Source organism: Solea senegalensis, linkage group LG12, assembly GCF_019176455.1.
Source record: "Solea senegalensis isolate Sse05_10M linkage group LG12, IFAPA_SoseM_1, whole genome shotgun sequence".
Taxonomy (NCBI): domain Eukaryota; kingdom Metazoa; phylum Chordata; class Actinopteri; order Pleuronectiformes; family Soleidae; genus Solea; species Solea senegalensis.
In genome coordinates this window covers 18,935,129-19,002,195 of record NC_058032.1, presented here as the reverse complement: position 1 = coordinate 19,002,195, position 67,067 = coordinate 18,935,129, and the positions used below count along the sequence as shown (strand labels likewise).

The following is a 67,067-nucleotide window of genomic DNA, read 5'->3' as shown; positions in this document are numbered from 1 at the left end:
TCCGGTTTTAATCGAGAAAACGCTGAAGCAGCAGCACGCTGTGATTGTCCGTCCGCCACATCCGCCACATCCGCCATTGTGAAGGTAAGTGAGGCTCTTGTCCAAACATAAGAAAATGTGGGGACTCACCCGTTGACTGATGTGGGGTGGTGTTATAATTAAACACCAACTGGGGAAGGTGTTTGGGCCAATGGCGTTTCTGGTCAGATGGAAGGGTGCGCAGCAGGTTATGCAGCGTTCGATTAAATCTTTCACATTGCCCGTTGCCTTGTGGACGGTAAGGCGTGGTCCGGGTCTTCTGCACCCCATACAGCGCACACAGTTGCTGAACCAAGGCCCCTTCAAAGCTTCTTCCCTGGTCAGAGTGGAGGCGCGCCGGGACACCATAGCGATAAAACCACTCTCTCACCAATACCTCAGCCACAGTAGAAGCCTTCTGGTCTCGGGTTGGCACCGCCTGGGTGAACTTTGAAAACACATCTGTCATCACCATGACGAATTCCTTCCCATCCTGGGCTGGTTCCAGCAGAGTGAAGTCAATGGCGAGGACCTGGTTAGGCTCTGCGGCTAGTAAATGACCCATGGGAGCCCGGGCCTGGGGCTGTGTGCACTTTGCCAGGTTACAGCGCTCACACAGTTTACACCAGTCCCTGATGTCTCGATCCATCTGTGGCCAGTAACACCGCTGCCTCACCAGTTCTGAAGTCCGCTCGATGCCCTGGTGCCCATGGTTCTGATGAAGCTGTTGAAGAACCTCCTCTTTCAGACACTCAGGCAGGAGGAGTTGGACGACTTCTTCCCCACCATCAGAGCGGAGGAGTCGACGATACAGCAAGCCATCCCTCTGCAGAATACGGTCCCACTGCCGTATCAGACCACGCACCTGAAGGCTCAGATGCTCCTTTTCTGCAAGGCCAGGCATCCGTCCGTCAAGCCAGAAGTGGCGGAAGGCTCCAATAGCTGCGTCGCCTTCTTGGAGTGCCTGGAGATCAGCTGGAGACCGTGATGGAAGGGCAAGGACAGCTGCCTGAACAGCCATGTGCTGATGCTCTCCAGCAGCCCCCTGAACACCCAGTGGTACAGCGGTGCCCGGCAGGCTCTGCTCCAGAATCTGGGCCCCAGTAGCTGTCTGTCTGGAGAGGGCGTCCGCATTCTTATTGATGCGGCCGGGCCGATACCGGACACTGTATTCAAATGCTGATAGCTCAGCCACCCAACCCTGCTCCGTGGCGCCCAGCTTGGCTGTCTCCAGGTGACTCAGGGGGTTATTATCAGTCCACACAACACACGGGTGACCCCACAAATACTCCTTGAACTTCTCAACCATCGCCCATTTCATGGCGAGGAACTCCAGTTTCATGGAACTATAGTTCTTCTCCGCTGGGTGCAGGCTACAGCTGGCGTAGGCAACTGGCCTCACTTTCCCTTCCTGCTCCTGGGACAGAACAGCTCCCAACCCACTGTGGCTGGCGTCAACTTCTAAAATGAAAGGCAGGGAGAAGTTAGCAAAAGCGAAGGTTGGTGCACTTACTAGGCGAGCCTTTAATGCCGTGAAGCTCCTCTCGCAGTCTGCCGGCCATGCATTCACAACCAGCGTGCTCCGTCCTCTCTGTGTCCTACTCCCAGCCCACTCAGCGACCTGCCTGTACAGTGGAGCAGCCAGCTTGGCGAAGCCTTCAACGAACCGTCGATAGTAGCTTGCAAACCCAAGGAACGACCTCAGCTCTGTGACAGTGGTGGGGCGTGGCCAATCAGCCACCGCAGAGACCTTACTGGGATCTGTAGACACACCCTCTTGAGAGATGACGTGGCCCAGGTACTGCACCTCCTTCTGGAAGAACATGCACTTCTCCAGTTTCACTTTGAGTCCTTCCTGCTCGAGGCGGCTCAACACCACGTCTATTCGGCTCAGATGCTCCTCTACAGAGGAAGAAAAGACAATTATATCATCCAGATACAACAGAAGAGTCTGGCAGTGCTGCGCACCAAACATTCGCTCCATGAGGCGTTGGAATGTCCCAGGGGCATTACACAATCCAAATGGCATCCGATTAAATTCAAATAAACCAAATGGTGTGCAAAATGCAGTCTTTAACTTGTCTTTTTCTGTCACAGGTACCTGATTGTACCCACTTGCGAGATCCATTGTAGAAAACCACCGAGCTCCAGACAGCGCATCAAGGGACTCCTCGATGCGGGGAAGGGGAAAGGCATCTTTTCTTGTCTTCTTATTAAGCTGGCGATAATCAACACAGAGCCGCAGGCTGCCATCTTTCTTCTTCACCAAGACGATGGGTGAGGCATAGGGACTACTACTCTCTCTAATTACCTGGGTATCTAGCAGCTGGTGTATGTGTGACTTTACTGCCTCATACTCAGAAGGAGGGATACTTCTGTACCACTGCCACATAGGTGTATCGTCTAAAAGGGGGATGTCATGTGATATCAGTGTGGTACAACCAAGGTCACCCTCAAACGCAGAAAACACTGACTCATGTTTCAATAACAATGCTCTAACCTTGCACTGCTCTGCTTCACGGAGTACGGATAGATCAAGGTCCCTAATCACCTTCTGCACTGAGATGACCCCTGCAGTCTGAGACATTATGGTTGCAGTAACATGCTCTTCCTTTCCTGGTACCTCACAGAGCCCTGGAGGAAGACTCACCACCTCTGCTGAAGACAACAGGCCTATGGGACAGCGGGGCCTAAGATTAACTGCAGATACTCCTACATTAACTACTGGTATGTAGGCGGTGCCTCGGACAACCTGTACCAAGGCAGAAGACACCAACAAGCCAGCTGGCAGATCATACCCCGAGCTCAAAGGTTCTACCAAAATGGAACTAGAGGTATCAAACGCTGAACAAGTGGCAGCTACAATCTTAGTGGAGCCTCCAGGTATACGAACACGCCTTCTACTCCTCAACGTAGCTAAACAGGGGCCCGAAGGAGAAGGCTGGACCTCTGCCTGCTGACAAAACTGAAAGGCGGGCAGCCAGGGCCCGGATGGCTCCACCACGGTAGAGAGGTCAAACGACTGAGGGCCACACTGGCGGATGAGCCCCTGGTAGCATGCTTTTATAATATTCATGCCTAGGATGCCTGGAACTTCAGGGGGGGGTTACTCGCTCAGGTGGGTCTTTAACGACCAACACACCACGTCTGGGGATTATGCAGCCAAGCACCTCAACATCTGGCTCCAAATAACCCAGATAGGGGATTTCCAACCCATTGGCAGCTCTGAGCTCTAACCAGTGACAGGACTTTAACTTACCCTGAAAGTTCTGTTTGAAGAAGCTCTCTGAGATGGTGGAAACCATGGACCCTGTATCGAGAATACATTTAACATTCTCACCGGCCAACTTAATGACTACCTGAGGAGAGGGGGCAATCAGGCGTTCCTTTAGCGCTGCATCAACTACACCACTGTCTGAGCCTTGCGTGTCCCCACCTAATGTCTGGCTCTGCACATTAGGGGGAGCTAGTTTTCCATCTGTGGGGGGCTGGAGAATGCTACCTGGGGGGCGCTGACAGTGGAGGAGGGGCGAGGGCGGGAGCGTTCGTTCTCACAGTCGCTAGCATAATGGCCCGGACGCTGACATCGTCGGCAGATAATGTTTGGCCGGCTATGCTGGGAAGCTGGGGGTTTCTGCATAGCTGCTAACGTCTGGGTAATCTGGTTTAGCTGTTCCTGCTGCTTGTGTACAAAGGCTGTTAAAGCTGCCAGTTGTGAAGAAGTGGAGCTATCTGGCGAACCGTCAAGTCGAGGCTGCAGGCTGGTGGTCTGTGTAGTACAAAAAGCAGACATAGTATTACCCCTACCAGCTGGTCCTCCCTCCCGTTCCCACCTAATAGCTTCTGCCCGAACATCAAGCAAGTTCAGGTCAGTATTACGACGAACCAGTCTCTTTAACTCCCTACGAAGGTCAGAGTTATTTACATGTTCTACAAAATGATCACGTAACAACAGGTCTGAATTTGAAACTCTAACTGGAGAGCTTGCAACCACTTTTTCCATTAAACAGTACAATACATGAGAAAATTCTTGGAGTGATTCGCCTTCCAACTGTTTCCTAGAGAAATAGTCTTGCTGTAATGTAATATATGACTTAGGGCACCCATACATTTCTTTCAGAATCTCAAACACACGGTCAGGATCTTCTCGCTCAGCACGGGGCCTGTATTTTATTTCATCTCGAGCTTCACCCTCTAAATGATCATATATGAAACATGCTTGGTCATTGTGTTTCAAATGTCTAGCCCTCATGCTGACTTTAACTTCTTCGATCCAGAATCAGAATCAGAATCAGAATCAGAAGAGCTTTATTGCCAAGTACGATTTGCACATACAAGGAATTTGTTCTGGTGTCATTGGCGCATAACAAGCATACAAGCATCCACTCATCGATACCAATACCGTGGCTGCCTCTGAAGACAGGACATCGTCTCTCGCGTGGGAGATACACCACACGCTCAGGTGCGGCAGAGTCCACCAACAGTCCACTTGAACTGGAGCCCGCCTGGGCCGCATCCCGATCCCGTCGTAGGCGGTCATTTTCGGCCTGGAGCTGCTCCATCCGACCCTGGAGGGCCTGGAGGTCCAGCGGTTCCTGCGACATCCTGGAGAACCTCGGCTGTCGGCCTGGAGGGCGGTCCGCAGCCCGAGCCACTGCCTTGCCTCCAAACAAAAGAAAAAAAACAAACTTTGCCTGCTAAACCACTAAAGCTTGCTCTGCTTCGCTTAAAATAAAGTTACGACAATAAAACTACACCGTGCCTGATTGTGATCATCCTGCCGACAACGCCAAAATGTGGTGGGGGCGATAGATAAAAGGATGATCTAGGGAGTTACACCAACAACGCCACCTTAGGACTTGCACCTAAAGAATTTACTCTTTTTCAAACTTTACTTTCTCAGAGCACAGGTCGGTACACAAATGAATACAGGCACGGTTTATAGAAAGTTTAACAAGTTTTATTTTAGTCACAAATGGAAACATTAATTTATTTAAGTTACTTATCTACTGTAAAAAACAATTATAGTTATTTTTATTTCCAAAGAGCACAATATTAATCTGTACCACAGACTCAGCTTAAGTTGAGACTGAGGAAATAACTAAGCTGAGGTCCTGCACAGCAAACAAAGAGAAAAGAAACCAAAATATCAAACAAACTCAAATCAACACAAAAGAAAACAAAACCATAATGCTACATGCATAACTTTTGCAGGTCCTCAAAGCTGTGCTACTTCCCACCCCCCCCACTAAGGAGTCGCGGTCAGTCAGTCTTGAACTACAGTACACTACTTTAAAACGAGCGTCTAACTGACAAGGGCAGAGCAACTATGAGCAAGGCAACAAAAAGAAACAAAACGTGGAGATAAAGGCAAGAGGCAAGGCAGGGCAACAACAGCAACCTAACGCCAGGCAGGCTTGAAACAAAGAGACACAGCCAGATGTAAATAAATACATATAAGCTACATTAGCAGACACAATAATGTAAGGCTTGTGGCACTGTTTACCTGCATGGCGGGCTGTAGCCTGCACCAATAAATAATGAAGCCGTCAGAAGCTAGCGGCGGCAGCGGTGGCTAACCGGAAGGGGACACACACACACCATCACGGCATACACGCCAACCTACGGCAGAACATTGTCAGCACTACACCTTATCACATTTTCAGCAATTCTGAGGCTGCACTACATACCTGGAGAGCGAACACATGGCACATACTTGGCAGAGGAGAGAGAGAGACTGAACAACCACGGGACTATATGAACAGGTCTGCATTAGCAGCCCATGACGCGGCTGCACTACAGGTGCCGGTAAGGGGCGTGACACACACCTGCTGCAATCGCCAGACCTGCTGCAACATAACTAAAAGACACAGAAGGGAAATACAATATATACATTTATACAGCCAATAACCACCCGGTTACATATACATTTATAAAAACCAGTTTCATCCTCTCAAACTGAGCAGTCACTTTTAAAAGTTGGCCTGGAATGACCTCGTCTACAGTGAAGTTAAAAGGTGTGAATTCTCTGGAGAAGAGAATCCCGACCCCCCCCCACTGTTACTGTCCCTGTGACTTAAAACCATCTCCCCATTCCACTCTCTTCTCCAGTCACACTCAATGTCAGAGGTGCTGTGTGTCTCCTGAATAAAAGTGACATTCAGTTGTTAAGTTTGGATCAAATTAAAAAGTGCAGCTCTCTTTGTGTCCTGACGAGCACCGTTAATGTTTAAAGAGCCCAGTTTGATGTCACACATGATTAAAAAAGAGCTGCAAACAAAGAAAAACACACACACACCAAACTAACGAAAGAAAAAATAAACACACTCATCCATCGTTTTCCTTCTCTAGCTGAAATCGATTTTTGTTAAAATTTTCTTTCAATAAAAGCAGGATGACCGAGGTCTCCTTTGTTCTTCATCAGAGACCTCACCGACAGACCGAAGAGATGCAGGTTAGGGAAGAACTCCTCAATGTTCACTCCCTTCTCTCCTTTTGTGTCAGCTAAAAACTTTCTTACACGAGAGAAGGAGTAATCACTGTCTCCCCGGCCTCCTCATCACCCTGTGTGCTCTGTGTGTCTCCCAGTGTGTCCTCCAGAGTGTCTTCCTGTGTGTCACCCAATGTGTCTTCCTGTGTGTCCTCCAATGTGTCACCCAGTGTGTCTTCGTGGTGAACAGTGCGCAGCCAGCAGCGACACCCAGGTGGACCTTTATAAAACAATAACATTAGTACTGGATGGGCGACATACGTGAGAAGTGCAGCCGGCAGCCCACCTGTAACCACCCGAACACGGAAATGGAGGAAGCACAGGAGTGACAAGACCCAGCCTCCAGCAAGCAAAGGGCTGACAGGTGCTTTACGCCCGCCTTTATGTGGCAGTCTCCCACGGTGATTGGGTGGAACTGCAGCACACCTGACAGTTACCAGGACAATGAACTACGTATTGCCACATCAACAAAAAACCACCAAGCAGCAATAAAGAAGAGGATAGAATAAGTCGGAAAAGTTAGAAAACCACTCACCCTGACCACGCTCACTCCCACCATTCACTCAGAGAGAGAGAGCGAGAGAGAGCTAGTCCCTGAGAGTGCACTATGTAGCCGAATCGTGATTGAGCCGGCAGTGATTGACAGGCCGAGGGGCGTACAAATACACCTAGGATGAGATCGTGCGCCCTTTATGCTTCCGGCGAGTGACTTCCGGTTGGCGTTGGTGCGGTGAATTGTTTGGCGTGGCGTGTACGGCGCGCCTCTGTGTCCTGTCTCCGCTACTATCAGGTAGGTGCCTGTGCACTTCCCTTGCCTGTAGATGCCCGCACAGCCCGGCACACTTAGCGAGTATTGTTTCGCCCTCTTGTAGCGCAACTGGTGCGGCTGCGGGCTGGGAGAGCGGAGCGCTCCGCGTCGGGGGTTGCCTGGGTGACAGTCGGTACTCTCTGTGAGGTAAGCCGCTCGTTATCAAATCAGCTGTTGGTTTGTTTACACCATAACGTTACCTGAGACTTTTTCTGCTGTACAGAAAAGCGGTGGGCTTGGCGATCGTGTCTCCCGCTGCCTTAGAGGCTGCACCTCTGTTCACCACCTCTGTGTCCAGGGTTTTGCCGGTCATCGGCCGCCACGTCCGGAACAGAACTGCTGTTTTTTGTTTGGCCGTTTTAATTAGGACTGTGTCCGTAGGAGCAATTATTCGGCCGTCCTTGACTCCGTCCACTGTCGTCGGCCGGGCCTACTGTTTTTAATATAGCTCCAGCAGGCACCGCCATTTAATAGAGTATTGTTTTTTTGTATTTATTTTTCTTGATTATAGTATGTGTTTTGTTTCTTTCTTTTTGTGGATTTCTTTGTCGAGTTGAGTTGATCTTTTGTTTATGTATGTTTAGTAGTTATGATTTTCCGTTATTAGATTAATTTGGATGTAATTTAAGATGTGTTATATTGGTCGTGTTGTGATTTAAGTGTTTATATATTTTGGGTTTGTTTGTTTGTTTGTTGTTGGTGTGTATTTTCTTAGTATTATGTTCGAGTAATTAAGTCCCTTTTTCTTCTTTTTGTTTAACAGGTGCTGTGGGTTGACACGTGCGGCAGCCCAACTCCCTGGTGGTGGTATCTTTTCACGAGTCCGTGTTTGGTGTGTTGTGTCACGGGTGGTGTTGTGTTGGATTTGCCCCTTTTGATTTTCTGCCGCCGTGGTAAGCCCCAGTCCTGTTCTTATATTATTATTAGTGGTTTTGCCTTTGGAAGCATTGTTTTTATTGTTAGGAAACATTATATGTTAAATAAAATAAAATATATTTTGTAACATAGAACCGCTCTCTGTCCTGTGTGTCGACGAACCTGTGTTGTCCTTTTAGAGGTCTTATTCTATATTTCCTGGGGGCGAAATTCCCCCAGGTGGCATTGTCGCTGGTCTTCTCCCCTTGGTCCTGCCACACTTACTACCAGGTTTGGTGGGTTCCCAGTCACAGAGGAGGACTTGGGCCAGTTCATGGCTTCACCATCACAGCCCCAGTCCAACCCTTATAATGACACAGCTTTAATGTTTTAATTTTAATTTAGCATATTATTGCTGTATTGAGAAATGGTTGTGGTAAATAATTTACTACTGCATGAAATCCTTTATGATCTTCTTTTTATCATCCACACTGTTAGGATATCAAAAGCAACCAGCAGTTGCAAGCTGGAATGCCTGTCAACTGCTGCATACAGTTCATCAAATGATGCTGCACTTCTTCCACTCTTTCACAATTTGAGCCTGATGAATCCTGGCATTGTCATCTTGGATTATGCCCAAGTCTTCAGGGAAGAAAAAAATGCATTGATGGAATAATCTGGTCATTCATTATATTCAGGTAGTCAGCTGACCTCATTCTTTGGGCACATAATGTTGCTGACCCTAGACCTGACCAACTGCAGCAACCCATTACTTATTTGCTTAGTTAAATCCAGGTGGAGACTTCTTTTTTGGCCTGGCAGTGTAGTTCCCATGATAAAAACTAACCAAAGCATGAACACGAACCACACTCTCATGTAATTGTAAAATCTTCCAACGTTATCAAAAGAAAATGTTGAAATTAAAACTCACAATGTAGATTTGGTTAATTTGTACAATAATGTGGTAAATTGAAAATAAAATGTTGACAGTTTCTTCCCCTATGAATGCTGAAGTTTGCAATGTGGCAGAATAGACCAACATACAGTAATGGTTAGAAAGTTGTATTGGAACCACAGACCTAAAGAGGCATTTCCTCTTAAGTTTGAAATGAAGTGACTTACTGGTATTGAAAGTGATAATAGTTTCAATGAGTATAATTTAATTAGATGATATTTAGCATTAATATATTTGGTGATATAATTCCCACCAAAATACTATGGTGGTCTGTTATTCACTAATGTAAAAATGGACAATGTACATATACCTGTAATATGATGGAAGAAGAATCACTGAAGAAGAGAATCTGTTTACTGATCACAGGAATGATTAATTGTTATCAATAAAATGTACTGAACCTTTATAGTAAGTTTACGGTATAGATGAGTTAAACATAAGGTAGAAGCTATGCACTCTTACAATTATTTTGAAAATCTTCCTATGAGCAATAAGGTGAAATCCTGATGTATCTAAGCTCAGTTTACAATGTAGAACAGTACAGAACAGTATAAAAACGGTTACTTTGCTCAAATAAGCTCTGTAAATATTTATATTTGGCTACTTATACAATCAGTAGGTCCGCAGTTTAGCCAGACTTTATGACTTTACTGACTTCATATTTTATTAATACAGTATCGTATTTTTTATGTATCAAATATTTAATCTCTACAAAGTTCCCATTGTAAGCTGTTTTTCGCTTGGTGACACGCGTCTTCTCCCTCTGCATCAGTAAATCTGTGATCGACCTCATGGTCTAATTCAAAGAGACATGACGTGCACTTACCAGCCTTGTCATCCTGGTTTGACACTCGTGCAACGGACTAAGCCAGGATGAACATAGTAGCATCCCAGCAGACTTGCCCGTGCTGGCCCCAAGTGGGAAATTGTGGGTTAACTGTGGGACAGTGTGGGCAGGGCACACCCACACACTTGTAGTCTGCCATAAGTTGTTGTCAGTCCGCAAAATGTTGTTCATGTGTGCATGAATAATAGGGGTGTAATGATTCATCTACTACAGCAATGTATCGGTTTATATTCATAAACAAAAACAACAACACAGTAGGTGGATTCTGATTAGGTGCATAGCAGTTTGGTGCTGCTTTATCATCATCATCATCCTCCGCTTATCCGGGGCCGGGTCGCTGGGGCAGGAGTTTCAGCAAGGGACCCCAAACTTCCCTTTCCTGAGCCGCATTGACCAGCTCCAACTGAGTGGAGATGTAATCTCTCCACCTTGTCCTAGGTCTACCCCGAGGCCTCCTCCCAGCTGGACGTGCCTGATACACCTCCCTTGGGATGCACCCAGGAGGCATCCTCACCAGATGCCTGAACCACCTCAACTGGCTCCTTTCAACGTGAAGGAGCAGCGGTTCTACTCCGAGCTCCCCCTGGATGACCGAGCTTCTCACCCTATCTCTAAGGGAAAAGCCAGCCACTCTCCTGAGGAATCCCTTTTCGGCCACTTGTACCCGCGATCTCGTTCTTTCGGTCATGACTCAACCTTCATGACCAAAGGTGAGGATAGGAACGAAAATTGACCGGTAGATCAAGAGCTTTGCCTTCCGGCTCAGCTTCCTTTTCATCACAACCGTGCGGTAAAGCGAATGCAGTACCGCAGCAGCCGCTCCGATTCTCCGGCCCATCTCCCGCTCCCTTTTCCCCTCACTCGTGAACAAGACATAGTTCAAGAGATACTTGAACTCTAGGGATTGGATGGCCCTAAGTAGTGCCCCCCTCACCCTATACTCCCGCAGCACCTCCCACAGTATTTCCCTTGGAACCCGGTCATACGCCTTCTCCAGGTCCACAAAACACATGTAGACTGGATAGGCGTACTCCCAGGCCCCCTCCAGGATCCCTGCAAGAGTAAAAAGCTGGTCCGTTCTTCCACGACCAGGACGGAATCCGCATTGTTCCTCTTGAATCCGAGGTTCGACTACCAGTCGAACCCTCCTTTCCAGTACCTTGGAGTAAACCTTACCAGGGAGGCTGAGAAGTGTGATGCCCCGGTAATTGGCACACACTCTCAGGTTACCCTTTTTGAAAAGGTGGGCCACCACCCCAGTTTGCCACTCCTTCGGTACTGACCCCAACCTCCATGCAATGTTGAAGAGACGTGTCCAAGACAGCCCCTCCACACCCAGAGCATTCAGCATTTCTGGGCGGATCTCATCAACCCCTGGGGCCTGTTATATTTTGTCTTGACTTATTTATAATGTATTTTAAAATGTTGATTCACCTGAACTCTTTATTTCTCCGATATATATACTGTATACTGTAAATATTGTGATGTCACGAGAGGCTGTGTCCTGGAGGGACGCTACATTCCCTTGAGATGGCTCCAACCATGAACAGCTTTGGCTCTGTCTGTTGGTGGAGTTGGGAACTCCACCCCTCAACACATGACATCTCATCACATGACAATCGGAACCTATGTTAAGTTGTGACTGTCAAAGATCCACCTTATCCTTAGTTATACTTTTGAACCTGAAATACCTTTTGTGTTAATACCCTATTAAAAACCATGACTATATTTGAACCTTGTGTCCTTGCACTGCTTGAGAGCCGTGTAGCCTCTCGTGATATCACAATATATATATACTGTATACCTACAAAGATACACTGTGGGTACTTTTAAGAACAGTTTTATGATTATTGGATGTTTATTTGACATCATCAAACTTAGAGGTAATAATAGGATATAATAATATAATATAAAATAATATAATTATTATTATTATTGTCACAAAACTCAGGGATTTTATACATTACTCTCCATGAAAATAATGACGGAAGTACTTTTGATATAATTTAAACAAAAAACAATTCCATTGCATATCAATCAGAAAGATTTTTTTTGTTGTCTCATTGCTGTACTTTTTCATCTGATTCATATTTTGGTTAATACTATTCTTATTATTGAACAATAATTTGTAACCGTTTTTGAAAGGTGTTTTACAAATAAAACTCACTAATAATAATAACAATAATACAGTATATATCTTCATATAATGATCATAAAATATTAAATGTTTTGTTAAATATTACAACAACAAAAGTAGTTGTACAACATGTTTATCTTGAACTGTAATGTGTTTATCTTATTTATCAGTAACTTCATTAACTGATAGTGATGACGAGACAAGCAGCCTCCTTGTGAATCACTTGTGAAGAGTGTAAAACAAAACTCCTCACTTTTCCCATAAAGTTTTCATATTGTTCAGTGTTTAGGCATTTCCTTGTGTTGGGATTAGGGGCGTGATTGGTTATGAATTTAGAATATTAATAATTGATTAATTATGGAATAATTAATTTCTTATAAAAAGTTGAGTCAAACTCGAATCGGGGCACCACTCCTCTCAAACAGAGGAGAACAATCGGTTCTGAATGAACCATTAATTCATAACCTCCAAAAACAGTCTCATAAATTAAGCCGACTACCAATTTGGATTATGATTAATAATTAACTTAATAATTGATAAATCACAATACTACATCAATAGTTAGGTGAATTGAAGGATTGGAGTTCTACAGGGAAGAGGTTGGCAATATACACACTTGTGCAATATTAATCAGACCAGACTGTATATAGTATAACATTTATTAAAAAGACATCAAAGATTTAAACAAGAATATCTACAAAATGTAACTATATACAGTGTGTGTGTGAAAGAGAGAGAAAGAGGGAGTCTGTGTGTGTGCAGGTCAAATGGTCAAGTCAGATGGAGGTAGACTACAACTCAAGATGGCGGTTGACAAAGAAACTACAAGATGGCGAAATCAAAGATGGCTTCTTGACCGCATGGCTGCTGTGTTTCTTGGTTAACTACTTTTGTAAAGTGAGATGTCAGGTTAGATGAGAGGTTAGAAGCATGCACATCTAGAGCTGAAAGCTAAGGAGCATGGACATCACTAACATCATATTAACCTAAATCTAGACATTACAACAACACTTTGTGTGAGCAAGTAAGCTCGGTACAACATTTCATCTATGCTTAGCCAAGTAGTGTAATGCTATGCTAGGCCCAGTTACGTTACCAAGTCCTTAAAAGATGCAAAAGTGTCCTTTTGAGCTGCTGTCTGTTGGTCCAGGAACAGTAGATGGTTGACTGTGTTTCTGGTGTCTGTGGCTCAGGTTCCTCCTCACAAGTTAGTTAGTTGGAGCTAACTCGGCTCTGGATCCTTAGGCAGGTTCTGGTGTCGCTGCCTCTGATGGGAGGATAGCAGGCTGCTGTGAGCGGGCCTGCTCGAAGATCAGCAGAGAGGGTCTCTTGCTGCTGGAAGCTTGTTAAGCTCTGTGCTGAAGGGTCTTCAGTCGAAGAGCTGACGTCTGTGTCCTTCCTGCACCCCAAAAGGGCAGGGGAGAGCTGAGGAGCCTGTGTCCTCCGGTGAGGTGGAGAAGAGAAGAGCGAAGAGAAGAGAAAGAAGGCGGGAAAACCCGGCTTTTGTATTGCCTGTTACATGGGGTCACATGTCACAAAGTGACCACTGAGGTGGGTTTCCCACTGATGTGTGGAAGATAAGGGATCTTTATTGACTGAGTTTTATGACACTCTTTGTCTTTGAGCAAGGGGCCATGTGTTCTCCACCCAAGATGCATGTGACTCCATCTTGAATGAGCTGATCCCCAACACTTGCAAGCGCTGCTCCAGAAAAATCACATGGCCGTGCTTCGGTGTGCTCGTACACAGCTGTGACGTCATCCGTCAAAATAGCTACAAGCCACAGACTGTATTAACTCGTAGCCTAGCAACAGCACATGGCTGTAAACCATAGCCCATAATAGTGCTGTACACTTTCGGCGGGAATTTTCACGCCGAAAGTGTACAGGAGAAAGAAAGCGGAAGAAAATAGAGCTGTCAAACATTACTGAACGAAAGGTTTTCTACCAATAACGTGGGGGAAACAACGTTTAACTATTAAATTATTATATGATCAGCTACCAAAACATTTGTGTTTTGGTAGTCAATTAGTCAATTTGACTGTCAATTAGACATTTCTTAACATTTTTTGGCATACAGCTACTTTTAGCTAGGAATAGCTATATTTATCTCATGCCCTGAAGTAATAAGTGTATGCATAATTACTATTTTAAACTTGAGTAAGACAATAATTAAAACCAGTTTCAATTTGTCGATCCCACACTGGTTCACTTATGATACCGTATAAGCACTCTCGCATAGTACCTTAATGTTTACTCTAGTTAATAACTAATCGGATATGTTATAAAATAAAAGTAGACAATCAATGTTAGCATAACTGCTGTGCTAGCTGGTTCTGTTAACCTCGGTAGTACGTAACTGATGCATAGTTTGTGTTACCATAAGTAACTGTCTCAGACAGCGTTTAAGACGATGATGACACATTTGAAGACAAACGATGATAAAGTCGGTTTGTAATAAAAGTGATTCAGGTGTTGGCGCCGTTTTACGTTCTCGATAAAGCTACTTTCACTGAAGTGGAAAAAAACACAACCACGCGTACAGGATAACGGTTGTTTTACAGAGGGTACATTTAGTTTAGGTATATACAAAAACTGACCTTGTTTTACACGTCGAGTATCACGATGCAACCCGTGGTTCCCGGTAAGCCTTGTGGCACATGAGGAATATTAATCTATATGTTGCACTGCTGGTTTGACATCGTTCACCCAAACGGTTGAAGCGCATACTAGATTTGTATTTTGAATGTCAAACTAATGTTGAATATTAAACTAACTTAATGACGGTCAGTTCATCTTGTCGAGATGTTCTCTCATCCGGTTCCAGGCCAAACAGGTTTACCGGTAAAGTAGTGTTTCCCATTGTCTGGTAATCCGCGAGTCAGAATTCAACAAAACCAAGCCCAGACCACAGCTGTAGTTCGGCCAGTCAAAAACATTTAGTTGTTTCCCCTATCTGTGCACCAGCTGGAGTCATACTGCCATGGATGTATTATAAGAACTGGATAGAGCATACCCACCCGTCTGCATTGAAGACAATTTTATCATGGTGGCCACCTGTGGTACTACAACAACAAATACTCATTCGGCCCAAAAAACAATTTTCCCATTGACCACAACACTTTTACAGGCGTCTCTATTACAATAGTGGTCAATTGTAAAAGTGTCCACAGGACACCTCGAAACATGGATACAGGCTTTTATAGATCTTTATATTATTTTTATCTGGGAGTAACACTACTGCGCATGCTCTATGTACGCATAGACCATTCATATACTATTCTCATATGTACGTTTCTTTTTTTTTAAAAACCTGATCGGTTCTGCGCATGCGTGTGACTTGTGCGTGACCTTACAGAACACGTTTACATCTGCTCGGCACCCTGTCGACGTTGTTTTATTTTACAACTTTCTTTAAATCATATTTATCAATTCACAATACTGCCTATGATCATTTCTAGTTTATGTGTTAGCCTGCAGATATGGATTTAAGTGCCTCGTTTGAAAACTGAACGTTTAATTGAGATGATGATGATGGAGATGTAGAGGATGAATGATTTAAAGAAACAGTAGTCTGGGTGTTTTTTCTGTATTCTGAATCATGAAACCCACATAAATTGGAAAAAATAAAAACAGTAGCACATTTTACACTTATTTGCACATCTTACTTATGAGTAGCACTTCATAGTTTGGTGTATTTGAAGCACCTACTTATTTCCAGCTCCTATTTGTACCAAAATGTGGAAATGCATTTATTGTAAGTCGCTTTGATAAAAGCATCTGCTAAATGACATGTAATGTAATTCAATGTGTGAATAGTGCTCCCTGCCTCCCTGCAATATAGGATGATTTTATTTACTCAGAGAAGCAGTTGAGTCTTAATGTGATCATAATGATGCTAACGCTTTCTTGATGTACAGACATCACAGTGAAGAAGAATGCATTTCTAATTGGTCTAACTGAGTGTGTGTATATATATATATCAATTTGTGAGGACAAATCCATCTTTCCACTCGTCCTACGTTTGTTTACATTCAAGGAATGTCACGGTGCAGAAGTTCTTTCCTAAAATGTGCGAGTGACGTTGGCCTTGAGCATGCGCAGAACCGATTGGGTTTCCGGTACAGATCGAGTAGTGACACTGGATGAACAACTCCATTGGAATGCTCTATCCAGTTCTTATAATACATATTGGTTAAGAGATGTAGAAAGGACATATTTTATGATCATGTGTTTCAGGTGATCTTGCAAGTAAGTTACAAAATGTGAGTGACAAATAACCATGTTATAATATCCTTACTATATACTACTACTATATACTGTCTTTGTGTTAGATAATTGTTGTGGCCTGTTCCCCTCCATTGGTTGAAGAGTAAGTATTAACAACAATGACCACAACAAGTAAGTGAGTAAACTACTAATTTCCCAGTCTAATATTTGGAAACACAGAAAGTCAGACCCCTTAATTGTTTCACATTTTGTTATGTTGCAGTTTTATGCTGAAAGCATAAACAGAATACATGTCTATTTTGTATTTAATACAAAGGACATTTTGCTTTTTTGAATGCATTGAGATAGCACACTCTATATAGTCAGAATGTAACATGCATGTTTACAGTAGGATTTTTAAAACCATTTATTATTATAATTCACCCTTGTTTTTTTTGTTGTTAGTTTTTTTACATTTCCATTTCATTTTCTTTGTCACTCAGATGTTGTGATAAAAAGCATCAGGGGCACAGCATTGGAGGTGGAAGCTGAAATTAAAATGTGGCTCCGTAACTCAAGAGATCGGGACGGGGGAAGGAGCAGGAGAAGGACAAAATGTCTCCACTGGTTTACAGTTTTGCTGGTTTTGTAATTTAATTTATGTTCTTGATGGTTTCACGTTTCTTTTGCTGTAGTTGATTTGGTTTTTTCATGTTTTCATGTTCAATAATGTTCAATAATGTTTAATAATGTTCAATAATGTTCATTAATGTTCAATTAATAAACTAAATCCCACCAGTAAAAGAATAACTTCAATAACCACGTGCCCCACACTATGCCCACATCCATTGGGAGATCAAGATCGACATGGCTGGCAACTACAGCTCCATTGTTTCACTGAGGGAATTACCGTTCAGTCGTCAAAGCAATATTGATAAATTGGCTATTGAAGAATTGGGACCACCCAGACCAAATTTAAATATTAACCAGGTGTCAACAAAAGCAGGGAAAACATACAATCACAGATTTTCCCAGAGCTGGTACAGCAACCCTGGGATTTTTCGTGGACTGGTCAACTTAGTGGCGTCGCTGGACGAGGTGTTTGAGGAGCACCTAAGAACGGCCACAGTCTTTAAGGGCATGTCAAAGATGGTGCAGAATAAGCTGCTGAATTGCATCACATCTGTCATCAATTTTTTTTGGAGGAGGTTAAATCGGCTAGATTTGTGGCAATCAAAGCAGATAAAACCACAGATGTCTCTACACAGACCCAGTTGATGCTTGTGCTGAGATACATAGGCGGAAAACATGCTGTGCAAGAGCGGTTCTATGAATTTGTTCCCATCCTATCAGCAATGGCCAGCTCTGTTGCCGATGCAATTTTGGAGAGACAACAGTGTTTTCACTGATGATGACAAGTGTAAGCTCATTGTGCAAGCTTCGACGGTGCCAGTGTGATGAGAGGAGAGAGGGCTGGTGTGCAGCAAAAGTTACGCACACCAGTACAAAAATCCATTATTCGCATTGTTATGCACACCAGCTGAATTTAATCATGCTTCAGGCCACTTCGCACATCCCAGCAGCACAGCCCTTCTCGATTAGATTGTTGCACGAAGGCCGACTAGAGCATTCAAGATTCAAGATTCAAGATTTCTTTATTGTCATACCAACACACATTAAGACATGAGGTCAGAACGAAATTCCCGTCTCTCCAGAACCCGGTCAGCCCAGCAATAAAGAAAGAAGAAGAAAAGAAGAACCAACAGTTTAACTTAACAAAATATAAATTAAAAAAGATTAAAACTTTAAAACCTCTGGCGGTAAGGTGCTGTGCAAAAAAAATTGGTGCAAAGGTGGCGTACGGTACTGGGGGCATGTGCAAGTACAGTCCGTGGGGGTGGGGGCAGCAAGGCTATGGGGGCTACAGAGAGTTCAGGAGTCTGACAGCTCCAGGGTAGAAGCTGTTCCTCAGTCTCATTGTCCTGCTCTTGATGCTCCGTAGCCTCCTGCCTGAGGGGAGGGGGGTGAACAGTGTGTGCTGGGTGGGTGGCATCTCTCATGATGCAGGTGGCCCTTTTCCTGCATCTGGAGGTGAAGATGTCTGTGATGGTGGGGAGGCTGCTGCCCACAGTTCTCTGTGCAGCTTTCACCACTCTCTGCAGAACCTTCTTCTCTGCTGCAGAGCAGCTGCCGTGCCACACAGTGATGCAGGAGCACAGGACACTCTCCACTACACATCTGTAGAAGGTTATAAGGGCTGACCTTCCTAGTCCAGCGCGTCTCAGACTCCTGAGGAAGTACAGGCGCTGGTGTGGTGGAAGTGTTGCTGCTCCAGGTGAGGTCAACCTTGAGATGCACGCCCAGATATCTGAAGCTGGAGACCACTTCCACCGCTGTTCCTCCGATGTGCAGGGGAGAATGGGGGGGATGTCTGCTCCTCCTGAAGTCCATCCTCCACAAGATGAAACTTCAACAGCAGGATCATAAGTACTGTCTATGTAGTCTGTGGAGTAGGAGTCTGTGCTCCAGAGACGACTGACACACAAATCAAGCCAAACAGTGCAAAACTGTAGATCAGTTAAAACTAGTGCCAAACTAGTGTGAAACGATTAAAATATTTAATTGCTATTAAAACGATGTCATTAATGGTCAGGGTACCAAAGTATAATCCGTATTTCTGACAAAACCAAAAGACGAAATACGGAAACAGCGCCCCCTTTTCCTTTTTATGTATTGAACCAAATACGGAAAAACAGATTTTGCTCTAAGCATCAAAAAATAACAGCCCAAATTTGTTTTTTTTGTTCCATAACCCTTAGGATCTTTTAAGAAGTTTAAAATGACCGTCTTACTGTGTCCAACCTCAGCAGCAATGGCACACTGCGAGAGGCCTTGCTGATGCAGCTCAACAATCCGACCACGTTCAAAGAGAGAAAGCTTTTTTGCCTTTGCCATCAGGTCATGACAGTGTGGATACCTGACAGAAAATGGCACTTATAGCACAGTTTTGCAAAGATTTGGGCTTTTAAAGGCTGTGTTCTTAAACATTTGATCAGCTAGTGAACAGCTATTTCAGTTTAATGGTTGTTAAAATAAAATAAATAAATTGCTTACTCAAATTTTTTTTTGTCTCACTCCCATTTCTTGTTTTTGCATTTTGAAGCACCACTTAGAACCTTCTTAAGATCCAACAGTGCAAAATGTAAATTTTTGCAATTTTTAACTGGTCTTAAAATTTTTATCAGGAGTGTATGCTGACAATTCACATTTGTAAGGCGAAGTGCTGTTTATGTCAAAGAAAAGAAAGCAGTGTTTTGATATACATGTGTTTTAAAAGTCTTTATTGTCGAATGACAATGTGAGGGGGAGTACACAGGCATCACAACACTGTTCTATTCAGTCCAGCCAACTGTAGATTACGACTCCTCAAAAAAGAATAATTATGAAAATGTGTTTGCCTGCAAATGAAATAACCAGTGAAGTCAACAGGCTGTTCAGGTAACACTGTGAAGCATTTCCCCCTCACAATCGTGCAGAGTCCACTTCTGGACTAACTGAAGAAAAGAAGACAGGATGGTTCTGGGATCAATTAGCCCATGTTCTTGCGATTTCCATAACCTCTGCGATGATCGTCTTTCCAGTCATCCCAGTTTCTGGCTTTCATCAAAGACTCCTCATCATCCTGCTCAGCATTTTTCTCTTTTTCCTCTTCTTCCATCTCCTCTGCATCCGTGTCTTTGTCCACAGTGACCTTCCTGGGGATCCCCTGGTCAGGCAGGGCTCCGTGTTTCCTGTGCTGGTCATACCATTCATCTACGGTCATGGTTGGAAGGCTGGGGTAACCAGTGCCAAAAACACTGGCCTGTGAAAAAAACAATCACACTTTATGAAAATTACAGCTTATAACAATGATCTGGTACCTGCCAAATGTTAAGCTTTATGAAAAGACATGGCAGCTTCATCACCTGCTCTAACCTTTTTCCAGTATAATCTGTCTAATCTCTGGATGCTGCAGCTTTAATTTCTGTCGGCAGACAAACAACCAGTCAATTACACACTCACAGCTACGGGCAATTTAGAGTGTCCAATTAGCCTCTGCATGTTTTTTGACATGTGCAGGGAACACTCAGAAACTATATGTCATGTTTACCTATTCGTAGTAAACAATGGGTTTCACACCATTTAAAGCCTGCATAGACCGGAAGCTCCAATTAACGCTGCGTTTGTGTGTGTATCTGCGTCATTACCTCGTTTATGAAACCCTAAAGTTTCAGAACAACAGTTCAGCCACTGCTGAGAAAATAGTGTTGTATTGTTTTCCTGGGCTCTGCGAAGCGGATCGGCACTTCCTTAATTTGATGTCGTCATCAGAAATCCTCACCACTTCTCTCACCACCGTAGAGAAACCTCCTGGTGCGGGCACTAGTCCGGGCACATCCGGTTGCGTACATTCAACCTCAGAAGAAGAAGAACTACTCTCGTCTATCTATTACGTCACTTCCAGGTACCTGGCCAATCACAGGACAGTGGGAAAGCTCTCTTTGGCTGGCCAATCACAACACAGTCCAGTTCTGGGGGTGTGGTTTTGGTCTGAAACAGCGCGGCTGACGAGAGCGTCAGTGAGGAGATATTTTGATCGGCTCGTTTGCAGCGACTAGGAGGTTTTTAATCATGGAAACAAGTTCATATATGTAAGTAGACCTCCATAACAAACATATATGTGTGATTCAAGCATTCGATGTCGCCTTTAAGTGTAATCCTATTTTTTCTCTTTAGTTTTGGACTTCACTGATCAAAGCATTCATCATATGTGAATGGCAAATTCTAAAGACGTCCCAAGCAAATTCTCCAGACATTATCCATAGTTTCTCGACACTCTAATCAGGAGCCAAAACTCTCCCACCAATGTACCTCGTTTAAAATGACAATGTGGTATTTGGTGCCAAGTAAGGGTCAACACCTAAATTGTAACTTCTATCTAAAAGTGTTTTCTAACTTTGCTCCGGTCATGCACTTCCTGATTCCTTAATGACGAGTCTCACCTGTACAGCGTCCTTGGTAAGGATGAATGGTTTCATAGGAGGCCTGGCTGGATGAGCTGGCTGCTTGGGTGCACTATCCTTCAGAAAAACCATCTTCTTCAGAATCTCCATCTCCTGGTCAATACTCTCTACTTCCTCCAAACACACTGCGATCCATCTTCGGACATTGAGAAGATAAAAATCTCTGCTGACTTCATCATCAGCCTGTCCACTATCTATGGCTCTCCGTACATCTGACAGTCTGGTTTCCAGCTCCTTCTTCTGACGGTACCGCTCAATCTTGGCTTGTCTCTGTGCTGCCATGGCAACCAGGTCTGAAGACTGGGGTACAGACTAGAAGCAAAAATCACAGACAGCATGGGCTATAACATATGACAAGCTGTTTTAACATTTAATAGCAAGACCGGATATGTATTACAGATATCTGTAATTGAATTCTTCCTAGTCATAAAGAACAATTACATTCTTCCTTTCCACAATTGTCATTTCAGATATCCACAATTGAATTATTCCTAGGACAAACTCCCATTTCATATATCTTCAATCCAATTGTTACTAGTCATAATTTTCATTTCAGATATCCAGAATGTAATTTTGACTATCCAAAAATACATGATGACTAGCAAAAATGTAATTATGGATATCCACATTCTAAAGTATGACTAGTAAAAATTACATTCTGGATATCTGCAAGTTTTTAATTTTGGATATCTGAAATGAAAATTATGACTGCTAACACTTGGATTGAAGATATGTGATAGATACAGAAAATATAACCCTGACTGCTTATGAAACTGTCATCAGAATATGTGACCTCCTTGTTTCTATCTCTACAATGATCCCAGTAAAGTGTCCACATTAATTGGAGAGGAAGCTATAAGTAGGGAAAACAGTTACATTGAGATTTTATGTCATTATTATACAGACACAGTGAGGCCACATATTCTGACGGCGGTGTTTCTATGCCTGTGATGATCACAATGTCCAGATTGATGTGATTGGGTGTTATTGAAAGCGTAAAGCACTTATTTTCCGGTTTGAAGTCATTTTTATGCAGGTACAGTGATGGAAGTGCCGCTATCTTAATCTGTGGTTCTGTTGCTCAACACGCACATGCAGACAATGAGCAACATCATCACCCGCGGTCTCAGATTTCGGGGCAACACCGGAATAGTAGCAGACAAGGGCCTCTCTTCTCTCTGTTCTCCTGCACATGTAACAATAAAATGGCTCACCTTAACTTTGACAGACGTTCCACTTTCTGAAGAGTCGTCTGAATGATTTGTGTCTTCCTCCCTGGATGTTGGCAGCTCGAAGTGTGATGCATTATACTCTTTACATCGCCTCAGGAAGTCAATGAAATAAGCCCGTGCTGTCTGGACGATTTCCAGTCGCTTTTCTCTGCTCGTCTGCTTCATGGTCAGAGCTCCTAAGAGAGCAGGCAGCATCAGGTACTTGAGGTCCGCCGTGGCTACCTCCTCCAGCTCCTCATTAGGGCTGAACAGGCTGAGCTGCGCCACCATCCTGGACGCTTCTTCTAACATCGCGATGCCGCGTTTCACCTTTACCTGGATGCTGTTCGAGCCGAGTGCTTCGTTAGTGCTGTCCACCTCTTCTAATATCTTCCAGCCACGATCCAGCAGCTCGGATATTTTGGGATTTTCTACGTCAGAATTTGACGGCTGTTTGTTGTCACTGCCATTTTTGCATTCCGCCATCTTGTATTATTTTCCGGGTTCTGTCTTCTTCGTTTAATATCTTTACTGCAGAGGGTTTTGAATGTGAGCTGCCGCCCTCTGCAGGCCGGACATTATCGTTGCATTCAAGTACAACATTCAAACATAATTAAGTATGTTTTAATAAATTAAAATCATAATTCCTTTTATCTTGTTCCTAAAATCATATCATAATCATAAATCGTGTACCTGTGTTTCTTATCCAAACAATTTTAAAGTCTGCATTTCACACAATGGTGCCCTTAGTAAGTCACCTGCTTAGTTCTAAGCCTGTTGACCGTGCTTGTGTGTTGTAAAGAGTATAATTTACTACCATGGTTGCCAAGGTAACTCACACAGATCAAAGGAAGGACTGGTGGAAAGACAGACGATACTACAACTATTATTAATAATAATTTAATAAAATACCTATATAAATATGTTATAGCACATAGTGCTAAAACAATATCTAAAAGCTATAAAGCTGGAGACTATATTAACATTAAGCTGTGTATGTGCCAAACATTGGACAAACATACTATAACACTGAAACATTATCTAAAAAGCTAGTTTATAATGTGAAATTTAAGCAGAGCTCCTGCACCTGGGACAAAGGAGTTTTAACTCCTACTGCACCACAATGATTGAATCTGAAGGGAAAAATGTGAAGGGGGTGGTTTGTGTAGTCAAATGTAGACATAGCCTGAAGGACCTGTTGTTTATAGGTCCTGGACAGATTATGTGTGGGACTTTAATCTCAATTCTATGCATCATTATCAAATGTGCTACTAAATTGATCACATAATTGATCCCCTGACATGTACCTAATCTACATCTACTGGTGGTTGTGAACATTCAGTGTTGATCCTCGTCATCCACCAATGATTGGCATCTTACCTTTGCTTTGTTAGGATACAGTGGCTGACAGGGGAAATCGCATTACAACGACCCAAAACACATGCAGTAGGAGAAATAAGCTGCAAATTCACAAAGGCTGGGGATTACCAAAACACCGGCAAGTCCCAAAATGCCAGCAGGTCTCAAAACGTTTGCATTTGCTCCTCTCCGCCGACAGAAACGACAACGGAAGCGTACTCAAAAAAGGAAGTGCTTGGGCTATACGACCAGCCGTTGAGATGCTACTACTACTACTAAAGTAACCACTGGACTACTTAATTGTTACTTTATTAAAAGGCCTTTATTAAGAGGTTATCCTCCTATAACCCTGCAGTTTTTATGATCAGTGCTGCAATTTGGCGGTAGTTCGGTCTGGGCGTAGAAAAGTATGCTTTTATTACATCTCAATGTTTGATAATAATTTCGTATTAAGAGAGCAAATCTGACTTTTCATATGACATTTTGCAACTGGCCATGGATCAAAGCACAGCTAAAAATCTGGAATATGATAAAAGACGAGTATAAATTAAGTAATAAATTACAGATAATCCAATGGTGTGTCTATGATCCGGAATTTAGGCCTAACACGATAGATAAGGGATTTAAATCATGGATTTTAAAAGGAATAACGACATACTACTCTCTCACAGAAAAGGGACAATTTAAAAACTTTGAAAAGTTGAAAGAAGACTGTAATCTTGAAAGAACAGATTTTTTTAGATTCCTTCAGGTACGTAACCGCTTTGAACATATCAGAAAGGACACCGATCTTAATGACCCGATATCGATCATTTTTATTGATGCATACCAAAATAAATCGAATAAGGGTGTCATCTCTAGAATTTATAAGGGTCTACTGTCTAAAAAAACACACATTACAGGATATGTTAAGGAAAAATGGGAGAGAGAGGGTAATCTAAAAATATCTGAGGAGGACTGGCTCGGCGTTTGCCAATCCCAGTGGAAATGTACCAGCTCTCATGTATGGTGGGAGTTTGGCTGGAAGTGTTTGGTCCACTTTTTCATTACACCAAAACAAAAGGCACATTTTGCTGGAGACTATACGGACACCGGGAAGCCAATCATTGGCATATCTTTTGGGAATGCCATGGTTAAATCCTTCTGGACAGAGCTTCACAAAGTATTAGGCAGCATGTTTAATACAAATCTACCTATGCAGTTTTCTACATTATTTTTAGGAAATTCGGATTCACAGTTCAGGCAATGAATATTTATTTCATATTTTGATAACCGCTGGTAAAAAAGCACTGACAAGGCGTTGGATTCTCCCTGATCCGCCCACAATATAGGAGTGGATAAGTATAGTAAGCGACATTTACCTCATGGAACAGATTACCTTCGTCATTCACCTACAGAAAAACATAGTTATCGAATTGTGGGCCAAATGACAGAAGTATTGAATGGATGATCCTGTAATGCTATTTTTATGCTTTATTTTTGAATGTTTTATTTGGCCTAACGACTAGTATGTATTGTTTTATTTTATTTATTAAAAAAAAAACCAAAAAACTACTCCCTGGTTCTTTATTTGCTCTATGATATACGTCTAGCTTTCCCAATTTCTTTCGAGTTCTCAAGTATACTTTCATTTGACTTTCTGTATTTTGTTTCTTGTTTTGTATACAAAGATTTCAATTGTGAGTGGTGGAAATACCATTGTATGTTATTTGAAATGAAAGTAATTATTATTGTATTGTAATGCTCTCACAAAACAAAAAAAAAAAGATACGTTGTGCAGATTTATAGGTCTCTGACACATAGCTGCGAGGAGGTGTGCTTTCAAAAGTGTAGACACAGTGATCTGAGTGTTTTATTTAGAAAACCGAACGTCAATGTCCTTAAAAATCAGCTTGACTGCAGGCTTTTTACCATAAATCCCTCAGTAATTCAGGCGTTAAAATTCAGCGTCAGGTAGTTTGACTACAGAGAAACGAGAAACAAACTTCTTAATAAAGGTCTTTTAATAAAGTAACAACAAAGTAGTCCCTGAGCATCATAACAGCTGATCGTATAGCTGCACGAAAACAAGCACTCCCACAGACCTGAGCACTTCCGTTGTCGTTTCTGTTGGCCGAGAGGGGCATTTTTAATCCTGTCCTGTGCAGTATTTGGAAAAGGTGAGGACAGATTCACATGGTGGCCATTTCCCCTTCTGAAGTTGGCTAATATTATGGCAACATTTCCACAGAAGGGCTATGGCTGTAAAGGTGCTTAGTCAAACAGCCATTATGAATGTCCTCTCCCTCTCTCTGATCTGCCCAGTGATTGATCCAAATCTCCAAATGTGCCAGATTCTCCCATGTTGAAAACAGAGTCTAGAGGAACTGTGTATAACTGTAATTCTCTCACAAATCACTTGATTTCAATATGCTGAAAGGTTAATATGGAATTAGTGATCAATAATGGCAAACATATACTGCCTACCTTCCTATTTAATTCACCAACAGATCTCAAAAAGTTGTGCATTTTTCCAGCCAGATTATTTATTTCAATTGCGCTTACAGCATTAATTATAATATAAATCAAATGATAAAATAATTACTTATCTTAAACAAAAATATAAAAATATGTTTGCTATATATTTATATACTGTATACACACACACACACACACACACATAAATATACAGTATACACACATATACTAAAGCCCAGTGAAAGTGACCAGATATCAGGGTTCAGACTTGGAGAGACACTGCAGCCCCGGAAGCCTCCAACGACGGACATTGCTGTGGATCCTCAGGTCCAACCACTCCTGCTGAGCAGCACCGAGAGCAAGGCTACAAGCACAACGTACACACAGCACCATTTTAAAAATATTCAGTCACTGCTTTTGTCCCCCAAACACATTAAAACAGAAACATATGAGGTGTTATAGCTGCTGATTAAGTAACAATGTGTTAAAAAGCTATATTCTGACAGCCATCACTGATCCACAATGTTTGGACTGATGCATTCACGCTGAATGTGAGGCACATTTTTTGTGCAATGACATACAAAGTCAGTGCAAATAAAATTGCCTGAATCCTCAACACAAATCCTGCCAAAGACCTGACAACAAATACAGATGAAACCTATTCAGTATTCGACAACAGGAGGAAGGGGAATGGCAACAACAGACAGGAAGTTAGCTAAAGATGACATCCCTGACATCAACCTTGTAGGAATCATGTAGGAAGCTGTGGAAATGTACCTTGGTGCAAGGTAGGGCTCCCCCGGGGCTGATGTGTTCACTGGATTGAGCTCAGTGGTCCCAACAGAGGGATCAGACTGAGTGAGCTCTTCACCCTCCATAGATCTCAAGTTGGTGATACTGCTTCCCACTGCTGCATCAATGCTGTCACTGCTGCTGCGAGCTGGACCTGAGGAGTTACACACCGAAGTCACTGCCACATATTTTTACTTTTCACAAACTCATCAATTACAGCTTCCACCATAAAATCTTGATGATTTAATTATTTGTTAGATCCTTCTAATGGTGGGCAACATACCACACACAGGCTCTTCCTTGCTATTTATTTGTGAATGTTCATGATTTTGAAAGTGCAATTCAGATTTTAAAACAGTAGATTCATTTCCTGAGCTTCTGGGTCAGAACCTGATATGATACTCACAGCAGCGTGTGAAAGGCTCCCAGGTTCTGGACTGCAGGTAAGGTTTAGCCTGTGGCTGCTGGAGCAGACACATCATTGCAGAGTCCACCTGCTGAAAAACACTGCAGACAAAAGAGAGGGATTAGCCGAATACTGAATACAGGTTTTAACAGGTTTAAAGATATTTCTCTATTTGATCAGGTCAGCAACAATGTATTCTTCAATATGCAAAACAGCCCAACTCGCATAACTCAGTTTAAGGTGCTTCACTGTACTCACTGCTCCAGGGACAAGCTGACTAATATCTTTTTCATCACTGAATCTGGCTGTCAGAGATGTAGCCATAGTCCAGCCTCGGTAAGATATATGTTTTCTTATTTCAGAACCAGAATCAGCTTTATTGGCCAAGCATGTGAACACATACAAGGAATTTGACTCCAGTTTTATCCTCAGCACACGCTGTACATTAAACGTAAAACATCAACAACATTATTACATTACATTATTTCATTAAAGATAATGGTCTTCTCTGAGTCTGCCTCTGCTCAGCCGAGCTGTTTCTGTCTTGTGATTGGTCAGCTACTGAGAGCATTCACACTCCCTTGTGATTGGCCAAACCAGAGGCACGTCAGAAATGGCCCGCCCCCTCCCAGAGTGAGGCTCTGATACAAAAAAAACAAAACAGCACTCACAGTCAAGTAGATCTAGCGTTTAGCAGTTTTACAGCGTTTTAGAACCTGAAACGGTATTTTTTAAAAACACTTCCTAGAGCAGGAAAGTCTCAAAATGCCTGCCTCCCATTTCTGTGTGCATACGACAATTTAGGAAAACTATGACGTTATATTCCCAGTTCTCTCTTGCACGGCCATTCATTGTCTTGTGTTTGGAGATTGTTTGACAGTGTTACCAACTACTGTCAATGAACAGTAACTAAAGTCAGTCTGAAAAGACTGACTTTAAAGTGATAGATAGATATAGCTCCAAAACTGAATCAGCCCCAAAGAAGCTGCGTCACCAAGAACAAAGTGAAAAGGTTGATGAGGATTGGAGAGTTGTCACAAAGACTTGGACAATTTTGATTTCACAAAAGCAGCCGAACACTTCACTTCAAAGAAACACCAACGCAAACGGACGTAAACGGAGAATTGTGACATTTGGACCGAGCCGTGTGTTTACATACGTCGTGTGTGTGTATTTGCATGTTTCTTGACTTAGACAGACTTTATTTGTCATTTGGATTCACATCAAAATGAAATGATGTTGCAATGGCACACAGGAATAGTCAGTATGCAGTCAAAAAATAAAATATCCAAATATAAATACTATTTATATATAAAAAACCATAGATAATATATATTTCACAGAAAGGTTTGTATTTACAGTAATACAAATAAGAAAAATACAATAAATATATGTTTTGTATAAAAGACAGAAAAAAAAAAAAACGCCAATAAAAGATAGCTAGGACAGAGTCCTGTGCAGATGTGTGGGTGAGGAGGGGGAGAGAAGGGGGAATGGTTGAACTTATAGCATGTGGAAAGAAGCTGTTGTTGAGTCTGGCAGTTCTGCTCCGGAATCTCCTTCCAGAGGTCAGCAGTGAGAACAGTCCAGGGTGGGAGGAGTCACTGATGATGTTTTGAGCCCTGGTCCCAGAATGAGATGCAGTTGGTCAGGATGCTCTTTATAGTTCCTCTGTAGAAGGTGGTGTGAATGGGGGCAGGTAGATGTACTCTCCTCATCCGGCGCAGAAAGTGCATACGCTGCTGGGCCCTGACTTCCACTGCTGAGTTGTTGATGAGGAGTGTGGGTGTGCTGGTTCTTCCTGAAGTCCACAATGATCTCTTCAGTTTTTGAAACATTCAGGATCAGGTTGTTGGTATCTGTTTATTGTTGTTCTTGTTGAGGCCCACTACTGTCATGTCGTCTGCAAACTTCACAATGTGGTTAGTAGTGGACTTGGCGCAGCATATGTGGGTCATCATCGTGAATAGCTGAGGACTCAGGACGCTGCCCTGGGGGGAACCGGTGCTCAAGGACATGACACTGGAGACATTTGTTCCCACCCGCACGCACTGTGGTCTGTTGGTGAGGAAGTCAAGCAGCCAGTTTCACAGGTGGGTGCTGAATCCAATCCAGTTTACTTATCAGACGTTGTGGTATGATGGTATTGAATACGGAGCTCAAGTCCAGGAACAGCATCTGCACATGTGTGTTTTTCCTTTCCAGATGCTCTAGGCTGCGATGGAGTGTAGAGGAAATGGCGTCCTTTGTGGAGTAGTGATGTGTCGTTCGTGAACGTTTCGTTCAAAATGAACTAATCTTTTATATGACTCGGGAGTAATGAGTAATCTCAGTGAGTGATTCGTTCATTTTCATGCTTTCATTCTTTGTCAGCTGAAGCAAACCATGTTAAGTGTTTGAGAACCGCGGTCTTTTTTTTTACAACACCCACAAGAGGGATACAGCGCCAACCGCTGTAAAAATGAACGAAATGACTCAAAAAGATTAGTTCAATTTACTGTCCGAGAGTAAAAGATCCGAGTCAGTAAGAAGAGTCGAACTTCCCATCACTAGTGGAGCGGTCCTTCCTCAGGGTTCTCCGGACATCAGCTGGGTCCAGGCAGACTGCGCTCACTCAGCTCCCGTTCCCTCCGCTCCATTCCTCTCCCCCTCCCTCCACTAGTTCTCTGACAATATCAACACGGCAGCGTGCACAGAAAACAGTGAGAGTGCCATCACAGGAAGAGACGTCCTACATAAGGATCGAGCCGAACAGTGCCGAACTGTAAATCAGTTAAAAACACTTAGGAACAGCACCACTGATTGCCACCGGCAAGCGGCGAGCTGCATAAACAGCTGCTGTATGTGACTGTATCAGACTGAGTCTGTGCTACAGTCATGGAGGACGTACTGAACAAATATTTTTAATTAGGACGTGTCAGAATGGTCAGTTATGAGCTCTATGTGACCTTTTCTTAACAATGTGTGTGTTTGTACGTCAGTGAAATACGTTCACTGACTAAATACGGCGACCGCTGGCCACAGTCTGATGTGAAGTGGTGCGAACACACGAACACACGTTTGCTGACTTTATCCGGCACATTAGCTTCATATATAAAATCCTCTGTAAAACACTGTGCTCCGCTGTGCAGCCACCAACAGCACACTTGTCCCTCCGCGTTGACATAATACCGCTCTTCCTCCCTCGCCTGCACTCTCGCAGGGACAAGGTGGAGCTAAGGTGGAGCTCTCCAAGTAAACTTACTGGTGGGGCGGTAACATTCGTGGTGAAATGCGCATGCTGCCGTCATAATGCGCATGGAATTCAACATCGCGTGTTTTATCGCCTATACTTACACTAAGGGGGACCACGAAAACATGACTGAGTATTCTTTTTCCACACTTTGGTGACTGGTAGGGCCTCCAGAGTCCCAAATATAAGTATTGAAATGGTTAAAAAGTTGATTTTGCATAATATGTCCCCTTTAAGAAGATGTTTAGCAGCTTATGAAGTATTTAGTGTTTTTACAGCAGCAACAGAACGAGCAGCTCTGGAGCTGGAGGACCTGCTGTTCAGAGGAGTGGTCAGACCTGCTAGTTACGTCACTAGCAGGTGATTTTTGAGGACTTTTGAGATCCTTGGGAGAGCTCAGGAAAACAATAAAACCCTGTGTTCTCAGCAGTGGCTGAAGTGTTTGTTGTGAAAGTTAAGCGATTCATAGACGAGGAAATTACACAGATAGACACCCAAAAGCAAAAATTCAAGTTTCTGTTCTAGCCCCCGTTTAAATAAAATCAGTTTTTTCTTCTGTTCTTGATGACCCAAGTGCAAATCCAGGTCTGAGTGCTTGTGGATGTGATGTGACAGTCCTTAAAGAAACATTGGTTAGTTAATAGGCAGGGTGGAAGACAGGCTTTGATACCGTAGGCTGAGCAGTTGCTGGTGGAGTTCAGCTGACAGACCATATTCCTCCGACTGGAGTAGCTCTCTGATAGAGTCAAAGTCCTGTTTCAGCTGGAGGGCACCCTGCACACTGAGGATGAAAAAGAGAATAACATAGTGTCTCAGCTGCTCAAGCTTCCCAGTGAGACATACTGTACACGGCAAAAGTTCGATGCTATGAAAACATACTTGAATCTGATCCTCTGTTTCAGGATGTGTTCCATCCACGCTTCCAGGAAAGCCGTCGTTGTTATACTCAGAGCTTGGACACGGGCATCATTGGGCAATGGTGCCACGCCCTCTAAAACCTGACCAATCACAGTCTGTGCTGCCAGAGATGCATACTCACTGGGACTGCTGGGGAAACCTGTCCACCATCAGAGATAAACAGTTATCAGTACAGCGAAACAGACTATATGTAATAATCTATCACACATACAGTAATATCACATACATAATCAAAACACAACTATGCACTCTTATGTCTTTATAATACAAGACATGCAACATTGCTACACCTCCCAATGTTCTGTACAGAGCTGTCTTTTCTCCATTAGGTATAAATATTCAAATTGTACTGAAATCTACATAATTTAAGAATTTAAAAGAAAGACTGGTCTGCTTAGTTAGAGGAACGGAGCGGAGGGAACAGGAGCTGAGTGAGCGCAGTAAAAAGGACAAATCAGAAAAATCGATTTTCATTTTTTTAACATCATCCAAAAAAATAAATCTGATTTCGATTTAAAATCGATTAATCGCCCAGCCCTACTTTGAACCCTGCATTGGTTTCACTAGCTCTCCTGTGCTTGGGTTTATTTGTTTTCTTGGGATAGAGAATTTACCTGTGAGAAATATGTCTGATGTAGAAACCTAATTTAAAATGTGTCTTGTAGATTTGGCTGGAGCAATAATGCTTTATTTCACCCTTAGATCTGCACTGGGTTCTCTAACTCTAGCCACTGTATGTGATTTACTGTATGATTTGGGGGGTGGAGTGGCTCAGTGGTTAAGACCAGTACTGTATGCGAAAGACATCATGGTCGCAATGGTCGCAAGTTCGACTCCACCCCTGGCTGATTGTAATCAATTGCATTGTAAGTCGCTTTGGATAAAAGCGTCTGCTAAATGACATGTAATGTAATGTAATGTAATGATTTCAGTACCTGTTCTGTGGCTGGGTCTCCAGTGAGCAGAGGATGGCATGGTCTGTTCAAAGATTTCCCCTGACTTTCTCTTGCAGTCACTAGAAAATGTGTTGAGCACCAGAGAAGAGAAAGTCTGACAGAGACAGACAGACAGAGAAACAGAGAGACAACTTCAAAAGACAATTACATTCTTTGGTTCAAATGACGGAAGAATGGAACACATAGATACTGTAGCTAAAATAGTCTTCTTTGTATACAGTGAAAGAAGCTGTCAGCTCTATGTTCAACCTGTCAAATGTGACATGAATTCTAACTGAGGGTTTGAGTTCATTTAGCAGGTCAGGATTTGACATGTTGCTTCTCTTGTTGTATTAACTGCATTACCCTTACAACAAACAAACACAAGCAGCTTTCTTCTACAAATACTGAGGAGTTTGTTTTCTGAGATTTGCAGAATAAACAGCCCCCTTTACACCTGGCATTAAAATGTGTTTTCTGTGATCAGATTGCAATTGAATAGCACTTGATCTGAAGTACAGATGTAAATAAAACCAAGGCAGATTGTTATCAGATCTGTAAAACCACTTCCGGAGCTGCATAGTGACCAGGGGCCTGTTTCAGAAAGCAGGTTCAACAAACTCTGAGTTAAAACCTTAACTCAAGGTTGACCAACTCTAAACTGTCAAACTCTGAGTTTTGGGTTCCAGAACAGCTGATCAGCATTAGTTCAAACAGCTCTGAGTATATTTCACTCTGAGTTAAGTGTGTGTGTTGGGAATGAAAAAAGCCATCATCAATGATACTGATACTACGATTCACCATGGCAACGGGTAAACAAAGAGCACAGCCTCCACTTTAATCCAGTTGAGCAGAAATATTAACACATGCCAATGACCATGACATTTATGTGAAGAGGAGTCAATAAATGAACACTATTGCATTTTATACAGTGTAATCCACTCATTCATCATTTAACAGACTTTAACTTCATTAATGGATGTTGAAATGCTGCAGTCCTACCATATGTTATATTTGATTTGATATTTATTCAGCTGTAACACAAACTGAAGATGAGAATATGGATCAAACTGAGAAAACATAGTTTACTTACGGACCTATAATTATAAAGTCCAACTGAAGAGTCAATGTTGAAACTGACTAATTTTTTTGACTCTATTTTACATTAAAACATTTTGCTCAATGCTATTTCATGACTATATTTCCACGTGTAAATATAAACAGTCACTGAAATGCTGTCAAAGCACATTAAGATTTCACGCTTTATAAATCCAAGTCATTGCTATTATTATTATTTATTAATGTGCACAGTGTTGGTGTGAACTATGGGCGAGCCAGGGGGGCGAGCCCCCCTTAATGAGACATGAGCTCCCCTGGAAACATGATTTGTGAGGTTTTGGGGGCGTCTCTAAAATATTGGCAAAATATTGTTTTTTGATTGATTTGTTTAAGATGTGATGCGTGTGTGGAGGTTGGATTCGATATGTGGTGATATGAGCTGACTTAAGGTAAGTAGACGTACAGGCTTGTAATAATGGATGTGTGGAGTTGAGTATGTACCTAAACTGTGTCGTGTTGTGTCATGCCGTCCCGAGGCGAGTAGAGCCGGTGGAAATACACCTCAAGTCCTCGCTCTGAGGCACGAGAGTGTGCCGACTGAACTGGCTTTGTGAAACCGAAAAACCAGAGTTTCCCCTCATCTCAGGGTTAACTAACTCAGAGTTTTCACTAAACCTGCTTTCTGAAACGGGCCCCAGATTGAACAGAACTGCCTATGTGATGCGTCTCCACCCCACCCACAACATCGTAAGCGGAGGTACTTGGTGGCTCCAAGCACAGCATACGTGACAGCAGTGACAACACTGCAGTCTCCTCTGCTTTTCAAAGACGACTGCTTCAAAAAAGCAAAAGGAGTCTATACAATGGCTCGAGTTCACATGCGGCTAACGTTGTTGTTGTTGTTGATGTTGTTGTTGCGCACAGAGAGGAGTTGACATAAGGGGGTGGGGGTGACTGTGATCAGATAGCAATCAGATCTTGCCGTTGACACCTGAGATGCATGTTAATACCAGGTGTAAATGCATGTGGTGAAGCGCTATCCAATGCCAGGTGTAAAGGGGGCCAATAAGACCACTCACTTGCAGCTCAGAGACAGCCCTGTCAAGTGCTTTGAGTTGCTGCTTCAGCAGGAGATGGTTGTGGTTGTGAAAAGCTGATTGATGGTCACTGTCTGAATTCGTCATAACAGACTTAATCTGATGCAGTAGCATCTCTGATGACTTGATCAGGACCTGAGGGACAGAGACAGAAGACACACAAAATCATTTTAAGAAGCAGTGACGTGTGCTCAGGGGAGGCAGGGGAGGCAGAGCCTCACATGTCAATCTTGAAAAGAAAAAGAGAAGTTGAAATATAATACATTTTAATAATTGTCACCTAGTATGTATTTCAAATCCCTTTTCCATACAAATTCAGTAATAAAAAAATATTAAGAATGTCAAAATCTCTGTATGTCCCCTTCAAATACAGGGAGGAGACACGTCGTGAGGCAGCACCTTGCTGGGCCGCTCGGTGAATAGTGTTATTCTATGGTAATACCTCACAAACAGTGCCTGTATGCGATGCAAATAATGTGTCGCTGTCCCTGTGTATATCCAAAATAAAACACTCTGACAATGTGCTCTGACTTTCCAAAATCTTGATTATGTATGAGATATATTTCTCTAACGTGTTTAGGCTCGCAGATTAGTTATAAAACAGCAGTAAAAAGTCACTCGGTGAGACATGGACTGGCCATCAGGTTGAATTTCTTGAAGGACATTGAGCTAGTCCAAAGAAAGCTCTCAGCCCTCCCCTCCCTTGTCCCCCCTCCTTCCTTCCTGGCGTAATGGCGGAGTTGGTAATGATTGTGGTTCAGAAAGACACGTTTGGAGAGCCTCCCGAAGGCTACGTGTGCGGCACAAAGCCTGTCTATGTCTTTCTCCACAGTCTCAAGGACTTCACCACGTTGCTGGTGATAAGGGGGGGCATGGGCTCCCTGTGCCAGGAGCTTAGTCTTTCCAGTGTTGGAGGTAAGACAGAAACGGGAATAGGCATCATCAAAGAGATCGATAGTAGGAGGCTGTGTCAGGAAGCTCATTGATCATGGCCCCAAGGTATAGGGAAAAAAGGGTGGGGGCCAGAACGCAGCCCTGCTTCAGACCAGTGGTGATGGGGAAGGAGTCAGAGATGGTGATCTTGGCCACTACACGGCCAGTTATCCCGTCTTGAAGGGCCTGTACAAGGTCCGTGAAGTGGTCAGAACAGCCAACCCGTCTCAAGGTTGCTCACATCGCTGGTCTTGGGATGCTATCAAACGCCTTCTCCAGGTCCCACAAGATGAAAGAGCGGTCGTCGTTGCTCAAGGGACTTCTCCTGAAGCAACCGGGTGTAGAATATCATGTTGGTGGTGCCGTGAGGACTTCCTCAGCAACGGCCAAGAGCCTATCTAGCAGAAACCGTGCAAAGATCTTTTCAGCAATGCTGAGAAGGGAGATGCCACGGTAGTTTACGCAGAGTGAGTGATCCTTTTTGAAGATGGTGATGATGTTAGCATCCTTCAGGTCTGCAGGTACAGCTTTCGTCTCCCACATGTGCAGATTCATCATGAGTAGCCTTGTGTTCACGACTATGCCCCCATGGGATATAAGTTCTAAGGGTGTGTTGTCTGTTCCTGGGGTCTTCCATGCCTTCATGCGCTTCAGCACCTTTAGAAACTCGGTGTAGGAGGGGGGAAGTGACATCCAATGCCTGACAGGATGTTGGGGAACCTTACGGAGTCATCAGCCACGGCAGATGGACGATTCAGAAGCATCTGAAAATGCTCTTTTCATCCTTTAAGGATGTCTTGATCTTCTGTGAGGGTGGTTGCCCTGTTGGCAGTCTGAAGGGGGCTGGTGCCTCCACGTCGGGGACCAAAGATTTCCTTTGTTGCGGCGTCGAAACGCCGGAGGTCTCTGCTGTCAGAGTAGGACTGGATCTCTTTTGCTTTGTCTTACACCAGAGGTTCTGCATCTCTCAAACTCTTCGCTGGCACTCCTGCTTTGCCTTTTGTTATAGCGATTCTCGATCGATGTCTGGATCGCAAAGCCAACGCCGTGCAGCTATCACTGGGTGGAAATGGACGAAGGTGCCACTAGATCTGGACCGAATGTCCGTTGAATATCCAACCTGAAACTAATTTCACCAGGCACTAGCTTGACGCTAGCTGAGACCGAATGCACAGTGTGTGAAATGGATGAATCTTCTGCTCAATACACAGTGCCTGGGGCCCATGTGACGTAGTTTTAACAGTTATGTGACAGCTGCAGAGTCATAAATTCATAACTGTGGATTAATTTTTTTCTCACGGTTGTCAATTTGTATTCATGTTGAATAAATCTGAGTATGTCCACATCTTTTTGACAGTTATCAGGTCAGTCTATTTATTTTTCATTGGTGAGCCAAAGATCTTGGGATTTGCATTTCCCAGACATTATCTGCCTTTTTTTCACATCTGGACTCAGTTAACATAACATAATAGGAGATGAATGCATATTATCTGTGACTGGATTGCAAACCCGGGACTCTGGTTTCAAAGTGCAATCCCTTACCAGTTGACATGTGAGGCCAATTTCCTGTCCCACTCCATCACTGGCCATAAATAATATATTATAAAAAACAACCGTATGAAATCTGAACGAGGGCCGTGATTGGCCCATGAGCCGGACTTTGTCCACAACACTGCTAGGAATTACAACTCGACATTTGTCCTGTGTTGGCCTAGTCTACATGCATCAAGCAATACAGGGCACATGTAACAGTAGGTGGTGTTTAAACAAACACGTGAGACATTTATCTAAATATTAACTTAACTTATTTCTTGCATGAAAGCCAAGCACTTTCATTAACATCTGTTGATTTAGAGCGATTTTCAAAAACTTTCAAGGGCCTTGACATATTATTTTTAAATTCACAAACTTGCAAGGATTTCAAGGACCTGTGGGAACCCTGGTTAGTACCTCATATGAACATCCCTTTGAAACAGATGCTGATTTGTGAGCTAAGAGGCAATTAAATCGTGGACTGATGGACAAGAACAGCGCTTCAAAGATGGTAATTATTGGATTTAATGGTTATGCCTCTAATAATAAAAACATTAATTGAAATCGCCATACATTATCTGCCATTAAATCCAATTAGGGGTTTACAGGCTGCTAAAACTGAGTGACTCACTTTGAGGTCTCCCTGTATAATGAGTAGAAACTTGTTGAGGCTCCACGAGGAGAGGAAGTGCTGAGCCTTGTACGTGACCCAGACTGTAGCCAACTGCACTGTGGCCAACGCCAGGTTAACAGCCTGTCTCTGGAGACTAAAGTTGGAAGGCAAGAGAGTGAAAGAGCCTGGGGAAAGAGAGGGACAGAGTGTCAGGCTGAACAGCCACACTGACTTAACAGCTGTGTAGGTGTGCATGCGTGTGTGTGCGTGAACATGTCTGCATTAGTATGGAAAGACAAACATTTGTTCAAACCCTTCATTATGAGGACATCAATCTGTCCTCATAATGAAAATGGTTTTAGGATGAGGTTTACAATTGCATTTTGCTAAGGGTTAGGCATGTATTTGAGATGGTATGGAGGTATGTATGTCTTGCTCCTGCCTCTTTACCTGACACCTCTCTATCAGAGCAATGGCAGCACTGAGAGGAGAGCAGCAGGCGTAGCAGCAGCAGGAAGTGCTCCATGGTTGCTGACATCATCACACTTCCATCCTGCTTAGATTCCGATGTCTCAGAACACCTGACTTGATTTGCATTTGTGAGACACTTATCTTTCAGAGACGACCCTAAACCTCTGCAAAACACTGACGACAGAGAGACAGACAGACAGTGCGTGAGACAATGCCTGTAATGGAAAAACCTACAGTTAAATGTTGTGATGATATCAAGGTTGTCATAGTCATAGTGACTTCATACTCCAATGAAATCCAATGATCCCACAGAGTTAAACACTGGATCTCATTCACCAGTCTTTTCTTATCTGGGATTTGCCATCAGATAAGATGCAAACCTACACACACTCTTGTATCTTTATCAAAAAAACCTATAAGACATAGGGAGTGAGGACTAAATTGGCCATAGGTGTGAATGTGATGCTGAGTGGTTGTTTGTCTCTATATGTGGCCCTGCGATGGACTGGCAAACTGTCCAGGGTGTACCCCGCCTTTCACACTATGTCAGCTGAGATTGGCACAGAGCCCCTTGTGACTCTCTGGTGGAGGATAAAATCCATCCATAGAAGATGGATGGATGTATAGATGTATAGAAGTGTGTGTGTATGTGTGTGCTAACCATAGTCCCAGTGAGCATATGTTGTACTGACAATGAGATTCAGGTTAAAATCTTCCTGCAAGGCTCTGCTCTCCTTTGGAATCACATCTGCAACATACAGAACAGGGTTAACATGTAAACAGTATATGTATACGTATACAGTGTCTGTATATAGAATCATTTCATCTCCCTGTGACAAACAACTCATCGAACATCAGCAGTTAACATGTACACAAACAAACCCTTTAATAGCAATATTGTTTTATCATCACAATTAAATACATAATATCCCAAAAAACAATATTGTTCTGTACTAGTGTGCGAGAATAAATAATGTACATAATGTAGTTAAAGTTTTCATAAAATATAATGAGGGATTATTTATTTATTTCCACAAAAAAGTGTTCTTATTTACAATGTTCTTATTTATACAGCACTTTTCTAGTCTTGATGCCCATTCAAAGCACAAGTCCATTTATCATTGCATCTATATGCAGCATTATTTTTTCTATCCCACATCATACATGTCTGCATGCTGCTGGCCAACAGGTGCAAATTGCGACACACTGGCATGTAGAATAACCCAAAGTAAGCATTGTTACGGCCCTCAGCCCTTCCTGTCTGTGTGTGTGTGTGTGTGTGTGTGTGTGATTGCTGATTGGGAGCACCTGTGCCCAGCTTCCCACCTGATAAAAGCCTGCTGACTTGGTCTTACTCTCTCTTTTACCCTGGGATCGTCAACCTGCTGCTTGTGATTTTGTTTTGTTTTACACTAGACAACATGCACCACATATTGGACATTGCACCCAAGCACCCTCATACACCACTGACACTCACTTCCACACTTCATTGTACCTTTACTTTGTATTTTGTTAAATAAATTTGTTATTTTCTCAACACACATGCCTGTACCCATGTTTTGTTGAGAGCCAGTTGTAACAAGTATATGCTTCATATTTGGTCTATGACAGCAAATGCTGTAATAATAATAATAATAATACTAATAATAATTAATATAATATATTTTTTTATTTAACTGAATAACTGCCAATTAAAGAAAACTTGCAGATAAAACAAAACTCTAAGGTGAAAAGGATTTCAACAATAACAATAATTAAAAAAAAGTGTTTCACAAACAAATTACCAACTCAAGCTTTAACGGAGAGTAACCTCTACGGAATTAGATTTGTGTCAATATTTTCAAACAACACTTTTCAGGAAGCAAACAACACTTTTTAAGAAGCAAAAAAAATATTAATTTTATCATTCAAAAATATTGTATTTTATTGTTTAAAAATACACTTGTTCTTTGTGCTCTGTGATTTGTTTTTGCTCCCTGGTTTGTTCTTTGTTTGTCAGCAGGCAGGCCTTAGGAAGCTGCATGCTGATTGGCTACTGAGTTTTGGAGCGGAATGGACAGGAATTCATCACGGACTTGGAGTTGCTGTCTGCTGGAACTCGTTCCCTGTCAACATCCGATAAAGTAAAAAATAATAAAGTATCTAATGTTTATAATCTGACAAACGTTATATATTTACAATTTTTTCGTAAGATGTTGATGGGTAAAACTTGAGGAATGATTTGTTTGAAAATACTGACACAAACTAATTCCATAAACCTCAACCACACTGAACTCTTACCCGTCTCTGAGGTTTGGCTGATCAGATGAAGCATCTGCAAACTCCTGTGCTTGTCTTGGAGGTTGAGGCTTTCTGCCATGTTTGCTGCTTGTGGAGCATACATCTGCAGCCACAATGCTTTGCAGCACAGAGCCCACAGCATTGTGCGATACTGTCCAATCACATCAGCGAACACCAGTGACTGACCAAGGTCCAACCACTGCACCGTGTGCGGACAGAGAACATTGTCTGACTCCTGTGTTGTTGTGTCCCCTCGCAAAGTCTCTGCTTTCTCTGGGTCTACAGACATTTGATCACCTGAGCTGAAGGACACACAAGACCCAGGTACAACATTAAATTATATTGGTTTGCTTAGTGTTTTAATTACAGTTGTCCACATTATCATTGCCTTAACTTTAGATTTATTTGTGGCTGTTTTTGATATTAATACATTTATTTAGCATCTTATATACAGTATGTATAAATTATTAAGTATCATTCCAAGTCAAAACAAGCAATTCTGTGCAATATCGACAAATGAATGGCTTTATTGCGATATTGAGATGGAATATTATGTTCTAGGGTTAGGCTAGGTTTTCTCTAAACTGGCGGAACAGACTAGATGCTCATTGGTCCCCAGGTCATTTCAGTTTGACACCCCTGTTCTAAAGCTCCAAAGACCAAGGCTACACTGGAACTTTAAAACAGTCTTAAATTTGGAAATGGCTGATTTAAAGCATCGTGAGGGCTTTGGTTTAAATTACAAATATAGAAATAACCTTTAATTTTACCAACTCAACTTGAAAAACAAAGAAATCAGTTTTGACCTTACCTGGCACTGACTTCTAGCCTGGTTCTAGTTTTCACTTCAGTCCATTCCAGTGGACTTCTCTCCATGTTTTGGTCCTTGTTTGGTTCTGCACTCAGTCTTTTCATCTCAGTTTTTCTATTTGGGGATGACTCATCGGTTCTTGTGTTTGGCAGCAGCTGTTCAGGTGGTGCCTCTGGTGTAGACATGTGTGAGGAAACCAGTAGCTGAAACAGTAACTCAACTGAGGATTGACCCACAGCAGACAGAGGCAGGCCTGACAGCTGATTGGTCGTGTTTGATTTGTTCTCTAAGCTCCCCCATCTTTCTGCTTTTGGCTGGGTGAAGTCTAAACCTTCCATGCTGGTCTGGACTCTACCAATCTGGGTTAGGTGGGTTTGGCGTTGGCTGGTTTGGTCTCTGTTAGAGCAGGCTGTTTTATGTTGGACAGAAGGGAACTCAGAAAACAAAAGATGGTGGTCCGGATAAAGATCAGGGACATAAAGGGGAGTTTCATGGCAGGCACAGTGCATTGATGACTTCAGATAAAGGATTTGATCAACAGAAAAGTGAGGAGATGACATCAGGTTGGTGTGCTGCAGATGTTCCCAGGTCTGTTCAGACCTCAGTGTGAAGTGGCTCTCATGGTTGTTGTGGAGCAAACAGACCTGACAGCTCTGAGCTGAGGCCCAGCACAGCTGCTTTGCTGCCTTTTCTGCATGATGCACTGCTAAAGTCCTTGCCAGTTCTTTGACAGAGAAGGCAGCAGGGTGATGCTTCTTGCTGTTTGGAAGACCAGAGTGCAGTATGGAATACGCTGCTTGATGTAATACTGCAGTTCTCAGCTGGGTGGAGCTGTGTTGCACCCTATGTTCCTCCACTGCCTGATTATACACATCTGTTCCAGCTAAAATGTCCTCCAGAACATCTCTTGGTACAGAATGAAGTTCATTTTGGGCTATGGCAGACAGAAGGACATAAATAACACGTTCCATCAAGACCAGCATCTGCAGACCAAGTAAGTCCATAGTCTGTTTGATTTCCAGCAGCATCCTGGTGTGCTGAACCAAAGCACATTTCAGATACTGGTCAGAATTAATTTTGGACAACAGACAAGGCCAGTGGTTGAGATGGACCCGAAGCTCCTGACTGAGTGACCCAAGACTGACCCTAAATGAAGACCAGGTGGATGGGATCTGTAAAGGAGAGGAAAAGTAAATCAGGTGGTTAAAGGTGCTTCAGAGTCTTTTTTTTTCCCCTTTCAGCTTCTTCCTCTCTGGGGGTTGCCACAGATGATGTTCCACATATTTGATTTGGAAGAATTCAAATTCAGTTACTGCTTTTTTTTAACTGAAAAACAGATTTTATAACCAGCCCATGGTCAAGGGGAAAGGCAATGAGCTTGTAACTGGAGGACAACTGGTTCCCCAGGCAGAGAAGTGCTGCTCACTGCTTCTGTGTCTGGCTTTTGTGTGTGTTCATTACTCGTATGTAATAAAGATTGGTTGAATTCACTGTCAAATTCACTGTCACTAATTAGTGTATGTGAAGAAAAACCTAATTCCAATTCTAAAAATTCTTAAATCCACCTGACACAGGTGGGATTTCTTCACCTGCTCCTCCAGCAGGTGCCTCACTCTGGATAGGAACGCTGCCGTGAGACGAGCCCTCCTCGTGTACTCGTGTATGAAGAGCAGCAGAGATCGCTGCTCCAGGAGTCTCCACAGAGTTCTGTAGTGTCCCTGTAGCAAGGAACAGGAGGAGGGGAGGAAATCACTCTCTGCTGGCAGCCCTTTCACACATACCTGACCAGAGAGGGAGACAGGAGATAGTGGTTATAAAGATACCAAATCACAAATACAGACACTGGTCTGTCTGGATGTCAGCACCAGTCGTGACTCATAAGGGTCTGAACTCCACTTTTGATGTCTCAGGATTTGTGAACTGACAGGTGGTGTGTTGACATTGATGCTCAACCAGAAGTTCACGAATGCCACATGCAAACCAGCTGTCAAACATACTGACTTACTGATTTCATGCTGTACTCATGACTGACTCAAACGGTCGTGGTGGCTTACTTAGTTAAAGCGCCTGTAAAAAACAGAAGAACCTGGGTTTGAATCCCAACAGTGCCTTGTGAGACCAGCTTAAGTGTCACCGATTAAAATGAGTTGAATCCACTCACTAATTTATGGTGTGGGTTCTGATAAAACTATTTAAGTGAGAAGTAAGGCAATTTTCTCATATACTGTACCAATAGCCTAGATCAGTGGTGTCAAACTCATTACAGATCAGGGGCCACAATTTGAACTCAAGTGGGCCGGACCAGTAAGATAATCGCATAATAACCAATAAACAACAATCAAACAACCAATAAAAACAACATTTAACAAAGTATCTTTTTTACAAAACATGGGATTTCTTAAAAAAAAAAAGTGAAATTTCATAAATATGATGCCTAAATTTACCATTTACACATGTGCATTACAACCTACAGATCACAGTGGATCTATAAAGGCACAAACATTTAGTCACACGTATATGGTAGTGAAAAATATAGCATTTCGCATTACAATTAGATTCTAATTCATAACAAATTCACCTTGCAGGCCAGATTGTACCCTTAGGTGGGCCGGTGCTGGCCCTCGGGCTGTATGTTTGACACCTGTGGCCTAGAAAAACTGCCCAGGTAGCTTTCACAAAAAACTGCTCTTACCTTCCTGATTGACTTCTCTGAGGAAACCAGAGGACATTTTTTGACATATGGCCAGTACTTCATGAAACAAGGAAAAAGTGCACTATCCCTTTAAAGACAGAAGGTGTTGTGCCATGTAAAATCCTATAGTAGAGACAATCTGATTGATTGAGTAAGTGACACGTGTCCCTGAAACTCACCAGTGGAGAGCCCGGCTGCGTCTGGCTGACCATCTGCCACTGTGGTGCCACAGTCAGAAGAGCTTGTTGCAGACGCAGGAGACGTGCAGAGGACCGGGACATGAGGTTGTGTGCAATTACAAAGTTTCCTTCTTCCGTGTCATTGTCCTCCTCTTGACTGCGACCATGGAACAGCCACTTCAGACTGGGATTAAAGGTACTTCTGAGTAAAATTTCAGCTCGCTGCAACCTCTGTGACCAGGAACCTGAAGACACAGCCAACATTTTCTGATGAAGACATGTGACAAATAATAGAGACACAAGCCAGAGGAAGAAGGGTTAAATGAATGGTCTCAAATATCGGCAGAGTTAAAGTGGTGTCTTTTTCACCCACTGTATAGAGCTGAACTGGTGTATGAGAAATATAAGAGTAATAAAAAGGTCAAAGATATTTTGATGCAGTTGATTCCACACTACATTCTGATTCTAAGCAGTGAGACCAAATGTTCTGAAACCAGACTGCATGAGGAAATTCATTTATAGATTGTCATATGTGTGTCTGTACAATGTATGAATATTTATTGGTGAAGTTGCATGTTCCAGCTGAACTTAACTTAACTCACCCTTCCCTTCCAAGTGTGTTGGAGAACCTATGTAGCCTTCAGTTAGCATCAAAACTCAAAAGATATTTCATTTGTTGATTGTGTGCTATTGTTAAAAACATGCTGGTCCAAAATGGCAGCCGCTGTAAAGCTGACCCAGTTCTTGATATAAATATAAAATGCCTATTATTCTGGGGTAGTGAAAAACAACAATTCATACAATCAGGTAATTGTACACTTATTGTATCTTCAGTTACAGCCAAATTAAATTAATTTTAGCTACATTTTACACACTGGACCTTTAATTGTACATGCTGATCCTTGATCCAAAAATAAAGAAATCATATTTGGCTGTGTCATTGTGAAGTTCTCAGTCACAAGACAAACGTGATGAATCACCTGCCGTTTATGTGTTATGATGATCAGTACATTCTGTAGTAATGAGTATGTAATATGCTATTATCAGTATAGTAGCAGGGGCCTGGGGGGCCTACCATTCGCAGTCACAACATGAGTCACCAGGTATCTCCCCTGAAAGACAAAGGAGAAAAAAACAACAAAATTACAAAGAAATATCATTTTAGACACAAGTTGTAGTGTAAGAAAAAACTGTAGTGTAAGTAAAACTTTTTTATTTTTTTATTTATTTTTATTTAAGGCTGTGACAAACTCTAAATATGAAGGGTTTGGGGTAAGGACACAGGTAACTTTCCTCATAGCAGAAATACTGTTGTGTCATAAGCAAAATATACAGACAAAGCAATAACAACAATACTAATATAATATGCACTCTTGCTTGTACAGCACAAATGCATGTTTGTGCAGTGGGGTATTTGGTGTAGCTGAAATCAACTATGCTTTTGGAGACAATAAAGAAGGATGAACAAGTGTAGATTTATGACATAGTGAACATTATAGCCAAAACGTTTATTTGTATCTACTCTTGTCAGGTGAGAACAACAAAACTACACATTAACAAATACAGAAACATAGAAAAATAGGATTGTATGCAACACTAGCCACACACTGACAAATACTGGAAAACAACAAACAACAAACCTGCTCCTTGTCTGGACAGAGTGACAAAATTCTCCCAACCTAAAAGAAATAATCGTCATAATCAGTTTTAACTGATGGCTGATGATGGATTTCTCTGAATTAGGGCTGGACGATATGGACTGAAAGTCATATCTCGATATTTTTTCTGTGATCTCACACTTGTGTTGATTGATGATGTGACAAAAGACAGAAGCAGCCGGATGAATTCTGAAGTGTATAGGAATATACTTTCTGCTCAGATTCAGCCAAATGCAGCAAAGTTGATCGGACGGCGCTTCACAGTACAGATGGACAATGATCCAAAACATACTGCAAGAGCAACCCAGGAGTTTTTTAAAGCAAAGAAGTGGAATATTCTGCAATGGCCGAGTCAATCACCAGATCTCAACCCAATCGAGCATGCAAGACAAAACTTAAGGCAGAAAGACCCACAAACAAGCAACAACTGAAGACAGCTACAATAAAGACCTGGCAAAGCATCACAAAGGAGGAAACCCAGCGTTTGGTGGGTTCCAGACTTCAGGCAGTCATTGCCTGCAAAGGATTCTCAACAAAATATTGAAAAGTAACATTTTACTTAGGGTTATGTTTATTTGTCCAATTACTTTTGAGCCCCTGAAATGAGGAGTGTTTGTATAAAAATAGCTACAATTCCTACATGTTTAATCATATATTTTTGTTCAACCCCTTGAATTAAACCTTAAATTCTGCACTTCAATTCCATTGTAGTTGTTTCATTTCAAATCCAATGTGGTGGCATGCAGAGCCCAAATCATGACGATTGTGTCACTGTCCAAATATTTCTGGGCCTAACTGTATATCGGTTTAGTTTCATTTATCTTTGTGTGTGTGTGTGAGCGCGCATATAGTGTATGTCAGCGAGCATATAGTGTATATGTGCAGGGATTGTCATTAGATATGGTTAGAATCTGGGTGGGGAACTGGGCCAATGCCCAGTCAATCCCCAGTAGCGGGCCGATAATGATCCAGGTGCCAAGGGCGCCCAGCAGTAATACAGGGCAGGAGAGACCCACAGCCACTACCCCCAGCATAGCAATGCATCCACCAGAGGGTGAGCAAAAGCACCCACAGCCCAGGGGCAGTCCAGACCAGGCCCACGGGCCCTCCAAGCTAAAGTGGCAACCATTAAACACCATTCCCCGGAGAGCAGACCCACAGCCACCGAGGGACAGTAGGCCCAGGGCCCCCAACCCACACAGACCACCAGACAGCCCCAGCATCCCAGATCCCCGACCCACAGCACCACAGACTGACCAGAGAAGACACAGTCACCCAGCTGATCTAAGAAATATAATCAATTAGAGGTGCCCTGGTTAAATTAGACAGCTAATTGTTTTTTTATGGAAGCAGACATTCTCTCCATAGAGATGTGATCTAAAATTAGATTTCTGTGTTGGTTTAAACTTTTAAAATTTTTCTTGTTTATCCAATTCAGGAGGATAGATTTCTTGGCGATGCTTAGGCTAGTAATTAGTAGGTGTGATTTTTTTCATGTCTGTATGTATTCGGTTTAAATCACCCAGTATGCATAGTGCGGGTGGTATGGTGCTTTCGAGACATGCTGAGAGGTCCTCGCATACCCCACACCAGAATGTGTGCATGCCATATAGAATGCATGTGTTTTCGTTGCAGTTTCGGCAGATATGGATTACAGATTTGAGTTGTAGATATTCAAAAGACGTGTTGCTGTTAATGCCACATTGTTCCAGGTGCCTTTTTCTTGCCATGATTTTAGTTTTAGTGTTGTTTTATTCCACAGGATGTCTGGATTATTCCAGATTGGGGTAAATATACATGGGATATGTGAGGGTCCAGTGAGTTTAATGAATTCCCACCAGGCGGACAGGGGGGTATTTATATTTATGCTTTTAAAGCACTGATGCTGTTTGATAGTTTTGCTTATAAATGGCAGATCAGAGATTTTAATTTCTTTACAGAGTGTTTCAGAGTGTAGCCACAGGCTGTCCAGTGAGTTGGGTTTAATCCATTTTTGGACATACTGAAGCTTATTTGCAAGAAAGTAGTTGTGGAAGTTTGGAAGTTCCAGAACACCACAGGCTTTTGCTTTTTGGAGGGTTTTTAACCTAATGCGTGCTGGTTTGTTTTTCCAGAGGAATTTAGTGGTGACAGAGTCTAATGATTTAAACCAGATTGGTGAAGGTTGAGTTGGGATCATTGAGAAGAGGTAATTGATTTTTGGTAAGATCACAAAGCTCACATTTTTATGGTGGTAACTCTTCCCATAAGAGAGGTAAGGAATTCCATTGTAGGAGGTCATCCTCTATTGATTTAATTAGTGGAGAATAGTTTAATTGTGCTTGATCTGACAGCCTGGAGGAAAAATGTACACCCATATATCTAATGTTTCCTGATTTCAGAGGACGGGATGGTGATGATTTGAAGTCATGGTTGATAGGTAGGATAATCAATTTTGTCCAATTTATCAAGTAATCTGATATGGCTGAAAATTTATTTAATTCAAGAAGTGTAATAGTCTCGGAAAGAGAGCTTTGTGAGTAAAAGTGGAGGAAAAGTAATACATCATCAGCATAGAGGCTTATTTTGTGATGCAGTTTTGTTGTTTGAATACCTTTGATATTTCTTTTTGCGCGAATTGCAACTGCAAGTGGTTCAATGAAGATGGCAAATAGTGATGAGAGAGTGGACAGCCTTGTCTGGTGCCTCTCTGGAGGATTTGACATGACAGCGGCACTGGGTGAACTGTATAAAATGTTGATCAGGAGGAGATGAAGTTTTCTCCGAATCCAAATTTTTCCATTCCAGCAAGTAGGAATTTCCAGTTTACTCTATCGAATGCTTTTTCTGCATCTAGTGAAACCACTGCTGCTCATTTTATTGATTGCGGAGTAGTCGATTACATTTACTAATATGTGTATATTCTTAGTTGAATGGCTATCCTTAATGAATCCTGTCTAGTCTGGGTGGATTATGAAGGGGGTGATTTTTTTGTCTCCTTGCTAAGGCTTTGCAGATGATTTTGAGATCTGCGTTTATGAGGGAGATGGGGCGATAGCTGGATGGGAGTGAGGGGTCTTTCTCAGGTTTGAGGTGGAGACACATATGGGCTGTGTTTATGTGTGTGGGAAGGATGTTACTTTCCTTAATTTCTATTATCATTTTACAGAATGTTGGTGCTAGTATAGACCAGAATGGTGAACCTCATTCAGTTCAGCTATTGTGATATGGGACTCCATAGACTTGACCAGCAGCAGAAGGGCTGGGTAATTATTAAATTAAAAGAAAACACACAAAGCGACATACCTGACACAAGGCAAATAAAAGAAAACTCCCATCAGCATGTGAAACACAGGGAAATGTGCCCTATATAAAATAAACATGTACGTACCTCTCCCACAGTATGCAGCAGCAGAAGGGGAGAGGTGAGGGCAGACACACCCTTAAATACCAGGTGGGCACCTCAAACGTGAATGTGGGGGACAGAAAATCACAAAGGTTCCACATGACAACTTAACCTCCCGTGTCAGGGTAAAATATAAAAATAAAAACTTAACATACATTTTGTGTAGTTATAAAATGAAAAGATAAAATAAATATCAGGTATTCAATAAATTGCAGTACATTACAAATATACTGTAGTAACTGACCCTGTTACAGTTACACATTTATTAATTCCCTTCTCACGCCATGTGATCACGTAATGAGATATGTTTGTGTTGTTGTTTCGCTGCTGAGTGTGGAGCGCACCTCATGCAGTCACTGTGGCGACTTGTCTCGCCCCGCTGTGAGCACATAGACAAGTCCCGTGGTGAGAAAATGTCTGTATAAACGGTAAAATTCACAGACTGGCCTGGCTCTGCCTGTGTCGAGTTTGTGTGGTTTAGAGCCATCAACTCTCACGCACGCGATCCTTTTGTTTCATTCACAGAACATGCTGTGCTTTCAAACACATCTTTGTATTCAAATGCGACCCTCTCTCTTTCTTTCATTCATGAATGAGAGTTTCCTCATAGGCACCATCTTGCATGTTCGACCCAAGATCTGCAACCTTATGTTAAAGTGTTTTGGTGTCATCTTCGGTGGAGGCGTGCGTCTACAGGCAATCTTAATAGATTTTCATTATGCATTAATTTTCACTTTCAGTGAATATGATTGTTTAATTGATTCTTGTTATTTGATTTAATAAATTATTACTTTTATTCACTTGAAGGAACGCTCTGTGTCTTTTGTACATGAATACTGTGACAAATGGAGGTCAGGAGGGTCTGTGCTCGGACTCATACCTTCAATACAATACAATACTTCAATAGGGATATCTTTGATATTATACTCAAATCACAGTGATTATTTAGCCTGATTTTAAAAAGGCATAGATTGATTGTCTTTTCCCTGTTTTCAGAGTGGTGCCCCGATCTAAAATTAATAAACATTTAATACAGTTTTCAAAATAATTAATACAAAATACTATTAAAATTATTTGTGTGCGTGTGTGTAACATCACCTCTTGTCAGACCAGGCTCTTCATCAGGAAGCTTCAAAATATCTGGCTTGGTGTGATCCATCCCATACAGTGTAACTCAGCTGTGAACAGGCAGCACAGACAAGTGCTTTAATAATTCCGTGAGTGCAGTGGCTCTCAAAACGAGGAAATTACAAAAGACACGTTGGGTTAAGGTTAGTTTCAGACTCTAACTGACCACAGGAGTGACTGTAAATGTTTGTTTGTCTCTGTATGTTGGCCCTGTGATTTTCAGAGGCTAAAAGTGCATCCAGCATTTCCCCAGCTCTTTATATGAATTACCAATTTTTAGGGCTGACAAATCAAGTCCATAATACAAATCCCTACAATCACATTTGTATGTAACATTTCTGACCATGCTGTCCTTCCGAAAATATCTAATAACATTTTGAAAAGGCATAGCCGCCATATTAAAGAGATATACTGTATGTTTAATAGATGAATCACAACTTCATTGTATTGTATGCATTAAATTAGACCAAACAAATGCAAATTTAACAGGATAAATTAATGTAAAAGATATGACCACTCAACTTTGTACTGATTTGTTTCCATTATACCTGTTTTTGTTTTTTTAATGTCTCTTTACAGTGACTTGAACCGACCATTGAAGAAAGTTGCTTGATAAATCCAATCAGTCTCATCTTGTAGGGGATCATTGGCTGTGAGTCAATAACAATAAATGTGTAAAATGTGTGAGGATGAGCAGGAACATGGGGCCTGTTGCACAAAAGTAGAATTAAGATATCCAGGATATCTGAGAAAGTCTTAACCTATGCTATATCCTGGTTTAGTCCGTTGCACAAACATCAAAACAGGATGAGGAAGTGCAGCTTGGTCAAGTCAGGTGTAATTTATCCTGGTAAGTGCATGTTCAAGTCTCTTTGAAGTAGACCGATCACAGATTTACTGATGCAGAAATGGAGAAGACGTGTGCCACCAAGCGAAAAACAGCTTATAATATAAACACAAAGATGAAACACTTGATGTGTAAAAAATACGATAGTCGCTTTTAATAAGATCAGAGGACACGTCTAAAAGGTGGATGGACTGAATGCAAGTAACCCAATATAAATACTTAGAAAACTTATTTGAGCAAATTAACCGTTTTAATTCTGTTCTGTACTGTTCTATACTGTAAACTGAGGTTGGATACGTCAGGATTTCATGTAAGAAAAAAGCAGAGGTATCCCACAAATAAAAATGTCATCATCATATTTGCAATTTAAATAGTTGACCTTGTTTGATTAAATAAAAAGAAAAAGAAAGTTGTTCACTTTGCAGTGTAAAATGTCCTTCTTTTCTACTGTACTTTAAAGAACATGTTTTCTGAAATTACCGATTAATATTCTTATAGCGTGACATTTGTGTTATAGCAGTTTATGGCCAGTAGGAGGTGCTATAGGGTATTCTGCATACAGTCACTGAAGAGACGTCGCCTGCATTAAAACCAGCTAAATGAAAGTTAAAGTTTCATGTATTGATATGCAGAGAAATCACAAATACATGATCACTGACTTTATCACATACAGTTCTGATAGTAAATCATGTCTTTATTTAAATGTTCCACTTGTCCATATGAATATAAGAAAATAATAATAATAATGTCATCCCTGTCAGATGTCTGTGGTGAGTCATGGCTCTGTGCTGTGTGATGATTAATTTTGAACACCATCACCGGATAATTAATCAATAATCTCATGCACGTACTTGTCCTGAAACAACTGTGTCCCGTCAGAACGTTTATAAATGTGTAAGTCAGCGCTTCATCATCTAAAACATCATTGTGTCACAAACACAGATGAATGAATTAGTATTTTATATAATTGCTCTCGTCACTGACTTGAATGAAACCACTTTTACTACCTCAGCTGTTTCTAATCACCTTGAACCACATGTAATCACTGTAATATTGTAATGCAGGTTAATAAAACTCCAAAAAGATCGTGAATAACGTGTAAAACACGTTTATTTGGAATCAGATTAATAGTTAGCTGGACGGATTGAGCACCAGGATTAACACATCCTGTTGGTTAGCCCAGGCCAACCGCAAAGAATAAATCGCCATGGTAATTAATCCGCCATGCTTTCGTGCAACCGACCTGAGGCTAAATTCAGCCAGGATAAGTAACATAGCCCGGCTTGATCCCATATCCCAGTTTCGTGCAACAGGCCCCTGATGACTGCGTTCATTCATTTCATTAAGCAGTAACAGTTTAACACACCTCTCTCCCTCTCTCTCAACATCAGACATGGAGCCTTCACGTCCATCCCCGCAGCATCGGGCACAGTGTGTGTGTGCGCGGGCCGGGCTGTGCCGGGCTGCACCGGGCCAGTGTCCGAATGAGCGGAAGAACCGGATCAGCAGCGCTGGTTCTTGTTGCTGTTGTCACCCAGGTCTGCTCCACACTGTGTTCACTGACTTAGAACGTTGTTAAGACTGACATGTCAATCCACTGCTCTCCTGGAATGAGAGGTTGAAAATAGCACCTGAAAACAAAAACACAGGATGTAGCAGCGGCCAATCAGGAGACAGCGTCCCGGGCTTCTTCTTCTTCTTCTACTTCTACTTCTACTTCTTCTTCTTCTTTTCTGAGGTGTAATGGCGGTTGGCAAACAACGATTTGGTGCATTACCGCCACCATCCGGTATGGAGTGTGGATCGAAATTAAAGTTAATTAAAGTTAGAAATCCAACTGAACTATTACTTAAAAGTGAAAATAAATAAATAATAATATATATAAATATTTATATATACAGATATACACACTACAAAACACAAAAAACCAACCACCTATATACATACAACTATTAATACACACACTCACACATCCTATATCCTCCCAATCAACCTTGTAGTTTTAAGAAACTGCAGTAATATTTTGTAGCACTCACTCTGTTTCTTGCTCAATACCTCTCCCATTCCTCATCAATGTCTCTCAGCTTTCTAATCATCACTTCTCTCTCTCTTTGATATTTCTGACATTGTGTAGTGATCACATCTGTGTGTATTGTGTTTATTGATAAGACATAATGTGTTGTTTAATCCCGTATGGCCAAATCTGATCCTCGATATCATATTTTCCTCTTTCCTGCTTCTTTCTGTGCGCCTAGCCACTCCCACTTTTCTTTGGATACTGTAAAACCAACCTCTCCTCCTCCCATTGTTTTTGCCATCTCTCCTTTAGTTTTTGTTTAATGATGCTGTTTACTTCTGTTTTGCTTAATTTTATTGCTAAATCTATATTATTATGTCCTGTTGCTGCTTTTGCCACCTTGTCTGCTATGTTGTTCCCTTTAACGTGTGCTGGTATCCATAAACATATTACTGTGAGTCCTATCATCTGAATTCTGTATAATGTTTGTTGTATTTCTATAATGAGGTTTTGTCTGCTTTCAGAATGGCTGGATTGTAAGCTTATGAGTGGTGAACTTGAGTCTTTTTCGGGATAGGTTTTTTGATGCATCTGTGTATACTTGGATGTATCCATGATAACTGTCTATATAATCTTGTATTAACTGTGGGTTCTGGCTCTGCATATCTTTGTTTTCCTTCTCTAACCATGTAAGAGCTATGGTGGCATCTGGAAGAATCCATGGTGCTATTGTCGACAGTGGTACTGTTGGGCTAATGCTGTATTGGTCTACTCCTGTAAGCTCTGATGCCGTCTGATTTATTGTCCAGCCAAAGCTTTTTTGTTCCCATTCTCCTTTTCCCAACATGGTTTTAATGCGTCTTGTGTTGGATGATTTTGATTATGACCCTGTCCAGTAGTTCATTGAGTTCTGTATCCTTCTTAATTCTAGTGGCATTTCCCCCATTTCTACTTGGAGTGCTGATGTCGGGGTTGTTTTAAAGGTGACACAGAATGCTTGTATCACACATATATGTTAGTTATGGAGGTCTACTTACATATATTAACTTGTTTTCATGATTAAAAACCTCCTAATCGCTGCAAACGAGCTGATCAAAATATCTCCTCACTGACGCTCTCGTCAGCCGCGCTGTTTCAGACCAAAACCACACCCCTAGAATTAAGATCCGCTTCACAGAGCCCAGGAAAACAATACAACACTATTTTATCAGCAGTGACTGAACTGTTTGTTCTGAAACTTTAGGGTTTCATAAACCCATTCATTCTCTTTATCATTTCCCAGATCTGATCGATTCTTGTTTCCCTTCCAATTGAGTTACAAAATAATCTCCAATCTTCTTTCTTTGCATTTTTTATGGTTCTTCTCTCAGTTGCTTGCATCCTTTTATAATCAATAAGATTTTGAAAGTTATGGCTTGTTTTTCAACTTTTTGAAAGACTTATTTCTATCTTTAATAACTTTATCACATTCCTCTGACCACCAAGGTACAATTCTCATTTTATTCTTTCCTTCCTTCTTTTTAATTGTATGATTTGCTTCCTCTACAATAGTTTTACACACATACTCATTTAACTCATCCACACTTCGGTATTGCTTGCATTTCTTTTTTAGTAATATATTTACATTTTTGCCAGTCTGCTTTTTTAAAAGACCATCTCTGACTCTTGTCCATATCTCCTTTGTCACAGTCAATCCCTATTTTCGTCTCTATGGGGTAATGATCGCTTCCTATTGTTGTTTCTCTGATCACTTCCCATGAACACACACCTGCTAGAGTCTGACACCAGTGTAAGCTGACTATGTGCCTGATCTGATATTAATTCTTGTGCTTCTTCCATCATTTAGACATACCAGGTTTTTCCCATCCATTATCTCTTCAATCACTTTACCATTATCATCATTTTTACTACCCCACAGTGTACTATGCGTATTAAAATCTTCACAACATATAATTTTCCCCTCAATGTACGCATTCAGGGGTCATACGGTGGTGTAGTGGTTAATACTCTCGCCTTGCAGCGAGAAGACCCGGGTTCCCGGTTGGAACAAGGGCCTTTCTGCATGGAGTTTGCATGTTCTCCCCGTGTGTGCGTGGGTTCTCTCCGGGTTCTCTGGCTTCCTCCCACAGTCCAAAAACATGCAATGTGGGGATGAGGTAAATTGGACACTCTAAATTGACCATAGGAGTGAGTGTGAGAGTGAATGGTTGTTTGTCTCTATCTGTGTGTGGCCCTGCGATGGACTGGCGAACTGTCCAGGGTGTACCCCGCCTATCGCCCGATGTAGCTGAGATTGGCACCCCCCGCGACCCTCTGGTGGAGGATAAAGCGGTATTTATATTATATTATTATATTATATTATATTATATTATTCATTGCCTGTGTCATTAATTGCACTGATCAAGCCAAGCACAAAACGGAGAAAGTAAAAATAATCATGAAGGGAGCAGAAATTGGAAATAGAAAGGGAAACTTAGGGGACAGAACAACAACCGATTGTCATACAATGGAATGCCAGGAGTTTAATTGCTAATGAACAGAAATTTAAACGATTCATTGACAAGTATTCAGATAAGCCAGATATTATATGCATACAAGAGACATGGATAAAACCTCAATTAGAATTTGTAATCAGAGGTTATGAGGGTATCCGTAGAAACAGAGGCAGTGGAGGGGGATGCGCAATATTTGTAAAACAAGGAATACAATATAGCATATTAGGTAAAGGAAGGGAGTTGGAATATATAGCAATTGAAGTATGGACAAGAACAGGAAACATAAGAGTGGTACATTTTTACAATCCATGTAAGAAACTTACAATGGACAAATTGAATGCGTACAGTCAGTCAGTCATCATCTACCGCTTTATCCTCCACCAGAGGGTCGCGGGGGGTGCCAATCTCAGCTACATCGGGCGATAGGCGGGGTACACCCTGGACAGTTCGCCAGTCCATCGCAGGGCCACACACAGATAGAGACAAACAACCATTCACTCTCACACTCACTCCTATGGTCAATTTAGAGTGTCCAATTCACCTAATCCCCACATTGCATGTTTTTGGACTGTGGGAGGAAGCCAGAGAACCCGGAGAGAACCCACGCACACACGGGGAGAACATGCAAACTCCATGCAGAAAGGCCCTTGTTCCAACCGGGGCTCGAACCCAGGTCTTCTCGCTGCAAGGCGAGAGTGCTAACCACTACACCATCGTGTGACCTATGATTATTATATTTACCATAAATTGTAATTATAACAATAAGTTAGCTTTATTTAAACCACCTACAAAAACAGTTAGAAATTTGAACTTCAAACTTTAAACCAAAATAAAAAGCATAGCAACAAGACCAAAAATCATATTCATGGTTAATATTCAATGGAATAGATTTTTTTAATCATCATAAAAGTACTTAATGTTGTCATTATATTCTTGGACAATAATATATAAAATCCCTGAGTTCTGTGACAGTTATTAGCATACAGTATATCAGTGAGTGGAAAATCAAGCAAAAAGCGTCCAAGAAAACAACATAATTCCTGTAACAACAGATATAAACTAATAGCCACGGTCAATTAAATGAACCATTAAATTGATCATTTTAACCTGTAATTACGTCATTATACTTTTCAGTTTACTGTATTCACTATCGTTGGTTTTGACATTGATTTACAATTCCGGAGCAAACATGCTATCGGTATTCATGAAATCCACTTGCGCACGTCAGTAGCATACTCCCATCATGCCTTTTGCTGTTTATGGACGCGCCGAGCAAGTCGAGAACATGGACACATAGCCGAAAGGCATGATGGGAGTAACACTACTGCGCATGCTCTATGGGCCACGCAACCTGGAAATAAACACGGAAGTCAGAAACTTTTTGGCATATGCGCTGGGTGAGCAACTCCATAGGAATGAACAGAGCCAAAGGGGCGGTGCTTTATCCAGTTCTTATATACATCCATGGCTCGTTGTGATTAAAGAAGGGTGAATGTCCGTTAAATTACGTCATACGCACTTGCGTTCTTCTGACACGGCAAGGGAGGGAGTTACGTGCATTAAAACAAGCTGTCAATCACCCAGATTGGCCAATGTCAGCCAGAGCTATGGCCCTGAACATGCTGAGACTCAGAGTTGTCTTTGACGCTCCAGAGCACAGAGCCACAAATATATTGATTTTTGAGTATTTTTTTTATTTTTTTCAATTCAAAACAAATTTTTATTAGATCAAAAGTGACATGTAAATAAAATTAAATGGGTTTAACAATTTGGTACCCATAGAAATCTGCGAAAACTAGAACTAGTGCAAAACTAGAGCTTAGGCATCTCTTTACTAAAAACCTGTGTAATGTTACTCTGCTTCACTTCAGCAGCATCACTTCCATGAGTATTTAAGCTCCTGCACATTTTTTTAAAGGTGATATTTATTTTAAAACGTAATATTTCTTTGGGCAAGGGAAAAAAATCCTTCATTTATGGCGGGTCACATCGGCATCTACAGTGAGACTTACACTTCTGGTGGAATCTCAAGTGTTATCTTTATTTTGATACCAAGATAATTCACATATAGCTTGTAGTTGCAGAGATAGATTCTATTTAGATTGGGCATAAAAAGAGGGTCAGGGAAAAAGGCTAATCATTAAATAACAAATATGATCTTTGCCTGGTGCTGACATCTTGTTTTTTTTCTAAGAGATCTGTTTAACTCTGTCATTGTGAATGCCTTTTTAATAAATTATTTCTTTTCTTCATATTGTAAAACCTCTTTATTTCTGCTATTGTATTTTGCCTGCTTCCTGCTTCCTCTCTTCAGAAATATTGTCTGATCTGTGCATTTCTGCTTTTTCTTCATACGTAATTGCTGTTGTTTCACCTTCAATTAAAACTGGATATCCATATTCTACCTTAATCCCATTCATTCTTTTCATCATTTTCCAAATTTGATCGATACTTGTTTCCCTTCCCACTGAATTACAAAATGATATCCAATGTTCTTTCTCACAGTTGCTTGCATCCTTTTATAATTAATAAGATTTTACTTCTTCTTCTTTGTTCCACTATGACAACAGACGGATAGTGGAAAGTTTGTTGTTGCGTGTCTTAGAACATACAGACATATTATACTTGGAATATTATATATAATATAATATTTAAGCAACAGCTTCAACCTGTTTTGTCTGAATAACGTCTACCCTACGTCTAAGAGGTCACATTATAGATTATATATGAAAAGTGGACAGTCTCTCAGTTTGCGTGATGAGGCCAACCCCGAAGTAGTAATACATTGAATAGTCACCAGGGGGTGACTCAGTTGGTTGCAAAAATAACCTTAAAAAAAAAATAATAATTTGAATGGAAGTCTATGGGAAAATTAGTCTACTTCTACAACACATCTAGTACAACAAGTGATTTTATGACTGAGCAGTATAATCTGAAATCAAGAATATGTCACAAAACACAAGGTGGGTTAAAAATGTGCACTATTAAATGGCAATACAACTTATATTGCCATTTAATAGTGCACATTTTTTATTTATCATATTTCAAAGTGACTATACACAACACACTATGTTTTTCTGCCAATAAACCTACCTAAATATTATACACTCAGTATGGGCTAAAGTCGTAGTCTGACAGACAGTCAGACAACTTGCAGTCTGAGTATACATGTGGAGGAGATAATCTATTTATTGGCCGTGTATGTCTGACATTGCCTCCATAGGTGGTGCTCTTTTGCTCTATAAGCCAGTGGGTATTGAATTAGTTTTTCTGTTGACCTTTACATCAGGAAAGACAAACAGCCAATGGCCAGATGGACGGTGAGATGGATCATGCTGTGGTTCTGTTTGTTTCGTACCTGCTGTACACGTTAATCGTGATACAAATTAGCTTGAGCATAGCTCTTATTGTTGCTGCATTGTCCGAAGAAAGACGCTGCTGCCATATGATTTCCAGCGACAGTACTGTAGTTTAAACTACTCCTACTTTCAGGTCAAAGACATATACATATACATGCAGGAGTAATCAGACTATGAATCGCATTATCCAGGTATGTTAGCACAATTTTTGGTCGGACTAACGTGTTAAGATAATCAAATTATTGTCTAAATCTAAAACATACATGTAAACACCTTGACTGGTCCTTTAACAGCACTGGACAGAAGTCACATGGAAATTAAATAATTTCTAATTTTACAAAATAAAAATAAAAAAAATACTGAAAAGCAGGTTGTAGTTAATTTTGTACACTACAGTGATCAGCTGGTTTTTACAATAGTAGACTGCATGAAAGGGGGTGGGGGTGATTCTGAAAGCAGGGGAACTTTTAAGTTCCACCCTATGAGCCCTCTTGAATTTGAAAGAGAATTTTGCCCGCCTTTAACCTCTTTGATTCCTACCAGTGCGCAGGTCACACCATTAGCAGTCCCTTGGTTGGTTGGTTGGATTCAGGCATACACAGCGATTGGGTAAAGAAACTGAAAGAGGCACAATAAGTGTGGGTCTTATTGTTCATTCATCGGGCAGGAGCCTGTTTAAAAAGGTGGGAAAAAATAACCCGCCTCGACGGCTCGACTCTATTCAATTTGCATGTGTATCCGCCTTTTCCGGTCACATGACCCACTGGATAGTTCTGGGCATACGGGGCTTTTCAGTGTTGGCGGGTGTTTGTGAGCGGAGGAACATTTTAGACAGGGTCAAAAAAGGCTTCTTACTCTAGTACTAAGAAACACTTACTTTTCTCTATATTTCTATATATTTTAGAGGATGTCTGCGTGGGCCGAAGAGAGACGCCGTGGTGCTCAGAGCAGCCGACAAGACGAATGGTACGTTTGAATGTATAGCCGCGACAAACTCTCTGTCCCTCCACTGGGCAGTGGCTTTGTTTGGTTCCGCACTGTCGCTTGGCTTAATACAGATCTTTTTTGGGTTTAAGAGACTGTTCACTGCTTCTTCACTCTATCGCGATAAATGGCGCGTTTAGCTTCCTAAGCTCACACTGGGTTAGCTCGTAGCCATGTAGCAGATACCAGGCTCTGTTTTGTATGATAATGGGCGAAACAAGGATCGTTTTTTGTTCAGAGGAGGCAATAAACTGTGACAAGCGGTACGTTGTCGGGCAGGACGCGTTGTATTGTAGTTTAATGTGCGCAGATAGTCGATAGTTTGTAGAACAACATAGGCCACAGCTATAAAGCAACGTTCACTGGCTGTAATTATTATTCAGGTTACAAGTGGTTACAACGCTGGTGATCAGGTCATACATGCACCAGATGGTCTTCATCCCAAAGAAACACAGACCAGACACGCACTGGTACGCGGGGGTCGGAACAATCGGAAGTAGACTGTGATCAGATGGCGGGAGTCCCTGTCTGTACGTAATCAATGACTAAGTTAACTGTACATGAATAAAAAAAGCATTGAAATGCAGTTTGTTAATAAAACACTAACTCACATAAAATAGCCTGACATTTCAAAGGCCAATGGTATTATAGTATTGCAGTTATTTTGACTCGATAAGTAATTCAGTAAAGAACTACGGGGTTCTCTGCAGTTTGTCCAGTCTTGATTATGTCCACGAACCGCAACAGCACTTTAGTCATCAAATTCAAACCTTCTTAGTAAATTTTTTAAACTTTATTTTAGCTTATTTTATCGATTTCTTGGACGATTGTCCATCTTTGTTTTTATTCAAAAACTGAAGTGGGGCTGAACGTTATCTTTCCCCCTCTTTGACAGTGAAGGGACCACCTGGTTTGTGGACAAATGACAAGGAAGTTGCCATTTTGCAGTTTGGGAAACTTTGATCAACAATTTACATACATTAGTTAATTAATTGGTCTAAACTGGACAAATGAGTAGATTGTGATATGTGTTAGTTGCAGGCCTTGGTATCAGCCTGCTAACCACTCAAACTGACTCACTCTACAGTTGTGCTTTCAATTTTATTTATAAAGCACAACAGCTGAAACAAAACAGCATATCTACTGTGTGTATGCAGCACTCTCAGCAGGAATTTGGAGTCCAGTTTCTTGCCGAAGGATGTTTTGGCATGTTGACTCCAGGAGCCGGGGATTGAATAGGCCTTCACCTCCTGAGCCACATCCATATACTCTTTGCAAACCAGTTCTTAAATTATTAGCTGAAGCGACTTAAGTTGTAATGCTCTCTTGGGATGTGCTTGTACGCACTGGTTTGCTCTAATCCAGCCCTCTCTTGCCTTTTCCTGTTGCAGCACTGTCCCATCTCGGTGGTCCCACTGCAGGAAGAGGGGGGTTGATGGAAGCCTGCGGACCAGCAGAGATGCAGAGGGAACTGAGAAGGAAAAGTACAGACACTCCGATTGCAGACATTCCAGGTAAAACATTTTTTGAAAGTATTTGGATGCTCCCCTCCCACACACACTCCGGCCCAGCCATCTTACTTGGGTGGAGTCTACAGCTAAGCCAATGAGTCAGCTGGAGGTGCATTTGTTCATTAATTTACCCTCCATGGTGTAGAACTTATTGTAAGTCGCTTTGGATAAAGGTGTCTGCTAAATGACATGTCATGTCATGTAATGTAATGTAGAACCAGAACCAGAACCAAGTGGCAACCAACAGTGATCACCCATAATAATCGGAACTCCCGTTTTCAATCCTCAAGTTTTGTGATTTGACTTGTTCAGTTTGAAGTTCAGACCTCACCTGCGACTAGGCTTCTGTTGGATGCACAGTGGTTTCACTCGTATATTGCTGTGCTTTGTCTGTTTACCTGCACACAGGAACAGAACCGACATTACTAGGACACCACCCACGTTTCAGACTTCGACTGACTCAGCATCACGTGCATGGCACATTGCCTTACGTAATCTCTCTAGTGGCTCCTTTGGAGATATACATGTCACATTTCTACCACTCTGCACACACTGGCGCCATGAGTAACTCACCTATCAAGTGAACCGTTGGTACTGTTTTATGATTAACAGACATTCCTTGAATTAATAGACGGGTCATATTGCGCTCCTTTCATCTATGATGTCACATTTTTATATCGTAGGATTTAAATTAAGCTTTGATGTTTAGTAGTTGGAAAATGAGTCACTAAAGGAAATCGGCAATAATTCATTGCACCCCATTCTTTATTCAAAGTAATTAAAAGACTCTGACACATCAAATTATCACCATTTGTTGTCATGACATCAAATCGATCCGGACACCAACCAAACAGACAGACTCTCTATTGAACGTTACTATTGAAACTAACGATTGAGACCATTAACTCTTTGAACAAAACCCAGTTAATCAAAGAAGAACACTCATTTTCTTTCCTAGTTGGCTTCCTCCATCAAACCTAGAGAGTACGTCCATCTTTTCTGTACTGTATACACGTAGAGCCTAAAATACATTGTCGTCCATATTCTCAGCAAAATAACAAAACCTCATCTAATTTTTCTGATAATTGCAAAGTGGATTCAAGGAACATGTGGTCTGATCTTGACTATTCGAGACAAGCTTTTTTCCCTGAAGTTTGAACAGACTTCTAAATTCTGGATAAAAAGTGACAGACTATTGATAAATGAGTCTGTTGACTCATAGTGGACACTATGTTAAATTGATTTCAGCAATATAACATCATCTCTTATTCGTTGACTACTTAATGTGTTCCTTGTGTTTCCTGCTCAGCTTCACCACTCCAGAGAGCTCAGGGCCAGTGTCTCGTTGTGGCAGGCGGACTGACTGGGGTAGCCAGGTGGAGGACGATGAGATGAGGAGGGATGTACAGAAAGACATGCAGCGGTAACTTACATGCTTTTGTTTCAGTAGATTTTTCCAGAAGTCATTAAGTCTTTACTGAGTGTGTGTGTGTGTGGATTTTGTTCAGTTACAGGAGGAGGATACTGGCTGCAGAGGGTTCCCAGAGGGAGAGAAAGACTTCCTCTGGCTCTTCTGGGAGGTATGTTCTCCCGTTCTTTCCCACCATTTGAAACCCATTTGTTGAAAGAAAAAAGTATTAATCAGTAGGGATGCAACGGTACAGTTTTCTCATGGTTTGGTATGCATCACGGTTTTTGGGACACGGTAACGGTACGGTTACAACTACAAATACAATCAAATGTGACCATGACAAGGCTGTCAACGTCCTTGTATGTAACAGTCACAGTCAGCACGGAGCGCTTCTCTGTGCGGTCGCTCCGTGATCACTGCTCTGCCCAGGAATATGGCTGATGGTAAAGAGGTACCAGAGGGTATTTCTCATTGTAGTCTATGCTGAATCTAAAATGATCTCACACAGTGGACTTAAAACAAAGACAGCGCTCAGCATTTGCATGCGGAGCGCTTATTGGCTCCGAGGAAATTCAGCGACGTTCAGATTGTCTCTGAAGGCAGCATGAGCAGAGCATGACACTGAGCAGCAATGCTCCTGAGTGGATCTGTGCGGCTGTACAAAGTTTTGTGACGAAATGTAGCGAAATACTGTTTGCCACTGTGTATTGTATCGAACAGTTTGGTAAATATTGTCATTTTTATCTTATTATTGCTATTAAAATGAGTACTTACTGGGTGTACTTGTTTGTTTGTTTTGCATATCGTTTTTTTTGCCCCTGTCCATTATAAAAAAACAGAGTTTGGCGATGTTTACACGCGTTTAGGTCCCAGTATCTTGTAAAAGTTCTGTCCTTTATTTTTTGTGACTGTTAATGGTGGCTGAATTTGTCTCTGCTGCAGCTGCGACTCCAAAGAGGGAGACAACATGGAGACCGATGAGGCTGTATTGCTAAGGCGACAGAAACAGATCAACTATGGCAAAAATACGCTGGCCTACGATCGGTACACCAAGGAAGTTCCAAAGTAAGTTCCCGCTGGTGTAATATATGCAGAACTAAAACCACCATAAATGCATATATTACTATGAAAATGTCATACAATTCAGCAAATAGTTCCATTGTGCAGTTGCAGTGAAGACGGAACTGTTTTTGACCCAGGCATGTTCTATACATGTAATGTAATCACATAAATGGGACCATGAATGTGTTTTATCATTCACATGTTAAAACGTTAACCCTCGAGTTTCTATTGTCTTTCCAGGCACCTTCGTCAGCCCGGTGTTCATCCAAAGACTCCCAATAAGTTTAAGAAATACAGTCGTCGCTCGTGGGATCAGCAGATCAAACTGTGGAAGGTCAAGCTCCATGCCTGGGACCCACCAACAGACAATGGCAAAGATAAAGTCCTTGACAACATGTAAGAGGATTAACACAAGTACATCCGATCATCCGATCATAAGATCATAAGATCACACTTGTCCATGTTTTCCTTTAGTGAAGAGCTGGGCCTCGATGATGTAATGGACATTGAGCTGGACTTCCCAACCCTCTCTGACTCTCACAGTGCCTCAGCTTCTCTCAACACACACAGCATTTTACTGGAGGTGAGTTTGACAGCGTTTCCTGTTCATTCAGATCTGTCATAGCACATCAAACATGACTGCAAGAGGAACAATACATACAGGATTGCATTATTTGATATTGACATGTGCATTTGTATTGGCACACTGTTTGTCTCCCTGCTCACCTGCTGTGGGGATTTTGCTGTGAGACATGCACAGCTCACAAAAAATGTCGGTGAAAGTTTTGTTACCAAAAAGTTCACTCCCCATAGACATGCGTCACACGAGCATTCATTGTGAAACTTGTCTTACACTTGGGCATCAACCACACAGTCGACCAGCTTTTTTACCCATTTTTCCTTTGGCTTGTTCTGTTTTAAATATCTGAGTTCATTGAAGATATTTTAGACAATAAATACAAACATATTATATTTAAATAGAAAATTATAATTTTAGAAACTGAAATCACAGAATTTGTTAAACACTGGGTAAATATTGAAATAGTTGGCAATTTATTTGGTAGTTGATGAATAAATTCAATTTGATCAATTAATTGGTGCAGCCTCAGATTATGTTTTCAGATAATTCAATTGACTCCTGGGGTTAAGGTACAGAGATGATTGATTGTTAGAGATCATGTCATGGTTTTAAATTAAAATCAGTTTCCCTGTGAGCATGTATCAATTCAAGATGCCGCCATCGTCATAGCATTTCATTTGATTGGGTGAAGTTGGGATCTTTATTGAAAGCTGGAAAATAATGAGGCTTTGTATTTCTTGTGCTTCCTCTCTTACAGGATGAAGACTGTATGGGTACTCCAGTTAAAATTCAGAAGACTGAAATCTCAGCGCAGCCGGACTCAGTGTAGCTCTTCATTGGTCTTCTTCAAACACATGTTCACACACTCATCTCAAGTGTTCTAGTTTGTCCTTTACCAGCTTCTTGATCTAAACAAGGCGATGCCACATCTGAAAAGCCTCCGAATCTTCTGTGTCTTGCCTGGTTCTTAGTCCAACCCTGTAACATTTTTATTCATCAACAAGTATTCATCTTTCATTTGTACCAGCGCTTGTTAACTCATGGGATCTTTCACAGGTTATTCACCTGCTCTCAGGGAGTATTCTATCACAGCTCAACCTCCCAATTCAATGTTGAGTCGATGTCACTGGTTTAGGGTTCTTCACAAAAAGACACTTATAGCACTGATCTGGTCAAATTGCACAAAACGCACTGCTTGGACTTGGTGCTAAGAAAACAAGAAAGCATTCGAAATGGACTCAACTCAAAGAGCTCTCTGAGGAATTCAAAGATGGCACACCAAAGGAAAAATGTTTTTCTTTTAGGGATTCATAATAACAAGACTTTTTCTTTCATGTCCAATTTTTAAATTGTAAAAAAGCATTATTAGGTCTGGGCTGTATTTGTTTTTACATAGGTTGTGTTTTATGCCAATGTTAGTATGTTTCTTATTGTTGTTTCCTTCATGGTGAAGACATAAAATAAAAAAACCCAAAGTTGATTGAGTAGGTTTTTTTTGTTGTTTTCAGCAGAACTGTGGCTTGTTTGTTCAGGTTGTTACTAACCAAGGGTTGACACAGAAGCACTCTGTGTCAACCCATCACTTTCACAGAACTTTGCCAGGAGCAAATATCACTTGTCACCATGTCTGACCAGCAGTCCAAGCATTCATAATATGACTGGACCTGTAATTGTTAAAGTTTGTTCTGTCTTCTGTTTTCATGTCATTTGCAAAATAAATCCCAATCCCAATATCAAGCAAAATGGTAAAACTTATCGCCAAATTGTTCAGCCCTAGGTCACTGAGGTTAGTGCAGTTCAACATGCTTCACAGGTGGATGACAAATAGATATTATGACAACAGTGTGTAGAATGATATGTACTTTATGAATTACAGTAAAACATTTGTTTTAAGAACTACCATATCAGCACCTGAGAATGTCAACCATATTGATGGAATTCATTTGTCCATATCATTGATAAAATCAGCAATTTTTGTGATTGTCTTTATTTGGCATTAATAAAATGAATATATAATTATTTTTTTTAAGTTAACAATCATCTTGAACTGTTTTCACTGCCACATATTTTCATCAGTAGTGGGTCTCCTCTACTGGGTCCTCCCTGAGGACACCATGGTGGATCTCCACATTTTTAATGAACAAACTTAGCACCTTCAGAGATTTAATGATGAAGAAGAAGATAAGAAGGAAAAGGAAAAGTGTTTAGCAGTAGTTTTGCGGTCATGGATGTATTATAACAACTGGGGCCTGTTGCACAAAAGTAGAGTTA

The 67,067-nt window shown here is 41.7% G+C and overlaps 3 protein-coding genes and 2 long non-coding RNA genes across 10 annotated transcripts; 2 read left to right on the top strand and 3 right to left on the bottom strand.

The window, feature by feature from the left end:
• Nucleotides 1–4,351: 4,351 nt before the first annotated feature.
• On the bottom strand, nucleotides 4,352–7,418 carry LOC122778893. Of its 3 annotated transcripts, none has more exons than XR_006361475.1 (4): nucleotides 7,044–7,418; nucleotides 5,709–6,934; nucleotides 5,525–5,640; nucleotides 4,352–5,434 (listed from the first exon to the last, which is right to left on the bottom strand). It is a non-coding gene; the product is annotated as an uncharacterized LOC122778893 (long non-coding RNA). The 3 variants fall into 3 exon arrangements; XR_006361474.1 differs by having other exon boundaries at nucleotides 5,709–6,728; nucleotides 6,795–7,414; XR_006361473.1 differs by having other exon boundaries at nucleotides 5,709–7,398.
• LOC122778895 lies at nucleotides 7,233–8,278 on the top strand. Its single transcript, XR_006361477.1, has 3 exons — nucleotides 7,233–7,298; nucleotides 7,381–7,463; nucleotides 7,540–8,278. It is a non-coding gene; the product is annotated as an uncharacterized LOC122778895 (long non-coding RNA).
• An 11,364-nt stretch (nucleotides 8,279–19,642) lies between these two features.
• igbp1 (immunoglobulin (CD79A) binding protein 1) lies at nucleotides 19,643–23,093 on the bottom strand. Its single transcript, XM_044041040.1, has 3 exons — nucleotides 22,596–23,093; nucleotides 21,361–21,693; nucleotides 19,643–20,180 (listed from the first exon to the last, which is right to left on the bottom strand). Exons 1-3 carry the CDS (start codon nucleotides 23,076–23,078, stop codon nucleotides 19,908–19,910), a joined length of 1,089 nt encoding a protein of 362 aa, XP_043896975.1. The 5' UTR covers nucleotides 23,079–23,093; the 3' UTR covers nucleotides 19,643–19,907.
• A 3,494-nt stretch (nucleotides 23,094–26,587) lies between these two features.
• ccdc142 (coiled-coil domain containing 142) lies at nucleotides 26,588–53,069 on the bottom strand. Of its 4 annotated transcripts, XM_044041031.1 has the most exons (18): nucleotides 52,744–53,069; nucleotides 50,501–50,580; nucleotides 46,000–46,038; nucleotides 45,435–45,471; nucleotides 44,360–44,604; nucleotides 43,078–43,269; nucleotides 41,489–42,660; nucleotides 40,678–40,979; nucleotides 39,059–39,145; nucleotides 38,377–38,571; nucleotides 37,945–38,111; nucleotides 34,830–34,982; nucleotides 32,692–32,806; nucleotides 31,718–31,895; nucleotides 31,509–31,619; nucleotides 27,607–27,707; nucleotides 27,186–27,354; nucleotides 26,588–26,772 (listed from the first exon to the last, which is right to left on the bottom strand). In XM_044041031.1, exons 5-18 carry the CDS (start codon nucleotides 44,459–44,461, stop codon nucleotides 26,664–26,666), a joined length of 3,153 nt encoding a protein of 1,050 aa, XP_043896966.1. In that variant the 5' UTR covers nucleotides 44,462–44,604; nucleotides 45,435–45,471; nucleotides 46,000–46,038; nucleotides 50,501–50,580; nucleotides 52,744–53,069; the 3' UTR covers nucleotides 26,588–26,663. The 4 variants fall into 4 exon arrangements, with proteins under 4 accessions (XP_043896966.1, XP_043896965.1, XP_043896968.1 ...); XM_044041030.1 differs by lacking the exon at nucleotides 46,000–46,038; XM_044041033.1 differs by lacking the exon at nucleotides 46,000–46,038 and having other exon boundaries at nucleotides 43,078–43,206.
• Nucleotides 53,070–59,999: 6,930 nt separating this feature from the next.
• LOC122778891 (stem-loop binding protein) lies at nucleotides 60,000–66,276 on the top strand. The gene is made up of 8 exons (XM_044041042.1): nucleotides 60,000–60,214; nucleotides 61,624–61,746; nucleotides 63,053–63,166; nucleotides 63,252–63,323; nucleotides 64,097–64,219; nucleotides 64,457–64,612; nucleotides 64,691–64,799; nucleotides 65,554–66,276. Exons 1-8 carry the CDS (start codon nucleotides 60,156–60,158, stop codon nucleotides 65,623–65,625), a joined length of 828 nt encoding a protein of 275 aa, XP_043896977.1. The 5' UTR covers nucleotides 60,000–60,155; the 3' UTR covers nucleotides 65,626–66,276.
• The last annotated feature ends 791 nt before the right edge of the window (nucleotides 66,277–67,067 follow it).

Bases quoted from the DNA above. Each gene is read 5' to 3' on its own strand.
- igbp1 (XM_044041040.1), bottom strand. From the start codon at position 23,078: ATGGCGGAATGCAAAAATGGCAGTGACAACAAACAGCCGTCAAATTCT. The intron at 21,694-22,595 runs GTGAGCCATTTT...TTTTGCTTCTAG, and splicing joins GAACGTCTGTCAAAGTTAAG to TCTGTACCCCAGTCTTCAGA. The intron at 20,181-21,360 runs GTGAGACTCGTC...TTTTTTTCACAG, and splicing joins TTACCAAGGACGCTGTACAG to GCCAGTGTTTTTGGCACTGG.
- ccdc142 (XM_044041031.1), bottom strand. From the start codon at position 44,461: ATGTCCCGGTCCTCTGCACGTCTCCTGCGTCTGCAACAAGCTCTTCTG. The intron at 38,112-38,376 runs GTAAAGAGGCAG...CTCTTTCCCCAG, and splicing joins CTCTGATAGAGAGGTGTCAG to GCTCTTTCACTCTCTTGCCT. The intron at 27,708-31,508 runs GTATCAAAGCCT...TTTTGTCTGCAG, and splicing joins CAGCAACTGCTCAGCCTACG to TGTTTTTCAGCAGGTGGACT.
- LOC122778891 (XM_044041042.1), top strand. From the start codon at position 60,156: ATGTCTGCGTGGGCCGAAGAGAGACGCCGTGGTGCTCAGAGCAGCCGA. The intron at 60,215-61,623 runs GTACGTTTGAAT...TTCCTGTTGCAG, and splicing joins AGCAGCCGACAAGACGAATG to CACTGTCCCATCTCGGTGGT. The intron at 64,800-65,553 runs GTGAGTTTGACA...CCTCTCTTACAG, and splicing joins CACACAGCATTTTACTGGAG to GATGAAGACTGTATGGGTAC.